Genomic DNA, 62,370 nt, shown 5'->3' with positions numbered 1-62,370 from the left:
TCCAGTGTTCAACTCTCAGGACTATAAAGTGTCCCAGAGCAGTGGAGCATGGTGCTGCTGATGCAAAGTGGCTCTCTATGGAAATCATAAGACAAGATAACACTTTATGAACCCCTGTAAGGAAGATTTGGGTGTTACAGTCAGCAGCAGTAGCATCAAAAGTATAAAAAGAAAGAGAATGGAACAAAAGACAAAACAGAAAATTTAAAAAAAATCCAAACTCTTCATTTACACATTATAGACAAGAGAGTAAAGCGTTTTTCTGTATTGCACATTGGATTGGATAAAAAGTATGCAGCAGTCTGTAAAATATTATTGTTGATGGAAAAAAATACAATGTTGTACAGGGAATGGAGAATTGAACGTGGGTTTAGACTTGGACATGGTTCAAATACAGTGTTTTTACTATTGCACATTGGTTAAAAAATGAGTTGGAGTATATAGAAGAAAAATATGTACGTGCATAGACTTTATACAAGAAGACACAAATGTTATATTGAAGAAGAAATGTAATATTGCACTAGATATTGCATGAGCTGTAATGTAATGGCATGATGATGAAAACATATGGCATCTCCTCAATGGTGTCCAGAGGGCAGTCCAGGACAGAGCCAGCTTTCCCGACCAGTTCAGTCTTTTTCTGTCCCTCTGAGAGCTCCCACAGCCCCAGCAAACCACTGCATGGGAAACTGAAGATGCCACCACAGAGTCATAAAAACAGTGTCCTACATACTCCAACGGACCTCAGTCCTCTTAGCAGGTGGAGACGAATTTGGCCCCTCCTGTACAGGACATTTGTGTTGTTTGTCCAGTCCAGTTTGTTGTACAGGTGAATCCCCAGGTATTTCTAATCCCCCACGATCTCAATGTCCAAGCCCTGGATGTTCACCGGTGTCGTCTTTGGGACCTTCCTGCAGAAATCAATCACCATCTCCTTGGTTTTGCTGGCGTGTATATTCAGGTGGTTCAGTCCACACCAGTCGACAACGTTGGTTCTGACCTCCCTGTATTCCAGTTCGATGCCCTCTGATACGCATCCAACGATGCCGTGCTCCGGTGTTCCAGTGGTCTTCCTCTGTCCGGAGCCAGCGGGGAATCCCTCTCTCAGGTCCGATAAAACATCCCCCACACCACATCCATCTGTCCGGACGCACAGCACTGACCACGGATCATCCAGCCACGGCACCTCACAACCTCCACCACTTCGTCCCCTCTTCCCTCCAACCACTTTATTAATGGGCGATTCAGTAATCCGGGGAATTCGCTTCTTCAACGCAGCCACTCACTGCTTTCCAGGAGCCACAGTCCCAGTTATCCTAGGGAAACTTCCCAATCTGCTGCGGTCACTCCCACCCTCCATAAGCCATGTCTTAGTACATGTGGGCTGCGTTGACACCGCTCAGAGGCCGTCTGAGCTGATCAAAAAGGATTTTAATAACCTTTTTAACTTCTTAAACAACTGTGGTAAGTCCGTTTTTATCAGCGGTCCTTCCCCACATTCCCCCATCACAGAGCATGGCGTTTCAGCAAGCTACTCTACCTAAACACTTGGCTACAGTCCGCCTGCAGAGCTTTTAACAATGGTTTTATTGACAATTTTTACTTGTTTTGGAACCGTCCCTCCTTCTATAGGGCCGACAGAGTTCACCCCAACAGGCTCGGCAGCCAAATGCTAACGGCTAATATTCACCACCTGTCACACCCCCTTCCCGGATTCTCCTTCTCCGTCCACACCAGCTGTTCACAGTACAATTACACTTATTAGCCCCCCCCTACAGTCCACAGTTGTCACTACCACCTAAACCGGGCATCTTTACTATACAAACCTTTACAGGCAGACATTTTTAATGACACTTTAGACACTTTTAACAGAGATAACCTCATACACCCGGTCATTTTATCTCCCTGTGGTCATGAGTGTATGTTCAGCACGAACATTAACCTGGCTGTGCTGAATGTGCGCTCTCTTTTAAACAATCTTTTATCATAAATGACCTGATTTTAGACAACAAGTTAGATGGGTTACTTTTAACAGAAACATGGCTTGGCACAGAGGCACCAGTTGTTCTCACCCACCAAATTTTAACTTTTTATTTTGCACCGGGGGAGGAGGTGGGACTGCATCAATTTTTAATAATATTTTATTGTCAAAGGAAGTTTTTTTTTAAGAGTTATTCATCTTTTAAGCATCACACCTTTGTTTTTAGCAGTCCTCCTGTTCTCTGCATCACTGTCTATAGACCACCCCATCATTCCACTGCTTTTATCACTGAATTTTCAGAGCTTTTATCAATCATACACACCACTTATAACAGAATTTTAATAACTGGCGATTTTAACCTGCACGTGGATAACACCTCGGACTCACTGTCCAGAGAATTCTTAAACCTTTTAAATTGCATGGACTTTAATCAGCACGTCACACAGCCAACTCACAACAGAGGACACACCCTGGACCTGGTCATAACCTATGGCCTCTCTACTGGTGTGCCCTCTGTTGTTGACCTGGCTGTGTCCGACCACTATTGTGTGTATTTTAACATCGCCAGTTTTAACCATCAGGATGCCCCGGTGAGAACAGTGAGGAAACGCCACCTAACTTCTGAGGTGGCTGCAAATTTTATCGAGATTTTACAGAGCACTCCCGCAGCAGTCTTACCTGCACCCTGCGATTTTATTGTTGACAATTTTAACAGGAAATTGCGATTAACACAGAGGTGCTGATCCATGCTTTTATCTCCTGCCGTCTAGATTATTGTAATGCCCTGCTCTCTGAATATCCATAACTTACAATTACTCCAGAACTCAGCCGCACGTGTGTTGACGAGGACCAGAGGGCGGGAGCACATTACACCGGTTTTAGAATTGCTGCATTGGCTCCCTGTGTGCTTCAGGATCGACTTGAAGGTGCTTTTATTAGTTTTTAAGTGTCTTAATGGTCTTGGGCCATCTTATTTATCTGACCTGTTCTTATCATATCAGCCCTCGTGGATCCTGAGGTCCTCTGGCACCGGCCTTTTGATTGTTCCAAGGGTTTGGACCAAAGCCCATGGGGAGGTGGCATTCAGCCATTATGGTCCGAAGCTTTTGAACAGCCTGCCAGAGTGCATCAGGACTGCAGAGACCGTTGGTGTTTTTAAAAGGAGGCTTAAAGGTCACCTTTTAGTTTGGCTTTCAATTGATTTCTTATACTCTTTTAATTCAGACATGTTTTATCCGAGCACATTGTCTTTTAGTCTTTAGGTCCTTTTATTTTATTCAATTTTAGGTTTCAGGTCTTTTATTCTATTGTCTTTTAGGTTTTAGGTCTTTTTATTCTATTATCTTTTAGGTTTTAGCTCCAGTGTTTCCTCATGGGGGGCCTCCACACTGGGAGGGGTTTCTGTCCAGCTTCCCTCTGACGACTGATGGTTGGACTGTGTTGAAAGCACTGCAGAAGTCAACAAACATGACCCTCACCGTGCTCCCAGTATGCTCCAGATGAGAAAGACATCGATGGAGCAGGTAGATGACTGCATCCTCCACATCAATGCCTGGACAATATGCAAACTGTAGGGGTCCAGCTCGCTGCTCACCAGGTGACGGAGGTGGTTCAGTGCGATCCTCTCATTCATCCTCATCAGGTGGGAAGTTCGGGCTGCTGGCCTGAAGTGGTTGGGCTCTCTGGGATGCGCAGTCGTTGGAATCACACAGGAAGTTTTCCACAGTGCTGGAAGTCTCTCCAGACTGAGACTCATGTTGAAGAGGTGCAGGATGACCCCGCACAGCTGATCTGCACAGTCCCAGAGCAGTCTGGAGCTGATGCCATCCGGGCCTGTAGCCTTCCTCGCCTTCATCCTGCTGAGCCCCCTCCTCACAGACACAATGCAGAGCTTCACACAGTGCTCTGACTGACTCCAACATGGACTTGGATCACTGTGATGAAGCTGCTGATCAATGGATCAATCACTTTATCAGAACACTGATGAACATTCAGTGATCATTTTAATGTTGATTTGGTTTGAGGACTCTGGATATCTTTTCTTTCAGAACATCTTGTTTAATTTAAGGTGAGAACAACTCAAATTTGACTTTCAGACAGATGTAAAAAAATAAACATAAAATATGATGAATTCTGATCAGTTGTTTCACTGATTGATAAATGTAAGATGAAATAGTTCTTTCTCTTAAAAACTGGACGTGTTCATGTTGAGTTTGTTGTGTTCAGAGTCAGAGAGCCGTGTCTCTCTACAGTCAGAGGTTTTTGTACGACGACTCAGTCAGTTTGTATCACTGTGGTACACGTTCGGTGGAGGAACCAGACTGGAGATTGGAAGTAAGTTCAGTTTTTGATGGATTTTATTAATTTGTCAGAAACTTTTTCTTTCCTGGACATACATTTTCCCCAGACACTGAAATTTGAGATTTTACAGCTTCTATTTTCTCTCAGTAGTTTTGTAGAAAGTCCAAAGTGCAGTTTTCTGTTTGAAATGAAATCATGAATGTAATTAGTACAATGAGTCGGTGCAGAGGAGAAGTCACGCATTTAAATCTTTAGATGAAAGATGAAAGTTTAGTTGTTGTAGTTGAAGTTTTGTCAGACAAAGTCAGAGAGCCGTGTCTCTCTACAGTCAGAGGTTTTTGTACGATGACTCAGTCAGTTTGTATCACTGTGGTGGACTTTTGGTGGAGGAACCAGACTGGAAGTTGGAAGTAAGTTTCTTCTCAAGTATTAAATATCGTTTCATCAGATAAAGCTTAAATTCATGTGTCTGAACATTTGCTGTAACTTAAATTCTCCATTGGACTGATCAAAATCACATTAAGACTCAATTTTTTGTTTGTTTCTGCTGTTTGACCTTGAAGCTGAACTCAAAGCAGCTTCACTGAACTTCTCTTTAAGCGTTTCATTTGTGAAATGTGAACAGCTTGAACTGTAGGAACGATGAAAGAACAACACTCGTACTTTTCAAATGTTTGTAGATTTTGACTTTGATTCTCATTTTAAACCGTTTTTAGTTTGAGTAAAAATCATTTTGAATCCTGTGAATGAAGATAAAAATGTTTAAAAGCCTTTAAATCTGTGATCTCCTCAAACGGCTCAAAATGGCTTTTTGAAATAATGTTGACAGTTCTCTGATGGTCGTCAGTTATTGTTGGCTGATAATATCGTTGGATCTCATTCACCTCTGAGAGTTTGGACAGTAAATGTTTTTGTATAAATGTATCAGGACTTTGAATGAAGTCACAGACTGAAAATATATTCAAACTGTATTTTCACGTTTTCTTCAAACGGTCTAATTTAAAATCCTTCAAAGAGCTTTTTGTATGTTGAAATGTAAATCTGATTGTTTTATTTGCAGTGCAGTTTGATAGATTTCAGGTCATATGAGGACTCTTTCTGTGCTGATGTGCATGAGAGGTTTCTTAAAGGGAAGTGAAACAATGTGTGAGTGAGTGACTGGTGGAGCAGAAAAACCATCTGACAGAAACTCCTTAAAGGACAAAATCAACTCTCACACAGTAAAGGTGTCCAAGTGTTTGACTGACAGCTGCGTGGTCCCTGTCCTCTAAACCGATTGGTGTCTCCTAGGTGACGTCCGTCCCACCCTGACGGTGCTGCCCCCCTCCAGTGAGGAGCTGGAGAAAGAGGGGACGGCCACGCTCATGTGTCTGGCCAACAAGGGCTTCCCCTCAGGCTGGAGTCTGTCCTGGAAGGTGGACGGCAGCAGCAGCAGCAGCAGCAGCAGCTGGGAGGAGAGCAGGAGCCCCGGGGTGCTGCAGAAGGACGGCCTCTACAGCTGGAGCAGCACCCTGAGGCTCCCTGCAGACCAGTGGAGGAAGGTGGGCTCTGTGACCTGTGAGGCCACCCAGGGCTCCCAGACTCCACTCTCAGAGACACTGAGGAGAGACCAGTGTTCCCAGTCCTGACCTGACTCACTGGGACTCTGCTGCTGGTTTTCCTCTGCTTCTGCTCTCACTCTGCACTCTCTGTCTCTGTCTTTCATTTTTACAAATAGAAATATTCACTAGATTGTTGCAACGTTTCAATATTATTTCAGTGTTTGCAGATAATAAAGACGTGTTCTTCAAATCACTTGTTTGAAAATGTTTTATTGTCAAAGTGTTTCCATAAATGTTCTTTTAATAGTGTCATTGATTCTATTTCATCCAAAAAACAAACCTGAATTTTCTCTCTGATGATTTTATAAATAATGTGTCAGATCATGTAATGTGTATCCATATACACTGAATATCAAAGGAGTTTAGAAACTCAGACAAAACTCTTCATCATTCTACTGATGAGCATAAACCAGTGAGGGTCGTAGTCTAAATCCATAATTTGTTGTTGATAGTTGATGTAAATGCTTCTGTGACTTTGGACCAAAAGCCATGGTAGGACCATATCAAGCATAAATCATCCAATCATCTCTTGTTACTGAAGTGTCTTCATGATGAAGACTGTCATATTGTCATTGTTTAGGTGTGTCTAAGAATATGCACTGGCCTTCAAGTAACACTACAAATCAAAAAAAAGAAAAATATCTAAAATGAATAGCAGTGTATCATCAGCATAAATAGATGACAAACAATTGTGATCTTCAATTTAACTCTGAAACTATTAACAAACTGCTTCTGCTGAAGATCCACAACCACAAAGACAAATGAAAGATGACAAAAGACTGAAAGTGTTACTGAATTACACACTCCATAAATCCTGTTGGTTCAATCATAAAATACATTTTTGTTGCAATAAAATCAATACAATATGTTTTATGTGTGATTAGTATTTTTACAACATGAATGAAACGTTGTTGAGAATCAATTTTCAAATTTAATTAATGAATTTTTGAGTTTCTATGAAAGTTGGTCAGCAGTGAAACTAATATTTATAAATTTTGTGTCCACATGTTATCATACTCCTTGGAAAAACTATGACTATTTCTTATGTAAAATATATTTATCGTAGAAATACTGAAAGTTAATTTTTACTTAGAATTTATTTTGAGCAATAGCTTAAGCTTTAGTGTGAGTGCAGCTGTTGATTCAGGTCAGTTCCTCTCCAGCTGAGGGAGGTTTTTGTACGACGTTGTATCACTGTGTGAACGGTAAGCTGTTACTCTGCTGACAGTAGTAAACTCCTGAATCTTCAGCCTGAACTCCACTGATGGTCAGAGTGAAGTCAGTCCCAGATCCACTTCCACTGAAACGATCTGAAACTCCAGAATGACGGTTTGTAGCATAATAAATCAGGAGTTTAGGAGTTTCTCCAGGTTTCTGAAGGTACCAGCTGAGATAGCTACTAACACTTGAGCTGGTTTTACATCTGATGGAGACAGTCTGTCCTGGAACAACAGACTGAGACTCAGGAGACTGAGTCAGGGTGATTTGTCCTGATGAACCTGGAAAACATGAAGAAGAGGAGAAGGGTTATTGAGACAAATCCAGCTTGGAGAAAGATGATCACCATCAGAGCAGAAGAGTATCATTTCTTTAACATGGAGAAGAGATGGAGGAAGGTAAATGCTGCTTGTTTCAGTGTTTCTCCATCACAGCAGAACATGACTGTGGTGAACCTGGTTGTGGCATCCTGAAGCCCAGTTTTCAGAAGAGAGTCTCACCCTGAACGAGGAGCCCCAGGGTGGCCAGCAGTAGAATCAGTGAGCTCATGATTGTGCTGCCGGTGTGTCAGTGGCTCTGAAAGGCCTGGACAGCCACTGATCAACACTGGCCTCTTAACGGCTGGCAGCAGAGAGGCAGGACACATATGCAAACACACAGAGTCAGTGAACTGGAGCTGTCCTCAACACATCATGCTGTTTCCTCCTCACTGCTGAGACCACTGACTGACAAATCAGCCTCACGGAGAGTAAAAGAAACTCAGGATGCTGTTTAGAAACTGCAAATGAATCTTAGATAATTAAAAAAATTATCTGCTTGTGTGTAAACTTGTTTGTTTGTTTGTTTGTTTGTTTGTGTCTGGACTGAGCAGTTCCTCCTCAATCATAGCTCAATCCAGCTGATCCTCATGCTTGTCAGCCACCACAGCTGCAGCCAATCCATGAATCACCAGCCACAGGATAAATACCATCTTCTCCTCACCAGTCGTCATGAGATTGTTGTTCTCACTACCTTGTTAAAGTTTAGCTCTCATAGTGCCTTGTTTGTTTCTCGAATTTAAATTGAAATTGAAATTTACTTTTCAGATCGATATCAGTTTGTTCATGTTGATGATCATTTCTCTGTGCACCACACAAGGTTCTGTGCTTGGACCATTACTGTGCAACCTATGTGTGCTTCCTTCAGGCAATATTATGAGGAACAACTCATCATCAATTTTATTTGATCTGTTGATGATTCCCATTTCTATTTATCAAAGAAGCCAATTGCAACCAATCAACCAACCAAAGTTAATTAAACTTGAAACATGTCTGACAGACATAAAGACCTGGATGACCTACAGCTTTCAAAACGATTCAGACAATCTGGTCCACCCATGTGCAGGCTGGATTATTGCAGTGCTGTATTGTCAGGCTGCCCCCATAAATCACTAAATACTCTCAGCCGATCCTGAACACTGCAACACGTCCTCTGATCAAAATATTTATCGCATATTACTATGATTATTTTTTTCGTCTTTTGTCTACAACGTAAGTATCGTTTATTTTATTTTGTATCCCTCTTCATTGTCTATTTATTCTTTTGCTACCTCTCCTTTTTATTGTCACAACGTGGGGTCAGGCACCATCTGTTCTTGAAAAACTCATAGTATCCTATTACCCTGCAGGAACACTGGTTCATGAAGAAATGAATAAAGGTGATCTTCAAATGAATCAGGTGAGCTTAGACTACTTGTGCAGAAGTGTGATGTGTTTGGGCCATGGTGTTTGATGCTGAACTTAGTTATAGAACTTCATAACTGGAGTCTGAGCTCTCAGCTATCAGGGCCGGTCCTGTGGAACCATCTTCCAGGCTCGACCCAGAATGCAGACACCCTCTCAACGTTTAAGAGTAGCCTCAAAACTTTCCTTTTTGATGCAGTTTACAGTCAGGGCCGGCTCAGGCTTGCCTTGGACAGGCCTCTAGCTTTACCACTATATGCTTAGTCTGCTGAAGGACATCCCATGATGCACTGAGCTACTCTCTCCCTCTCTCCCTCTCCATCTTTATGAATTCATGTCCCATTAATGCATGTTACCAACATGGCTTCTTCCACACACTCTTTGTGCTTTCTCGTGTTGCAGGTCATAGGTTGCACAGCAGCCATCGTCAAACTCAACCTTCATTTTGAGTTCAACTATGAACCTGTGAAGTTTTGTGACGGCATCTTTTACGGTTGTGACACTATCGAGTTGACAAACCTGTGCAAAAAAACAGAGACAGAGAAACATCTGACAAATGACTGAAAATCACCTCAGTGGTAGTTCCTGCTACAGTCGCTGTCTCCAGGACTCTTGTTGACCAGGGATGCTTGTTAATTGATAGCTCATCATGCTGCTGCCAGTGCTGCTGTCATCTCTAGTGTGTGTGTGTGTGTGTGTGTGTGTGTGTGTGTGTGTGTGTGTGTGTGTGTGTGTGTCCTCAGTGAAGTGTATCAGCTTCCAGCTGCAGCAGTCAGTTCAGTTTCTGTTCAGTCTGACTGAGGGAGGTTTTTGTACGACTCTTTTTCACTGTGTGAACAACCACTGACTGTTGATGAGATGAAGACTCTGACAGTAGTAAACTCCTGAATCTTCAGCCTGAACTCCACTGATGGTCAGAGTGAAGTCAGTGTTTGATCCACTGCCTGTAAAACGATCTGGAATCCCTGATGCTCGCCTGCTAGCACGGTAAATGAGCAGTTTAGGAGTTTCTCCATCTTTCTGTTGGTACCAATGTAAATAGCTCCCACCATAAACCTTTGGACTGCTCTTACAGCTGATGGTGACGGAGCCTCCCAGAGCAGAGCTCACTGCTGCAGGCTGAGTCACTGTGACCTGACCTCTGGACTCTGAGGACACACACACACAAACATAAAGCAGAGTCACAGTTTTGTCGGCTTCATTTCAGAGGGACGGATGTTCGTAGAGGACTTTGACTCTCTGGACTTTACCTGTGAAGCAGCAGCAGCAGAGGACAGTCCAGATGAGGACGCAGGTCAGAGTCATGTTTTTGATGAGGAGGATTTCTGTGTCTTCTGTTGTGATGAAGGACAGCTGTCAGTCCTCCAGCGCTCAGCTCTCAGGACTATAAAGTGTCCCAGAGCACTGGAGCATGGTGCTGCTGATGCAAAGTGGCTCTCTATGGAAATGCTCTGACTGCCTCCAGCAGGAACTTGGATTACTCTGATGATGATGATGATCAATGGATCAATCACTCTGTCAGAGTATTGATTAGGAATGTGTCAAAGTTCAATTAGATATGAATTTTTATAAAATTCTCCCAAGTTCACAACAAATCAACATTACTGTGGGACAAATTTAAGGAAATAATTAATTACAATAAATCTTCATTTAAGGGCTGCACGGTGGCGCAGCAGGTAGTGCGTGTGCCTCACAGCAAGAAGGTTGCCGGTTCGATCCCCGGGTCAGGCGGGGCCTTTCTGTGTGAAGTTTGCATGTTCTTCCCGTGCATGCATGGGCTCTCTCCGGGTACTCCGGCTTCCTCCCACAGACCAAAAACATGCTCATTAGGTTAATTGATGACTCTAAATTGTCCGTAGGTGTGAGTTTGAATGGTTGTTTGTCCTTACATGTGGCCCTGCAATTGGCTGGCGACCGGTTCAGGGTGTACCCCGCCTCTCGCCCATTGCAGCTGGGATAGGCTCCAGCCCCCCGCAACCCCAAAAGGGATAGGCGGTATAGATAATGGATGGATGGATGGAAATCTTCATTTATGATCATTATTTCATTTGTCCGGATTTGTTGGACAGTTTTTCTTTGGAAAATCTTATTTCAGTGTGTTTCACCAACAGAAGAAATTAATGTTGATTGTAGATTTTTAACATTTCACAAACAAAAGGTTGAATCGTCTGCATATTCATTGTTTCTGAATCAGTTTTCAACACTTTTAGCAGTTCTTGCATAAACTGGTTAAACTGGGAATGTGTTTGGTGACTTTGTTGTGTTCAGAGTCAGAGAGCCGTGTCTCTCTACAGTCAGAGGTTTTTGTACGACGACTCAGTCAGTTTGTATCACTGTGGAGGACTTTTGGTGGAGGAACCAGACTGGAAATTGGAAGTAAGTTTCTTCTCAAATATTAAATATCATTTCATCAGATAAAGTTTTAATTCATGTGTCTGAACATTTGCTGTAACTTAAATTCTCCATTGGACTGATCAAAATCACCTTAAGACTCAATTTTTTGTTCGTTTCTGCTGTTTGACCTTGAAGCTGAACTCGAAGCAGCTTCACTGAAATCCTCTTTAAGCGTTTCATTTGTGAAATGTGAACAGCTTGAACTGTAGGAACGATGAAAGAACAACACTCGTACTTTTCAAATGTTTGTAGATTTTGACTTTGATTCTCATTTTAAACCGTTTTTAGTTTGAGTAAAAATCATTTTGAATCCTGTGAATGAAGATAAAAATGATTAAAAGCCTTTAAATCTGTGATCTCCTCAAACGGCTCAAAATGGCTTTTTGAAATAATGTTGACAGTTCTCTGATGGTCGTCAGTTATTGTTGGCTGATAATATCGTTGGATCTCATTCACCTCTGAGAGTTTGGACAGCAAATGTTTTTGTATAAATGTATCAGGACTTTGAATGAAGTCACAGACTGAAAATATATTCAAACTGTATTTTCTTGTGTTCTTCAAGCGGTCTAAATTAAAATCCTTCAAAGAGCTTTTTGTATGTTGAAATGTAAATCTGACTGTTTTATTTGCAGTGCAGTTTGATAGATTTCAGGTCATATGAGGACTCTTTCTGTGCTGATGTGCATGAGAGGTTTCTTAAAGGGAAGTGAAACAATGTGTGAGTGAGTGACTGGTGGAGCAGAAAAACCATCTGACAGAAACTCCTTAAAGGACAAAATCAACTCTCACACAGTAAAGGTGTCCAAGTGTTTGACTGACAGCTGCGTGGTCCCTGTCCTCTAAACCGATTGGTGTCTCCTAGGTGACGTCCGTCCCACCCTGACGGTGCTGCCCCCCTCCAATGAGGAGCTGGAGAAAGAGGGCAAGGCCACGCTCACGTGTCTGGCCAACAAGGGCTTCCCCTCAGGCTGGAGTCTGTCCTGGAAGGTGGAGGGCAGCAGCAGCAGCAGCAGCAGCTGGGAGGAGAGCAGGAGCCCCGGGGTGCTGCAGAAGGACGGCCACTACAGCTGGAGCAGCACCCTGAGGCTCCCTGCAGACCAGTGGAGGAAGGTGGGCTCTGTGACCTGTGAGGCCACCCAGGGCTCCCAGACTCCACTCTCAGAGACACTGAGGAGAGACCAGTGTTCCCAGTCCTGACCTGACTCACTGGGACTCTGCTGCTGGTTTTCCTCTGCTTCTGCTCTCACTCTGCACTCTCTGTCTCTGTCTTTCATTTTTACAAATAGAAATATTCACTAGATTGTTGCAACGTTTCAATATTATTTCAGTGTTTGCAGATAATAAAGACGTGTTCTTCAAATCACTTGTTTGAAAATGTTTTATTGTCAAAGTGTTTCCATAAATGTTCTTTTAATAGTGTCACTGATTCTGTTTCATCCAAAAAACAAACTTGAATTTTCTCCCTGATGATTTTATAAATAATGTGTCAGATCATGTAATGGGGATCCATATACACTGAATATCAAAGGAGTTTAGAAACTCAGAACTCTTCATCATTTTTGATGAGCATAAACCAGTGATGGTCATAGTCTAAGTCCATAACTTGGTGTTGACAGTTGATGTAAATGCTTGTGTGACTTTGGACCAAAAGCCATGGTAGGACCATATCAAGCATAAATCATCCAATCATCTCTTGTTATTGAAGTGTCTTCATGATGAGGACTGTCATATTGTCATTGCTTTAGGTGTGTCTGAAGAATATGCACTGTCCTTCAAGTCAAACTACAATAAATAAGAAAAATATCTGAAATGAATAGCAATGTATCATCAGCATAAATAGACGCTAAACCAATGTGTTCTTAAATTTAACCCTGAAACTATTAACAAACTGCTTCTGCTGAAGATCCACAACCACAAAGACAAATGAAAGATAAGAAAAGACTGAAAGTGTAACTGAATTACACACTCCATAAATCCTTTTTAGGTTAAGTCATGAAATACATTTTTGTTGCAATAAAAATACACAAAATGAATAAAATATGTTATATATGTGATTAGTATTTGTACAACATGAATGAAATGTTGAGATAAAATTTTATAATGTAATTAATGAGTTGTCACATGTCTTTGAAAAATGGTCAGAGATAAAATTTCACAAATTCAGTGTCCACATGTGATTATACTCCAGGAAATGAATCATAACTTTTTGCTATGTAAAGTACATTTCACATAAAAATATTGAAAGTTAATTATGAAGTATTTATTTTTAGTAAAAGCTTTAGTTTTAGTGTGAGTGCAGCTGTTGATTCAGATCAGTTCCTCTCCAGCTGAGGGAGGTTTTTGTACGACGTTGTATCACTGTGTGAACGGTAAGCTGTTACTCTGCTGACAGTAGTAAACTCCTGAATCTTCAGCCTGAACTCCACTGATGGTCAGAGTGAAGTCAGTCCCAGATCCACTTCCACTGAAACGATCTGAAACTCCAGAATGACGGCGTGTAGCTTCATAAATCAGGAGTTTAGGAGCTTCTCCAGGTTTCTGAAGGTACCAGTGGAGCCAGCTGCTAACATCTGAACTGGTTTTACACCTGATGGAGACAGTCTGTCCTGGAACAAAAGACTGAGACTCAGGAGACTGAGTCAGGGTGATTTGTCCTGATGAACCTGGAAAACATGACGAAGAGGAGAAGGGTTATTGAGACAAATCCAGCTTGGAGAAAGATGATCACCATCAGAGCAGAAGAGTATCATTTCTTTAACATGGAGAACAGATGGAAGAAGGTAAATGCTGCTTGTTTCAGTGTTTCTCCATCACAGCAGAACATGACTGTGGTGAACCTGGTTGTGGCATCCTGAAGCCCAGTTTTCAGAAGAGAGTCTCACCCTGAACGAGGAGCCCCAGGGTGGCCAGCAGTAGAATCAGTGAGCTCATGATTGTGCTGCCGGTGTGTCAGTGGCTCTGAAAGGCCTGGACAGCCACTGATCAACACTGGCCTCTTAACGGCTGGCAGCAGAGAGGCAGGACACATATGCAAACACACAGAGTCAGTGAACTGGAGCTGTCCTCAACACATCATGCTGTTTCCTCCTCACTGCTGAGACCACTGACTGACAAATCATCCTCACGGAGAGTAAAAGAAACTCAGGATGCTGTTTAGAAACTGCAAATGAATCTCAAAAAAATAATCTCCTTGTGTCTAGACTTGTTTGTTTGTTTGTTTGTTTGTTTGTTTGTGTCTGGACTGAGCAGTTCCTCCTCAATCACAGCTCAATCCAGCTGATCCTCATGCTTGTCAGCCACCACAGCTGCAGCCAATCCATGAATCACCAGCCACAGGATAAATACTCGCTTCTCCTCACCAGTCGTCACAAGATTGTTGCTCTCACTACCCTGTTAAGTTTAGCTCTTCTAGTGTCTTGTTCGTTGCTGGCATTTCAATATAAATTTAAATTTACTTTGCAGATCAGTATCAGTTTGTTCATGTTGATGATCATTTCTCTGTGCACCACACAAGGTTCTGTGCTTGGACCATTACTGTGCAACCTATGTGTGCTTCCTTCAGGCAATATTATGAGGAACAACTCATCATCAATTTTATTTGATCTGTTGATGATTCCCATTTCTATTTGTCAAAGAAGCCAATTGCAACCAATCATCCAACCAAAGTTAATTCAACTTGAAACATGTCTGACAGACATAAAGACCTGGATGACCTACAACTTTCAAAACGATTCAGACAATCTGGTCCACCCATGTGCAGGCTGGATTATTGCAGTGCTGTATTGTCAGGCTGCCCCCATAAATCACTAAATACTCTCAGCTGATCCTGAACACTGCAACACGTCCTCTGATCAAAATATTTATCGCATATTACTATGATTATTTTTTTCGTCTTTTGTCTACAACGTAAGTATCGTTTATTTTATTTTGTATCCCTCTTCATTGTCTATTTATTCTTTTGCTACCTCTCCTTTTTATTGTCACAACGTGGGGTCAGGCACCATCTGTTCTTGAAAAACTCATAGTATCCTATTACCCTGCAGGAACACTGGTTCATGAAGAAATGAATAAAGGTGATCTTCAAATGAATCAGGTGAGCTTAAACTACTTGTGTGGAAGTGTGATGTGTTAGGGCCATGGTGTTTGATGCTGAACTTAGTTATAGAACTTCATAACTGGAGTCTGAGCTTTCAGCTATCAGGGCCGGTCCTGTGGAAACATCTTCCAGGCTCGACCCAGAATGCAGACACCCTCTCAACGTTTAAGAGTAGCCTCAAAACTTTCCTTTTTGATGCAGTTTACAGTCAGGGCCGGCTCAGGCTTGCCTTGGACAGGCCTCTAGCTTTACCACTATATCCTCCTGACTACCTGCAGCTCAAATTGGTCCTCTGTGGAGAACATTTGTAAACCTGAATATCTCCCACCCACTGAATAGTACTGAATTAGCTCCTCTTGCTATCTAAAGAGGACATTTAGGGCTTTTCAATGATACCACATGAGAAGGGGTGGGGCTTTGTTACCCTTCTCTTTCTCATTAAGGAAAATGGCGTCCATCAGTGCAAGCACATTTTATGGGAAGAGGAAAAGTAAGTGCATAATGATTTTATTCAGCAAATTTTGGCTTGAAATGATATTGGCATATTTTATATAAGTCTCAGATTTAAATGTTGTCTGACCTGTTTAAGGTCATAGGTTGCACCATAGCTATTGTCAAACTCAACCTTCATTTTGAGTTCAACTATGAACCTGTGAAGTTTTGTGACGGCATCTTTTAAGGTTTTGACACTATCGAGTTGACAAACCTGTGCAAAAAACAGAGACAGAGAAACAGCTGACAAATGACTGAAAATCACCTCAGTGGTAGTTCCTGCTACAGTCGCTGTCTCCAGGACTCTTGTTGACCAGGGATGCTTGTTAATTGATAGCTCATCATGCTGCTGCCAGTGCTGCTGTCATCTCTAGTGTGTGTGTGTGTGTGTGTGTGTGTGTGTGTGTGTGTGTGTGTGTGTGTGTGTGTCCAGCTGTAGCAGTCAGTTCAGTTTCTGTTCAGTCTGACTGAGGGAGGTTTTTGTACGACTCTTTTTCACTGTGTGAACACAGCTTGACTGTTGATTTCATGAAAACTCTGACAGTAGTAAACTCCTGAATCTTCAGCCTGAACTCCACTGATGGTCAGAGTGAAGTCAGTGTTTGATCCACTGCCTGTAAAACGATCTGGAATCCCTGATGCTCGACTGCTAGCAAGGTAAATGAGCAGTTTAGGAGCTTCTCCATCTTTCTGTTGGTACCAGGATAAATAGCTCCCACCATAAACCTTTGGATTGGTCTTACAGCTGATGGTGACGGAGCCTCCCAGAGCAGAGCTCACTGCTGCAGGCTGAGTCACTGTGACCTGACCTCTGGACTCTGAGGACACACACACACAAACATAAAGCAGCGTCCTTCATTTCAGAGGGACGGATGTTCGTAGAGGACTTGGACTCTCTGGACTTTACCTGTGAAGCAGCAGCAGAGGACAGTCCAGATGAGGACGCAGGTCAGAGTCATGTTTTTGATGAGGAGGATTTCTGTGTCTTCTGTTGTGATGAAGGACAGCTGTCAGTCCTCCAGTGTTCAACTCTCAGGACTATAAAGTGTCCCAGAGCAGTGGAGCATGGTGCTGCTGATGCAAAGTGGCTCTCTATGGAAATGCTCTCAAAAAGTATCATGTCCTCAAAATATCGTACTGTTTCCTCCTCACCGCTGGATTATTCAAATCATCCTCATGTAGAGTAAAAGAAACCCATGATGCTCTGTAGTAACTGCAAATTTAGCTTTTTAAGTTAAGCTAAAATATGCTTTTTCATTTCCAGAAATATTTATAGTTGTTGTCTCAGGACACTTTCCATATAGAGCTGGTACAGACCAAGCTCTTTTATCTACAAAGAAACCAACAATTCCCCCATGAGCAAGCACTTGGCGACAGTGGCGAGGAAAAACTTCCTTTTAACAGGCAGAAACCTCGAGCAGAACCAGACTCTGGGTGGGCGGCCATCTGCCTCGACCGGTTGGGTGAGAGAGGAAGAGCAAGAGAGGGAGAGTGAGACAGACAGACAGACAGACAGACAGACAGACAGACAGACAGAAAGAAAAGCAGTCAGAGAGAGAGAGAGAGAGAGAGAGAGAGAGAGAGAGACAGAGACAGAGACAGAGAGACAGACATGCAGTCACAGTAACAGTGACAGTGGATGTAATAATAGCAGTAGCAGTTGCAGTGGATGTCAGGCAGGGCCAAGGCAGGAGACGCAGCTGAAATCCACAATCCAGATTCAGCCACTGTCCATGGGAACCTGCAAGACGACAAAGCACAGAGACTCCGGGGAAGGAGCTAAGTTAGTAAGACGCCGTGGTAGGACATGAGAGCGTGCGGATGGAGAGGGACAGAAGGACGGAGGAGCTCGGTGTATCTTTGGAGGTCCCCTGACAGTCTAATCCTATAGCAGCATAACTAGGGGCTGGTCCAGGACAAGCCTGAGCCAGCCCTAACTATAAGCTTTATCAAAGAGGAAAGTTTTAAGCCTACTCTTAAATGTAGAGACAGTGTCTGCCTCCCGGACAAAGACTGAAGATGGTTCCACAGGAGAGGAGCTTGATAGCTAAATGCTCTGACTCCTGTTCTGCTTTTTGAGACTTTAGGAACCATAAGTAGAAATGCATTCTGGGAACGCAGTGTTCGAGTAGGGCAATAAGGTACTATGAGCTCTTTAAGATAAGAAGGTGCCTGGCCATTTATGGCTTTGTAAGTAAGGAGGAGAATTTTAAAGTCTATTCTAAACTTTACAGGGAGCCAGTGCAGAGCGGCGAGTATTGGAGAAATATGATCTCGCTTCCTGGTTTTTGTCAGAACACGTGCTGCAGCGTTCTGGAGCAACTGGAGAATATTCAGCAACCAATTTGGGCAGCCTGATAATAAAGAATTGCAATAATCCAGCCTGGAAGTTACGAATGCATGGACTAGTTTTTCTGCATCATTTTGAGATAAAATAAGCCTGATTTTTGCGATATTACGTAGGTGAAAAAAGGCAGTCCTTGAAATTTGTTTTACATGGGAGTGAAAGGACATGTCTTGGTCAAAGATAACTCCCAGATTCTTTACAGTGGTGCTGGAGGCCAGCGCAATGCCATCCATAACTGCTATGTCATCAGAAAGTGACTTTCTAAGATGTTTAGGGCCTACTACTATAACTTCAGTTTTGTCCGAGTTTAGCATCAGAAAATTGCAGGTCATCCAGGTCTTTATGTCATGAAGACATGCTTGTAGTCTAGTTAACTGACTGGTTTCTTCCGGTTTCATTGATAAATATAGCTGGGTATCATCTGCATAGCAATGAAAATTTATTGAGTGCTTCCTGATAATCTTACCTAAAGGAAGCATATATAAGGTGAACAGAATTGGTCCAAGCACAGAACCCTGCGGAACTCCATAGCTGACTTTAGTGAGCACAGAGGAGTCGTCATTAACGCGTACAAGCTGAGAGTGATCTGACAAGTAGGATTTAAACCAGCTTAGCGCAGTTCCCTTAATGCCAATGAAATGTTCCAGTGTCTGCAATAGGATGCCATGGTCAATGGTGTCAAATGCAGCACTAAGATCCAGTAAGACTAGTACAGAGACAAATCCTTTATCAGATGCAATTAGAAGGTCATTTGTAACTTTAACCAGTGCTGTCTCTGTGCTATGATGCACTCTAAATCCTGACTGGAAATCCTCGAATAAACTATTATTGTTTAGAAAGTCGCACAGCTGATTGGCAACTGCTTTCTCAAGAGTTTTTGAGAGAAAGGGAAGGTTGGATATCGGTCTATAGTTGGCTAAAACCCCTGGATCAAGAGTAGGCTTTTTCAGTAGCGGTTTTATCACAGCTACTTTAAAGGACTGTGGTACGTAGCCTGTTGATAAAGAGAGATTGATCATGTCTAAAACTGTAGAGTCAATTAGAGGTAATACTTCTTTAAACAGCTTAGTCGGGATAGGATCTAAAATACAGGTAGATGATTTTGATGATGAAATTATTGAAATTAGTTGGTGAAGGTCAACAGGAGTAAAACAGTCTAAAACTGCGACAGACTGAGTAACAGTTTCTACGATTTCTGCGTTTGAAGACAAAACAGTACCTGTTAACGGCAGGAGTCGATGAATTCTGTCTCTAATAGTTAGAATTTTATCATTAAAGAAGCTCATGAAGTCATTACTGTTCAGAGCTAAAGGAATACATGGTTCAACAGAATTATGGCTCTCTGTCAGCCTGGCTACAGTGCTGAAGAGAAACCTGGGATTGTTCTTATTTTCCTCTATTAGTGCAGAGTAATAGGCTGCCCTGGCACTGCGGAGGGCTTTCCTGTATATTTTAAGACTGTCTTGCCAGGCGGACCGAAATTCTTCCAAATTGGTAGAACGCCATTTCCTTTCTATTTTCCGTGAAGTTTGCTTTAATTTGCGGGTTTGAGGAGTATACCATGGAGCTAACCTCCTCTGTTTAATTTTCTTCTTTTTTAGGGGAGCAACAGAGTCAAGTGTCATACGCAACGATCCTGTAGCACTATCAACCAGGAAGTCAATCTGGGAGGGACTAATGTTAGCATAAGACTCCTCTGTTGTATTGAGACATGGCATTGAATTAAATACTGATGGGATCATATCCTTAAATTTAGCTACAGCACTATCAGACAGGAGTCTGGTATAAGAATTTTTGCCTACTGGCTGGTAGTCTGGTAATATGAATTGGAAAGTTATTAAATGATGGTCTGATAAAAGAGGATTCTGTGAGGAGACTATTAAGTCTTCGATTTCAATGCCATATGTCAGAACAAGGTCGAGGGTGTGGTTAAAACAGTGAGTCGGTTCATGTACATTCTGGCGGAAGCCAACAGAGTCTAATACTGAGATAAATGCAGTGCTAAGGCTGTCATTATCAACGTCGACATGTACATTAAAGTCACCTACAATAATTACTTTATCTGCTTCAAGAACTAAACTTGATAGAAACTCCGAGAACTCAGCTATAAATTCGGAGTAAGGACCAGGAGAGCGGTATACTACAACAAATAAAAGTGGCTGCACTGTTTTCCATTTCTCATGAGAAAGAGTGAGAACAAGGCTTTCAAATGAGTTATAGTCGAGTTTAGGTTTAGGGTTGATCAAAAGGCTTGAGTCAAAAATGGCTGCAACTCCACCTCCTCTGCCGCTGCCTCGAGGAATGTGGGTATTAATATGGCTCGGAGGAGTAGCTTCATTTAGGCTCACATACTCTTCAGGACACAGCCAGGTTTCAGTCAGACAAAATAAATCAATATTATGGTCTGATATTAACTCATTTACTAGAACAGCTTTAGAGGACAGAGATCTGATGTTAAGGAGTCCACATTTAATTCTCCTATCTTGTTGTACTATTGCAGAGGTTGTTCTAATTTTAATTAGATTCTTATGTTTAACTCCTCTTCTCTGTACTTTTGGTTTACTTAGTTTACGTGGTCGGGGGGCAGACACAGTCTCTATGGAGTGTTGGGTGGGTAACTGCTCTAATGGAGGCGCAGAGAAGCGTGTAGGACTGCAGCTCTGCCTCCTGGTCTCAACTCTGAGTTGTCAGGGGTTAGGTTCATAAATAAAATCGGTCAGATTTCTAGAGATGAGAGCTGCTCCCTCCAAAGTGGGATGGATGCCATCTCTCCTAATCAGACCAGGTCTTCCCCAGAAAGTCTGCCAATTATCAATGAAGCCCACACCGTTTGCTGGACACCACCTCGACAGCCAGCGATTGAACGATGACATGCGGCTACATGTCATCACTGGTCAGATTTGGCAGGGGTCCAGAGAAAACTACGGAGTCTGACATCGTTTTAGCATATGTACACACCGATTCCACATTAATTTTAGTGACCTCCGATTGGCGTAACCGGGTGTCATTACCGCCGACGTGAATAACAATCTTACGGTATTTACGCTTATCCTTAGCCAGCAGTTTCAAATTTGATTCGACGTCGCCCGCTCTGGCCCCCGGCAGGCATTTGACTATGGTCGCTGGTGTCGCTAACTTCACATTTCTCAAAATGGAGCTGCCAATAATCAGAGTTGGTTTCTCAGCGGGTGTGTCGCCGAGTGGGGAGAACCTGTTAGAAACATGAAGCGGTTGGTGGTGACCCGTGGGCTTCAGCTTGGGACTATGCTTCCTTCGAACAGTCACCCAGCCTCCCTGGTTTCCCGGCTGCTCGGGAGCTGTCGAGGGACGGCTAGCCGGAGCTGCACTTGGTCGGTCCGCACCGACTACGGGGGCCTGGCTAACTATAGCTAATGGTTTTGTTTCCATGGTGCGGAGCCGAGCTTCCAATTCACTAAGCCTCGCCTCCAACTCACCAAATAAACTACATTTATTACACGTACCAGTATCACTAAAGGAGGCAGAGGAGTAGCTAAACATGTGACACACCAAGCAGGAGAGAGCTGGAGAGGGACTGGGAGAAGCCATCGCTAGCTGCTAGGCTAAGTTGGTATAGCTAGCAGAGCAGACAAGCGCGTAGACAAATAAAATTGACGGTCGCTAAATAAACAGACTTATGGGTGCTTGAGCAGAACTAATGTTACTCTAGAGCGCGGATAAAAGGCCGCTGTAACAAAACACAGAGCAAATTACACTCAGAGGAACAAGAGCGACAAACGCACACTATTCGTAAGGCAGCAACCAGAAACAGGAAGTGAGACGATCCGCTTACCTCAGCACGTCAGCACCACCAGCAGCACATGAGACTCAAGCTCACAGAGACCATGAAGGTGCACATGCAGGTCATTGAAACTAACTTAATTTTACAGAAAGTTCATTTCAACATTTTTAGTCACCACAACACTGGACCAAACAGTGTTAAAGTTGTCAGAGGCCTCAGATTAAACATGGATTAAAAGAAACAATCCACTCAATGACTGAAGGATTGAAGTGCTGTCATTGGTCGAGTCAGTTCCAGTAAATGTCTGCATAGACTGCAGAGATGTGTTGCTCTCTGTGTCACAGTGTTAGACTTGTTCAGTCCTTATCTGTTTGGCAGAGTTGACGTTGTCTCACTTGGTCAACATTCATCTGCTCCTATCAGCTGTAAACTTGGCATCCCACAAGGCCTCATCCTGGGTCCTCTGTTGTTTAGACTTTATATGCTGCAGTTGGTTCATAGTAAGGGCCTTCAAATAGATTTTTATGTCTGTAGATTATACACAGCTGTGCATTTTTACATCAAAATATGATCTCTGTATGTTCAATAAACGTGCTGATTTTCTGTTCAGACATAATTCTTTTCACAAAGCATCCTGCAGGTTATCAGACAGAAGATTAAAGTTTTCAGTCTTATGGCAACTTTAACTCTCAGACACTAAATAGAATGACCAATGGTGACATTCTTGACATACTGAATGTTTTCCTATCCTGCAGAGTGCATCGTAGCACAGAGACAGCACTATTCAAAGTTACAGATCATCTTATTGCCACAGTCAAACAGTTTCTTTGCTTGTGTTATTAGATCTGAGTGCTTCATTCAACTCCATTGACCGTCACATCTTCTTGCAGAGACTGGAATATGTAATTGGCATTATTAATTAACTACATTAAGCTGTTTAAGTCTTACTTTTCAGATCAATTTCAATACGTTCATGTTAATGAAAAAACATGATGTTTGTGACAGTGGTTCTGCCAAAGAAAAGATTTGTTGCATTGCAGATGTGGAGCTTCAGTGTCCTGAGGTTTCTGTGTGATGTGTGGACATTGATGTTTCATATATTGTGAATTTGGTTTGTCTCTCCATCAGTGGAGCTGACTCTGCTGTTGTTGTGATGTTAATGGTCTGATTGGGCTTCTTCACTGGAACTGTTCTCTTCATTTGTGGAAACTTTCAGATTGTTGAGGTGAACTGTTTGAACTTCAAGAGGAAAACTGGAGACACAATGAACACATCAGTCACCTGTGTGTGTGTGTGTGTGTGTGTGTGTGTGTGTGTGTGTGTGTGTGTGTGTGTGTGTGTGTGTGTGTGTGTGTCCTCAGTGAAGTGTATCAGCTTCCAGCTGCAGCAGTCAGTTCAGTTTCTGTTCAGTCTGACTGAGGGAGGTTTTTGTACGACTCTTTTTCACTGTGTGAACAACCACTGACTGTTGATGAGATGAAGACTCTGACAGTAGTAAACTCCTGAATCTTCAGCCTGAACTCCACTGATGGTCAGAGTGAAGTCAGTGTTTGATCCACTGCCTGTAAAACGATCTGGAATCCCTGATGCTCGAGTGCTCGCAGCATAAATGAGCCTTTGAGGAGCTTCTCCATCTTTCTGTTGGTACCAGGATAAATAGTTCCCATTATAAACCTTTGGACTGCTCTTACAGCTGATGGTGACGGAGCCTCCCAGAGCAGAGCTCACTGCTGCAGGCTGAGTCACTGTGACCTGACCTCTGGACTCTGAGGACACACACACACAAACATAAAGCAGAGTCACAGTTTTGTCGGCTTCATGTCAGAGGGACGGATGTCCGTAGAGGACTTTGATTCTCTGGACTTTACCTGTGAAGCAGCAGCAGAGGACAGTCCAGATGAGGACGCAGGTCAGAGTCATGTTTTTGATGAGGAGGATTTCTGTGTCTTCTGTTGTGATGAAGGACAGCTGTCAGTCCTCCAGTGTTCAACTCTCAGGACTATAAAGTGTCCCAGAGCACTGGAGCATGGTGCTGCTGATGCAAAGTGGCTCTCTATGGAAATCATAAGACAAGATAACACTTTATGAACCCCCTGTAAGGAAGATTTGGGTGTTACAGTCAGCAGCAGTAGCATCAAAAGTATAAAAAGAAAAAGAATGGAACAAAAGATAAAACAGAAAATTTAAAAAAAATCCAAACTCTTCATTTACACATTATAGACAAGAGAGTAAAGCATTTTTCTGTATTGCACATTGGATTGGATAAAAAGTATGCAGCAGTCTGTAAAATATTATTGTTGATGGAAAAAAATAAAATGATGTACAGGGAATGGAGAATTGGACGTGGGTTTAGACTTGGACATGGTTCAAATACAGTGTTTTCACTATTGCACATTGGTTAAAAAATGAGTTGGAGTATATAGAAGAAAAATATGTACGTGCATAGACTTTATACAAGAATACACAAATGTTATATTGAAGAAGAAATGTAATATTGCACTAGATATTGCATGAGCTGTAATGTAATGGCATGATGATGAAAACATATGGCATCTCCTCAATGGTGTCCAGAGGGCAGTCCAGGACAGAGCCAGCTTTCCCGACCAGTTCAGTCTTTTTCTGTCCCTCTGAGAGCTCCCACAGCCCCAGCAAACCACTGCATGGGAAACTGAAGATGCCACCACAGAGTCATAAAAACAGTGTCCTACATACTCCAACGGACCTCAGTCTTCTTAGCAAGTGGAGACAAATTTGGCCCCTCCTGTACAGGACATTTGTGTTGTTTGTCCAGTCCAGTTTGTTGTACAGGTGAATCCCCAGGTATTTCTAATCCCCCACGATCTCAATGTCCAAGCCCTGGATGTTCACCGGTGTCGTCTTTGGGACCTTCCTGTGGAAATCAGTCTCCATCTCCTTGGTTTTGCTGGCGTGTATATTCAGGTGGTTCAGTCCACACCAGTCGACAACGTTGGTTCTGACCTCCCTGTATTCCAGTTCGATGCCCTGTGATACGCATCCAACGATGACTGTATAACCAGAGAACTTCTGGCTGTGGCAGCTGTTGGTGTTGTGTCTGAATTCTGATGTGTTGAGGGTGAAGAGGACAAAGACAGCACTGTCCCCTCTGGAGCCTCCGTGCTGCAAACTACCACATCGGACACACAGTCGTGAAGCCACATACTGTGGTCTGTTGATGATGTGGTCGATGGTCCATGCAGCCAGGTGGCAGTCAACTCCAGCTCTGTCCAGCTTCTCTCTGACGACTGATGGTTGGACTGTGTTGAAAGCACTGCAGAAGTCAACAAACATGACCCTCACCGTGCTCCCAGTATGCTCTAGATGAGAAAGACATCGATGGAGCAGGTAGATGACTGCATCCTCCACATCAATGCCTGGACAATATGCAAACTGTAGGGGTCCAGCTCGCTGCTCACCAGGTGACGGAGGTGGTTCAGTGCGATCCTCTCATTCATCCTCATCAGGTGGGAAGTTCGGGCTGCTGGCCTGAAGTGGTTGGGCTCTCTGGGATGCGCAGTCGTTGGAATCACACAGGAAGTTTTCCACAGTGCTGGAAGTCTCTCCAGACTGAGACTCATGTTGAAGAGGTGCAGGATGACCCCGCACAGCTGATCTGCACAGTCCCAGAGCAGTCTGGAGCTGATGCCATCCGGGCCTGTAGCCTTCCTCGCCTTCATCCTCCTGAGCCCCCTCCTCACAGACACAATGCAGAGCTTCACACAGTGCTCTGACTGACTCCAACATGGACTTGGATCACTGTGATGATGCTGCTGATCGATGGATCAATCACTTTATCAGAACACTGATGAACATTCAGTGATCATTTTAATGTTGATTTGGTTTGAGGACTCTGGATATCTTTTCTTTCAGAACATCTTGTTTAATTTAAGGTGAGAACAACTTAAATTTGACTTTCAGACAGATGTAAAAAAAAAATAAACGTAAAATGTGATGAATTCTGATCAATTGTTTCACTGATTGATAAATGTAAGATGAAATAGTTCTTTCTCTTAAAAACTGGACGTGTTCATGTTGAGTTTGTTGTGTTCAGAGTCAGAGAGCCGTGTCTCTCTACAGTCAGAGGTTTTTGTACGACGACTCAGTCAGTTTGTATCACTGTGGTTGACTTTTGGTGGAGGAACCAGACTGGAAGTTGGAAGTAAGTTTCTTCTCAAATATTAAATATCGTTTCATCAGATAAAGCTTTAATTCATGTGTCTGAACATTTGCAGTAACTTGAATTTTCCATTGGACTGATCAAAATCACCTTAAGACTCAATTTTTTGTTCATTTCTGCTGTTTGACCTTGAAGCTGAACTCAAAGCAGCTTCACTGAACTTCTCTTTAAACGTTTCATTTGTGAAATGTGAACAGCTTGAACTGTAGGAACGATGAAAGAACAACACTCGTACTTTTCAAATGTTTGTAGATTTTGACTTTGATTCTCATTTTAAACCATTTTTAGTTTGAGTAAAAATCATTTTGAATCCTGTGAATGAAGATAAAAATGTTTAAAAGCCTTTAAATCTGTGATCTCCTCAAACGGCTCAAAATGGCTTTTTGAAATAATGTTGACAGTTCTCTGATGGTCGTCAGTTATTGTTGGCTGATAATATCGTTGGATCTCATTCACCTCTGAGAGTTTGGACAGTAAATGTTTTTGTATAAATGTATCAGGACTTTGAATGAAGTCACAGACTGAAAATATATTCAAACTGTATTTTCTTGTGTTCTTCAAACGGTCTAAATTAAAATCCTTCGAAGAGCTTTTTGTATGTTGAAATGTAAATCTGACTGTTTTATTTGCAGTGCAGTTTGATAGATTTCAGGTCATATGAGGACTCTTTCTGTGCTGATGTGCATGAGAGGTTTCTTAAAGGGAAGTGAAACAATGTGTGAGTGAGTGACTGGTGGAGCAGAAAAACCATCTGACAGAAACTCCTTAAAGGACTAAATCAACTCTCACACAGTAAAGGTGTCCAAGTGTTTGACTGACAGCTGCGTGGTCCCTGTCCTCTAAACCGATTGGTGTCTCCTAGGTGACGCCCGTCCCACCCTGACGGTGCTGCCTCCCTCCAGTGAGGAGCTGGAGAAAGAGGGGACGGCCACGCTCATGTGTCTGGCCAACAAGGGCTTCCCCTCAGGCTGGAGTCTGTCCTGGAAGGTGGACGGCAGCAGCAGCAGCAGCTGGGAGGAGAGCAGGAGCCCCGGGGTGCTGCAGAAGGACGGCCACTACAGCTGGAGCAGCACCCTGAGGCTCCCTGCAGACCAGTGGAGGAAGGTGGGCTCTGTGACCTGTGAGGCCACCCAGGGCTCCCAGACTCCACTCTCAGAGACACTGAGGAGAGACCAGTGTTCCCAGTCCTGACCTGACTCACTGGGACTCTGCTGCTGGTTTTCCTCTGCTTCTGCTCTCACTCTGCACTCTCTGTCTCTGTCTTTCATTTTTACAAATAGAAATATTCACTAGATTGTTGCAACGTTTCAATATTATTTCAGTGTTTGCAGATAATAAAGACGTGTTCTTCAAATCACTTGTTTGAAAATGTTTTATTGTCAAAGTGTTTCCATAAATGTTCTTTTAATAGTGTCACTGATTCTATTTCATCCAAAAAACAAACCTGAATTTTCTCTCTGATGATTTTATAAATAATGTGTCAGATCATGTAATGTGTATCCATATACACTGAATATCAAAGGAGTTTAGAAACTCAGAACTCTTCATCATTCTACTGATGAGCATAAACCAGTGAGGGTCGTAGTCTAAATCCATAATTTGTTGTTGATAGTTGATGTAAATGCTTCTGTGACTTTGGACCAAAAGCCATGGTAGGACCATATCAAGCATAAATCATCCAATCATCTCTTGCAGCTGAAGTGTCTTCATGATGAGGACTGTCATATTGTCATTGTTTAGGTGTGTCTCAAGAATATGCACTGTCCTTCAAGTAACACTACAAATCAAAAAAAAGAAAAATAACTAAAATAAATAGCAGTGTATCATCAGCATAAATAGATGACAAACAATTGTGATCTTCAATTTAACTCTGAAACTATTTACAAACTGCTTCTGCTGAAGATCCACAACCACAAAGACAAATGAAAGATGACAAAAGACTGAAAGTGTTACTGAATTACACACTCCATAAATCCTGTTGGTTCAATCATAAAATACATTTTTGTTGCAATAAAATCAATACAATATGTTTTATGTGTGATTAGTATTTTTACAACATGAATGAAATGTTGTTGAGAATCAATTTTCAAATTTAATTAATGAATTTTTGAGTTTCTATGAAAGTTGGTCAGCAGTGAAACTAATATTTATAAATTTTGTGTCCACATGTTGTCATACTCCTTGGAAAAACAATGACTATTTCTTATGTAAAATATATTTATCCTAGAAATATTGAAAGTTAATTTTTACTTAGAATTTATTTTGAGCAATAGCTTAAGCTTTAGTGTGAGTGCAGCTGTTGATTCAGATCAGTTCCTCTCCAGCTGAGGGAGGTTTTTGTACGACGTTGTATCACTGTGTGAACGGTAAGCTGTTACTCTGCTGACAGTAGTAAACTCCTGAATCTTCAGCCTGAACTCCACTGATGGTCAGAGTGTAGTCAGTCCCAGATCCTCTTCCACTGAAACGAGCTGAAACTCCAGAATGACGGTTTGTAGCATAATAAATCAGGAGTTTAGGAGCTTCTCCAGGTTTCTGAAGGTACCAGCTGAGATAGCTACTAACACTTGAACTGGTTTTACATCTGATGGAGACAGTCTGTCCTGGAACAACAGACTGAGACTCAGGAGACTGAGTCAGGGTGATTTGTCCTAATGAACCTGGAAAACATGAAGAAGAGGAGAAGGGTTACTGAGACAAATCCAGCTTGGAGAAAGATGATCACCATCAGAGCAGAAGAGTATCATTTCTTTAACATGGAGAAGAGATGGAAGAAGGTAAATGCTGCTTGTTTCAGTGTTTCTCCATCACAGCAGAACATGACTGTGGTGAACCTGGTTGTGGCATCCTGAAGCCCAGTTTTCAGAAGAGAGTCTCACCCTGAACGAGGAGCCCCAGGGTGGCCAGCAGTAGAATCAGTGAGCTCATGATTGTGCTGCCGGTGTGTCAGTGGCTCTGAAAGGCCTGGACAGCCACTGATCAACACTGGCCTCTTAACGGCTGGCAGCAGAGAGGCAGGACACATATGCAAACACACAGAGTCAGTGAACTGGAGCTGTCCTCAACACATCATGCTGTTTCCTCCTCACTGCTGAGACCACTGACTGACAAATCAGCCTCACGGAGAGTAAAAGAAACTCAGGATGCTGTTTAGAAACTGCAAATGAATCTTAGACAATTAAAAAAATTATCTGCTTGTGTGTAAACTTGTTTGTTTGTTTGTTTGTTTGTTTGTTTGTTTGTTTGTTTGTTTGTTTGTTTGTGTCTGGACTGAGCAGTTCCTCCTCAATCACAGCTCAATCCAGCTGATCCTCATGTTTGTCAGCCACCACAGCTGCAGCCAATCCATGAATCACCAGCCACAGGATAAATACCATCTTCTCCTCACCAGTCGTCACTAGATTGTTGTTCTCACTACCTTGTTAAAGTTTAGCTCTCATAGTGCCTTGTTTGTTTCTCGAATTTAAATTGAAATTGAAATTTACTTTTCAAATCGATATCAGTTTGTTCATGTTGATGATCATTTCTCTGTGCACCACACAAGGTTCTGTGCTTGGACCATTACTGTGCAACCTATGTGTGCTTCCTTCAGGCAATATTATGAGGAACAACTCATCATCAATTTTATTTGATCTGTTGATGATTCCCATTTCTATTTATCAAAGAAGCCAATTGCAACCAATCATCCAACCAAAGTTAATTAAACTTGAAACATGTCTGACAGACATAAAGACCTGGATGACCTACAACTTTCAAAACGATTCAGACAATCTGGTCCACCCATGTGCAGGCTGGATTATTGCAGTGCTGTATTGTCAGGCTGCCCCCATAAATCACTAAATACTCTCAGCCGATCCTGAACACTGCAACACGTCCTCTGATCAAAATATTTATCGCATATTACTATGATTATTTTTTTCGTCTTTTGTCTACAACGTAAGTATCGTTTATTTTATTTTGTATCCCTCTTCATTGTCTATTTATTCTTTTGCTACCTCTCCTTTTTATTGTCACAACGTGGGGTCAGGCACCATCTGTTCTTGAAAAACTCATAGTATCCTATTACCCTGCAGGAACACTGGTTCATGAAGAAATGAATAAAGGTGATCTTCAAATGAATCAGGTGAGCTTAGACTACTTGTGCAGAAGTGTGATGTGTTTGGGCCATGGTGTTTGATGCTGAACTTAGTTATAGAACTTCATAACTGGAGTCTGAGCTTTCAGCTATCAGGGCCGGTCCTGTGGAACCATCTTCCAGGCTCGACCCAGAATGCAGACACCCTCTCAACGTTTAAGAGTAGCTTCAAAACTTTCCTTTTTGATGCAGTTTACAGTCAGGGCCGGCTCAGGTTTGCCTTGGACAGGCCTCTAGCTTTACCACTATATGCTTAGTCTGCTGAAGGACATCCCATGATGCACTGAGCTACTCTCTCCCTCTCTCCCTCTCCATCTTTATGAATTCATGTCCCATTAATGCATGTTACCAACATGGCTTCTTCCACACACTCTTTGTGCTTTCTCGTGTTGCAGGTCATAGGTTGCACCATAGCTATTGTCAAACTCAACCTTCATTTTGAGTTCAACTATGAACCTGTGAAGTTTTGTGACGGCATCTTTTAAGGTTGTGACACTATCGAGTTGACAAACCTGTGTAAAAAACAGAGACAGAGAAACAGCTGACAAATGACTGAAAATCACCTCAGTGGTAGTTCCTGCTACAGTCGCTGTCTCCAGGACTCTTGTTGACCAGGGATGCTTGTTAATTGATAGCTCATCATGCTGCTGCCAGTGCTGCTGTCATCTCTAGTGTGTGTGTGTGTGTGTGTGTGTGTGTGTGTGTGTGTGTGTGTGTGTGTGTGTGTGTGTGTGTGTGTCCTCAGTGAAGTGTATCAGCTTCCAGCTGCAGCAGTCAGTTCAGTTTCTGTTCAGTCTGACTGAGGGAGGTTTTTGTACGACTCTTTTTCACTGTGTGAACACATACTGACTGTTGATAACATGAAAACTCTGACAGTAGTAAACTCCTGAATCTTCAGCCTGAACTCCACTGATGGTCAGAGTGAAGTCAGTGTTTGATCCACTGCCTGTAAAACGATCTGGAATCCCTGATGCTCGACTGCTAGTATAGTAAATGAGCAGTTTAGGAGCTTCTCCATCTTTCTGTTGGTACCAGGATAAATAGCTCCCACCATAAACCTTTGGACTGCTCTTACAGCTGATGGTGATGGAGCCTCCCAGAGCAGAGCTCACTGCTGCAGGCTGAGTCACTGTGACCTGACCTCTGGACTCTGAGGACACACACACACACAAACATAAAGCAGAGTCACAGTTTGTCGGCTTCATTTCAGAGGGATGGATGTCCGTAGAGGACTTGGACTCTCTGGACTTTACCTGTGAAGCAGCAGCAGAGGACAGTCCAGATGAGGACGCAGGTCAGAGTCATGTTTTTGATGAGGAGGATTTCTGTGTCTTCTGTTGTGATGAAGGACAGCTGTCAGTCATCCAGTGTTCAACTCTCAGGACTATAAAGTGTCCCAGAGCACTGGAGCATGGTGCTGCTGATGCAAAGTGGCTCTCTATGGAAATGCTCTGACTGCCTCCAGCAGGGACTTGGATTACTCTGATGATGCTGCTGATCAATGGATCAGTCACACCATCAGAGTATTGATTAAGAATATGTCATTGCTCAATCTGATTTGAATATTTAGAAAATTCTACCAAGTTCACAACAAATCAACATCACTGTGGGACAAATTTAAGGAAATAATTAATTACAATGAACATTCATTTATGATCATTATTTCATTTGTCTGGATTTGTTGGACAGTTTTTCTTTTGAGAGTCTTATTTCAGTGTGTTTCACCAACAGAAGAAATTAATGTTGATTGTAGATTTTTAACATTTCACAAAGAAAAGGTTGAATCGTCTGCATATACATGTTTTCTGGATCAGTTTTCAACACTTGAAGCAGTTCTTCCATAAACTGGTTAAACTGGGGATGTATTTGGTGACTTTGTTGTGTTCAGAGTCAGAGAGCCGGGTCTCTCTACAGTCAAAGGTTTTTGTACGACCACTCAGTCAGTTTGTATGACTGTGGTGGACTTTTGGTGGAGGAACCAGACTGGATGTTAACTGTAAGTACATTTGTCTCTTTTAATAACCCAAATTTTACATGTATTCTGTTTTATTTCATAGCTGTACACATTGCAGCAACTTTTAGCTGATAATTGCAATTTAATATGAATGCAGTTCTTCTTGAATGCGACACATTTGTCCTCAAAAAGACTAAAATCTTCTTCAGTTCAACATTTTACTTCACTGGAATATAAATCTGAAGAGTTTCTATATGTACGTTTCCATAAAAGTTTTCCGCCTGTCAGAAATTTTCTTCAAGGTTTTTAAATTTCAGCCTCAGCACTGAACCGACCTTTTTTATCGGTTTTACGTGATGTTTCTCAAAGATTTTAACTTCTGACACGTTGAGTGTCACAAATGAAAATCTTAAAACGTGAATGTTACATTGAACCAATACGCTGCATGAGCAGGTTTGATTTGATGACTTTTGACACATAACTCAGTCGTTAACAATGTTCATTTTGAGGAAACAAATCAAAGTCACATCATCAAGGTCTTTTCTGTTTGATACAAGAAAACTTTAAAAAACTGTCAGACTGTGTAAACCTGTGGAAACTTATTTTTCAGACTTTCACAAACTCAGAGTTTGTAGCTTATTTGTTAAACACTGACACATCAGAGCAACAATGTGTCATTTTTAGCTTTTAATCTCTCACACTGAAACCTGACTGTTGTCATGGTTCAGCAGTGATGCCTGTCCGTTGCCGTGGTTACTGAGCTGAGAGAGGGAAGTGCAACTCTGAAGACCAGTTTCATCCAAAGATGAAGCTTCATCAACATGTGTTCTCTGTCTCTGCAGTGGGTCGAGTCGCCCCCACCCTGACGGTGCTGCCCCCCTCCAATGAGGAGCTGGAGCAGGGGAAGGCCACGCTCATGTGTCTGGCCAACAAGGGCTTCCCCTCAGGCTGGAGTCTGTCCTGGAAGGTGGACGGCAGCAGCAGCAGCAGCAGCAGCAGCTGGGAGGAGAGCAGGAGCCCCGGGGTGCTGCAGAAGGACGGCCACTACAGCTGGAGCAGCACCCTGAGGCTCCCTGCAGACCAGTGGAGGAAGGTGGGCTCTGTGACCTGTGAGGCCACCCAGGGCTCCCAGACCCCACTCTCAGAGACACTGAGGAGAGACCAGTGTTCCCAGTCCTGACCTGACTTGCTGGGACTCTACTGCTGGTTCTCCTCTGCTTCTGCTCTCACTCTGCACTCTCTGTCTCTGTTTTTCATTTTTACAAATAGAAATATTCACTAGATTGTTGCAACGTTTCAATATTATTTCAGTGTTTGCAGATAATAAAGACGTGTTCTTCAAATCACTTGTTTGAAAATGTTTTATTGTCAAAGTGTTTCCATAAATATTCTTTTAATAGTGTCATTGATTCTATTTCATCCAAAAACAAACCTGAATTTTCTCCCTGATGATTTTATAAATAATGTGTCAGATCATGTAATGTGTATCCATATACACTGAATATCAAAGGAGTTTAGAAACTCAGACAAAACTCTTCATCATTTTTGATGAGTACAAACCAGTGATGGTCGTAGTCTAAATCCAAAATTTGTTGTTGATAATTGATGTAAATGCTTCTGTGACTTTGGACCAAAAGCCATGGTAGGACCATATCAGGCATAAATCATCCAATCATCTCTTGTTGCTGAAGTGTCTTCATGATGAGGACTGTCATATTGTCATTGCTTTAGGTGTGTCTGAAGAATATGTACTGTCCTTCAAGTAAAACTACAAATAAAAAAAAAGAAAAATATCTCAAATGAATAGCAATGTATCATCGACATAAAGAGATGCCAAACGATTGTGATCTTAAATTTAACCCTGAAACTATTAACAAACTGCTTCTGCTGAAGATCCACAACCACAAAGAAAGATGAAAAATGACAAAAGACTGAAAGTGTAACTGAATTACACACTCCATAAATCCTTTTTAGGTTAAATCATAAAATAAATTTTTGTTGCAATAAAAATACACAAAATGAATAAAATATGTTATATATGTGATTAGTATTTGTAGAACATGAATGAAATGTTGTTGAGATAAAATTTTAAAATGTAATTAATGAGTTGTCACATGTCTTTGAAAGATCAGAGATAAAATTTCTCATATTTAGTGTCCACATGTGATTATACTCCAGGAAATGAATCATAACTTTTTGCTATGTAAAGTACATTTCACATAAAAATAGTGAAAGTTAATTATGAAGTATTTATTTTTAGTAAAAGTTTTAGTTTTAGTGTGAGTGCAGCTGTTGATTCAGATCAGTTCCTCTCCAGCTGAGGGAGGTTTTTGTACGACGTTGTATCACTGTGTGAACGGCCAGCTGTTACCCTGCTGACAGTAGTAAACTCCTGAATCTTCAGCCTGAACTCCACTGATGGTCAGAGTGAAGTCAGTCCCAGATCCACTTCCACTGAAACGAGCTGAAACTCCAGAATGACGGTTTGTAGCTTGATAAATCAGGAGTTTAAGAGCTTCTCCAGGTTTCTGAAGGTACCAGTTCAGATAGCTACCAACACTTGAACTGGTTTTACATCTGATGGAGACAGTCTGTCCTGGAACAACAGACTGAGACTCAGGAGACTGAGTCAGGGTGATTTGTCCTGATGAACCTGGAAAACATGAAGAAGAGGAGAAGGGTTACTGAGACAAATCCAGCTTGGAGAAAGATGATCACCATCAGAACAGAAGAGTATCATTTCTTTCACATGGAGAACAGATGGAAGAGGGTAAATTCTGCTTGTTTCAGTGTTTCTCCATCACACATCCTCCTCCTCAGACAAAGAGTCTGTGTGCTTTTGTTATTAGATCTGATATCTTCATTTGACAACTGGCATTTGTTAGGGTCCTGGCCGCATTGTTTCAGCTCTGTTTGTTTGTTCCTGTGTGGTCCTGTGGTGTCCTTTTGTCTGGTCCATGTTTCTGTGCTGGTCCTGCCCTCCTCCATACAGCAAGTGTCCCCAGATCTTCTGTGTATCTTGTGGTAGTGTTTAGAGTTAGTAGTGTGGTTCTTGGTGGTGGGTTTTTGATATTCTCCAGGTATTTGTAGTTGGTAACAATGTATATATTTAGCACTATTTTTGTTTTGTTTTGGCTGTGGTCCTTTTTACCTGTGCATCAGGCCTCTTTTTATTAAAACAATTCATTTGAGGTTTGCTTCTGTACCTGGTTTTGCTTTGAGTGATTTTTGAAGTTTTCTTTTTCACTCTTTAATGTTTTATGCTGCTTCCCTAGACTGGGGCATAACAGTATTAGAGGAACTGCACTAAGTTGGTTTAAATTCTACTTTAAGATGATATCAGTTTGTTCATGTTGATGATGATTACTCTGTGGATTGAATTTTCAATTCAATTCAGTTTTATTTGTATAGCGCCAAATCACAACAGAAGTTGTCTCAGGACACTTTCCATATAGAGCTGGTACAAACCAAACTCTTTATCTACAGAGAACCAACAATTCCCCCATGAGCAAGCACTTGGCGACAGTGGCGAGGAAAAACTTCCTTTTAACAGGCAGGATTTAAACCAGCTTAGCGCAGTTCCCTTAATGCCAATGAAATGTTCCAGTGTCTGCAATAGGATGCCATGGTCAATGGTGTCAAATGCAGCACTAAGATCCAGTAAGACTAGTACAGAGACAAATCCTTTATCAGATGCAATTAGAAGGTCATTTGTAACTTTAACCAGTGCTGTCTCTGTGCTATGATGCACTCTAAATCCTGACTGGAAATCCTCGAATAAACTATTATTGTTTAGAAAGTCGCACAGCTGATTGGCAACTGCTTTCTCAAGAGTTTTTGAGAGAAAGGGAAAGTTGGATATCGGTCTATAGTTGGCTAAAACCCCTGGATCAAGAGTAGGCTTTTTCAGTAGCGGTTTTATCACAGCTACTTTAAAGGACTGTGGTACGTAGCCTGTTGATAAAGACAGATTGATCATGTCTAATACTGAAGAGTCAATTAGAGGTAACACTTCTTTAAACAGCTTAGTCGGGATTGGATCTAAAATACAGGTAGATGATTTTGATGATGAAATTATTGAAATTAGTTGGTGAAGGTCAACAGGAGTAAAACAGTCTAAAACTGCGACAGACTGAGTAACAGTTTCTACGGTTTCTGTGTTTGAAGACAGAACAGTACCTGTTGACGGCAGGAGTCGATGAATTCTGTCTCTAATAGTTAGAATTTTATCATTAAAGAAGCTCATGAAGTCATTACTGTTCAGAGCTAAAGGAATACATGGTTCAACAGAATTATGGCTCTCTGTCAGCCTGGCTACAGTGCTGAAGAGAAACCTGGGATTGTTCTTATTTTCCTCTATTAGTGCAGAGTAATAGGCTGCCCTGGCACTGCGGAGGGCTTTCCTGTATATTTTAAGACTGTCCTGCCAGGCGGACCGAAATTCTTCCAAATTGGTAGAACGCCATTTCCTTTCTATTTTCCGTGAAGTTTGCTTTAATTTGCGGGTTTGAGGAGTATACCATGGAGCTAACCTCCTCTGTTTAATTATCCTCTTTTTTAGGGGAGCAACAGAGTCAAGTGTCATATGTAATGAACCTGTAGCACGATCAACCAGGTAGTCAATCTGGGAGGGACTAACGTTAGCATAGGAATCCTTTGTTGTATTGAAACATAGCATTGACTTAAATACTGATGGGATCATATCCTTAAATTTAGCTACAGCACTATCAGACAGGAGTCTGGTATAAGAATTTTTGCCTACTGGCTGGTAGTCTGGTAATATGAATTGGAAAGTTATTAAATGATGGTCTGATAAAAGAGGATTCTGTGAGGAGACTATTAAGTCTTTGATTTCAATGCCATATGTCAGAACAAGGTCGAGGGTGTGGTTAAAACAGTGAGTCGGTTCATGTACATTCTGGCGGAAGCCGACTGAGTCTAATACTGAGATAAACGCAGTGCTAAGGCTGTCATTATCAACGTCGACATGTACATTAAAGTCACCTACAATAATTACTTTATCTGCTTTAATGACTAAGCCTGATAGACTCAGCTATAAATTCGGAGTAAGGACCAGGAGAGCGGTATACTACAACAAATAAAAGTGGCTGCACTGTTTTCCATTTCTCATGAGAAAGAGTGAGAACAAGGCTTTCAAATGAGTTATAGTCGAGTTTAGGTTTAGGGTTGATCAAAAGGCTTGAGTCAAAAATGGCTGCAACTCCACCTCCTCTGCCGCTGCCTCGAGGAATGTGGGTATTAATATGGCTCGGAGGAGTAGCTTCATTTAGGCTCACATACTCTTCAGGACACAGCCAGGTTTCAGTCAGACAAAATAAATCAACAATATGGTCTGACATTAACTCATTTACTAGAACAGCTTTAGAGGACAGAGATCTGATGTTAAGGAGTCCACATTTAATTCTCCTATCTTGTTGTACTATTGCAGAGGTTGTTCTAATTTTAATTAGATTCTTATGTTTAACTCCTCTTCTCTGTACTTTTGGTTTACTTAGTTTATGTGGTCGGGGGGCAGACACAGTCTCTATGGAATGTTGGGTGGGTAACTGCTCTAATGGAGGCGCAGAGAAGCGTGTAGGACTGCAGCTCGGCCTCCTGGTCTCAACTCTGAGTTGTCAGGGGTTAGGTTCATAAATAAAATCGGTCAGATTTCTAGAGATGAGAGCTGCTCCCTCCAAAGTGGGATGGATGCCGTCTCTCCTAATCAGACCAGGTCTTCCCCATAAAGTCTGCCAATTATCAATGAAGCCCACACCGTTTGCTGGACACCACCTCGACAGCCAGCGATTGAATGATGACATGCGGCTAAACATGTCATCACTGGTCAGATTTGGCAGGGGTCCAGAGAAAACTACGGAGTCCGACATCGTTTTAGCATATGTACACACCGATTCCACATTAATTTTAGTGACCTCCGGGTGTGTCGCCGAGTGGGGCAATCCAAACTGTTTCACCACAAGGTCCATTTAGTTTTTGTTCTGGAGCTTTTGATCAAATTCTGATCTTCCTCAGCAGATCAGCAGTTCACTCAGGTGTCATGGATTCTTCTAACTTTGAAGCTACCCTCCAAGCTCAGGTACAGGAAGGTTAGAGGATGAGGGAAGTGACCCCCGTCCCTCAAGATGACTGTTTGACTTTTCTGTACATTTAAGAGGAAGTGAAAGTATCCATGAAACATGTTTAATTCCTGATACGATTATTGTCTCTCAGAGGGGAAATTAATGGGATTGTCATGTTTCAGAGGATTTCAGTTGTAATCAGATTTGATGGTTTTGTAAATGTGCACACATGCTCGACATACTGATGCTTGAACTTATCTCAGCAGCTGAGGGCAGAATGAAAAATTCCAGCAGACTGAGGACATGATGTCCTGTAAGTCTTTGTATAAAAGGTCCATTGTGAAGGATTTTGTAGCGTCTCATGGTGAGGCTCAACATTGCGTTGTGTATGAGTCTGTACGGTGGCTGTGAAATTTGTGACAAACGTGAAAGGTGTTCTCTGGAGTCAGTGTCTGGTTTGTCCATTCTGAGCTACTGTAGAAATCTGGCTGTGCAACATGGCGGCCTCCGTTAAAGACGACCCACGTCCTCTGGAGATGTGAAGAGCTCATTGTGAGGTAACAAAAACACAACGATTCTTATTTTCAGGTGATGAGACACAAAACTGAACATAATGATTAATGCTGGTGTCATATCTTAACGACTGCTCCTCTCAGAAATCTATTTAAGTCAGTTTAAAAGAAAGAGAGGGTGAAGTTTGAGTGTGTGTGTGTGTGTGTGTGTGTGTGTGTGTGTGTGTGTGTGTGTGTGTGTGTGTGTGTCCTCAGTGAAGTGTATCAGCTTCCAGCTGCAGCAGTCAGTTCAGTTTCTGTTCAGTCTGACTGAGGGAGGTTTTTGTATGACTCTTTTTCACTGTGTGAACACATACTGACTGTTGATAACATGAAAACTCTGACAGTAGTAAACTCCTGAATCTTCAGCCTGAACTCCACTGATGGTCAGAGTGAAGTCAGTGTTTGATCCACTGCCTGTAAAACGATCTGGAATCCCTGATGCTCGATTGCTAGTATAGTAAATGGGCAGTTTAGGAGCTTCTCCATCTTTCTGTTGGTACCAGTGTAATAAGCTCCCATCATAAACCTTTGGACTGCTCTTACAGCTCATGTAATGTGTATCCATATACACTGAATATCAAAAGGAGTTTAGAAAATCGGACAAAACTCTTCATCATTTTTGATGAGTACACACCATTGATGGTCGTAGTCCAAGTCCATAATTTGTTGTTGACAGTTGATGTAAATGCTTCTGTGACTTTGGACCAAAAGCCATGGTAGGACCATATCAAGCATAAATCATCCAATCATCTCTTGTTGCTGAAGTGTCTTCATGATGAAGACTGTCATATTGTCATTGCTTTAGGTGTGTCTAAAGAATATGCACTGTCCTTCAAGTAAAACTACAATAAGAAAAATATCTGAAATGAATATGAGTGTATCATCAGCATAAATAGACACCAAACGATTGTGATCTTAAATTTAACCCTGAAACTATTAACAAACTGCTTCTGCTGAAGATCCACAACCACAAAGACAAATGAAAGATGACAAAAGACTGAAAGTGTTACTGAATTACACACTCCAAAAATCCTTCTTAGGTTAAGTCATGAAATACATTTTTGTTGCAATAAAAATACACAAAATGAATAAAATATGTTATATATGTGATTAGTATTTGTACAACATGAATGAAATGTTGTTGAGATAAAATTTTATAATGTAATTAATGAGTTGTCACATGTCTTTGAAAGACGGTCAAATAAAATTTCTCAAATTTTGTGTCCACATGTGATTATACTCCAGGAAATGAATCATAACTTTTTGCTATGTAAAGTACATTTCACATAAAAATAATGAAAGTTAATTATGAAGTATTTATTTTTAGTAAAAGCTTTAGTTTTAGTGTGAGTGCAGCTGTTGATTCAGGTCAGTTCCTCTCCAGCTGAGGGAGGTTTTTGTACGACGTTGTATCACTGTGTGAACGGGAAGCTGCTACCCTGCTGACAGTAGTAAACTCCTGAATCTTCAGCCTGAACTCCACTGATGGTCAGAGTGAAGTCAGTCCCAGATCCACTTCCACTGAAACGAGCTGAAACTCCAGAATGACGGCTTGTAGCAGCATAAATCAGGAGTTTAGGAGCTTCTCCAGGTTTCTGAAGGTACCAGTGGAGCAAGCTACCAACACTTGAACTGGTTTTACATCTGATGGAGACAGTCTGTCCTGGAACAACAGACTGAGACTCAGGAGACTGAGTCAGGGTGATTTGTCCTGATGAACCTGGAAAACATGACGAAGAGGAGAAGGGTTATTGAGACAAATCCAGCTTGGAGAAAGATGATCACCATCAGAGCAGAAGAGTATCATTTCTTTAACATGGAGAACAGATGGAAGAAGGTAAATGCTGCTTGTTTCAGTGTTTCTCCATCACAGCAGAACATGACTGTGGTGAACCTGGTTGTGGCATCCTGAAGCCCAGTTTTCAGAAGAGAGTCTCACCCTGAACAAGGAGCCCCAGGGTGGCCAGCAGTAGAATCAGTGAGCTCATGATTGTGCTGCCGGTGTGTCAGTGGCTCTGAAAGGCCTGGACAGCCACTGATCAACACTGGCCTCTTAACGGCTGGCAGCAGAGAGGCAGGACACATATGCAAACACACAGAGTCAGTGAACTGGAGCTGTCCTCAACACATCATGCTGTTTCCTCCTCACTGCTGAGACCACTGACTGACAAATCAGCCTCACGGAGAGTAAAAGAAACTCAGGATGCTGTTTAGAAACTGCAAATGAATCTTAGACAATTAAAAAAATTATCTGCTTGTGTGTAAACTTGTTTGTTTGTTTGTTTGTTTGTGTCTGGACTGAGCAGTTCCTCCTCAATCACAGCTCAATCCAGCTGATCCTCATGCTTGTCAGCCACCACAGCTGCAGCCAATCCATGAATCACCAGCCACAGGATAAATACCATCTTCTCCTCACCAGTCGTCACGAGATTGTTGTTCTCACTACCTTGTTAAAGTTTAGCTCTCATAGTGCCTTGTTTGTTTCTCGAATATAAATTTAAATTGAAATTTACTTTTCAAATCGATATCAGTTTGTTCATGTTGATGATCATTTCTCTGTGCACCACACAAGGTTCTGTGCTTGGACCATTACTGTGCAACCTATGTGTGCTTCCTTCAGGCAATATTATGAGGAACAACTCATCATCAATTTTATTTGATCTGTTGATGATTCCCATTTCTATTTATCAAAGAAGCCAATTGCAACCAATCATCCAACCAAAGTTAATTAAACTTGAAACATGTCTGACAGACATAAAGACCTGGATGACCTACAACTTTCAAAACGATTCAGACAATCTGGTCCACCCATGTGCAGGCTGGATTATTGCAGTGCTGTATTGTCAGGCTGCCCCCATAAATCACTAAATACTCTCAGCCGATCCTGAACACTGCAACACGTCCTCTGATACAAATATTTATCGCATATTACTATGATTATTTTTTTCGTCTTTTGTCTACAACGTAAGTATCGTTTATTTTATTTTGTATCCCTCTTCATTGTCTATTTATTCTTTTGCTACCTCTCCTTTTTATTGTCACAACGTGGGGTCAGGCACCATCTGTTCTTGAAAAACTCATAGTATCCTATTACCCTGCAGGAACACTGGTTCATGAAGAAATGAATAAAGGTGATCTTCAAATGAATCAGGTGAGCTTAGACTACTTGTGCAGAAGTGTGATGTGTTTGGGCCATGGTGTTTGATGCTGAACTTAGTTATAGAACTTCATAACTAGAGTCTGAGCTTTCAGCTATCAGGGCCGGTCCTGTGGAACCATCTTCCAGGCTCGACCCAGAATGCAGACACCCTCTCAATTTTTAAGAGTAGCCTCAAAACTTTCCTTTTTGATGCAGTTTACAGTCAGGGCCGGCTCAGGCTTGCCTTGGACAGGCCTCTAGCTTTACCACTATATGCTTAGTCTGCTGAAGGACATCCCATGATGCACTGAGCTACTCTCTCCCTCTCTCCCTCTCCATCTTTATGAATTCATGTCCCATTAATGCATGTTACCAACATGGCTTCTTCCACACACTCTTTGTGCTTTCTCGTGTTGCAGGTCATAGGTTGCACAGCAGCCATCGTCAAACTCAACCTTCATTTTGAGTTCAACTATGAACCTGTGAAGTTTTGTGACGGCATCTTTTAAGGTTGTGACACTATCGAGTTGACAAACCTGTGCAAAAAACAGAGACAGAGAAACATCTGACAAATGACTGAAAATCACCTCAGTGGTAGTTCCTGCTACAGTCGCTGTCTCCAGGACTCTTGTTGACCAGGGATGCTTGTTAATTGATAGCTCATCATGCTGCTGCCAGTGCTGCTGTCATCTCTAGTGTGTGTGTGTGTGTGTGTGTGTGTGTGTGTGTGTGTGTCCTCAGTGAAGTGTATCAGCTTCCAGCTGCAGCAGTCAGTTCAGTTTCTGTTCAGTCTGACTGAGGGAGGTTTTTGTACGACTCTTTTTCACTGTGTGAACAACCACTGACTGTTGATGAGATGAGCACTCTGACAGTAGTAAACTCCTGAATCTTCAGCCTGAACTCCACTGATGGTCAGAGTGAAGTCAGTGTTTGATCCACTGCCTGTAAAACGATCTGGAATCCCTGATGCTCGAGTGCTTGCAGCATAAATGAGCCTTTGAGGAGCTTCTCCATCTTTCTGTTGGTACCAGGATAGAAATTTCCCATTATAAACCTTTGGACTGCTCTTACAGCTGATGGTGACGGAGCCTCCCAGAGCAGAGCTCACTGCTGCAGGCTGAGTCACTGTGACCTGACCTCTGGACTCTGAGGACACAGACACACACAAACATAAAGCAGAGTCACAGTTTTGTCAGCTTCATTTCAGATGGACGGATGTTCGTAGAGGACTTTGACTCTCTGGACTTTACCTGTGAAGCAGCAGCAGAGGACAGTCCAGATGAGGATGCAGGTCAGAGTCATGTTTTTGATGAGGAGGATTTCTGTCTTCTGTTGTGATGAAGGACAGCTGTCAATCCTCCAGTGTTCAACTCTCAGGACTAAAAAGTGTCCCAGAGCACTGGAGCATGGTGCTGCTGATGCAAAGTGGCTCTCTATGGAAATCATAAGACAAGATAACACTTCATGAACCCCCTGTAAGGAAGATTTGGGTGTTACAGGCAGCAGCAGTAGCATCAAAAGTATAAAAAGATATAGAAAGGAACAAAAGACAAAACAGAAAATTAAAAAAAAAATCAAACTCTTCATTTACACATTATAGACAAGAGCATTTTTCTGTATTGCACATTGGATTGGATAAAAAGTATGCAGCAGTCTGTAAAATATTATTGTTAATGGAAAAAAATAAAATGATGTACAGGGAAGGAAAATTGGACGTGGGTTTAGACTTGGACATGGTTCAAATACAGTGTTTTCACTATTGCACATTGGTTAAAAAATGAGTTGGAGCATATAGAAGAAAAATATGTACGTGCATAGACTTTATGCAAGAAGACACAAATGTTATATTGAAGAAGAAATGTAATATTGCACTAGATATTGCATGAGCTGTAATGTAATGGCATGATGATGAAAACATATGGCATCTCCTCAATGGTGTCCAGAGGGCAGTCCAGAACAGAGCCAGCTTTCCCGACCAGTTCAGTCTTTTTCTGTCCCTCTGAGAGCTCCCACAGCCCCAGCAAACCACTGCATGGGAAACTGAAGATGCCACCACAGAGTCATAAAAACAGTGTCCTACATACTCCAACGGACCTCAGTCTTCTTAGCAAGTGGAGACAAATTTGGCCCCTCCTGTACAGGACATTTGTGTTGTTTGTCCAGTCCAGTTTGATGTACAGGTGAATCCCCAGGTATTTCTAATCCCCCACGATCTCAATGTCCAAGCCCTGGATGTTCACCGGTGTCGTCTTTGGGACCTTCCTGTGGAAATCAATCACCATCTCCTTGGTTTTGCTGGCGTGTATATTCAGGTGGTTCAGTCCACACCAGTTGACAACGTTGGTTGTGGCCTCCCTGTATTCCAGTTCGATGCCCTGTGATACGCATCCAACGATGACTGTATAACCAGAGAACTTCTGGCTGTGGCAGCTGTTGGTGTTGTGTCTGAATTCTGATGTGTTGAGGGTGAAGAGGACAAAGACAGCACTGTCCCCTCTGGAGCCTCCGTGCTGCAAACTACCACATCGGACACACAGTCGTGAAGCCACATACTGCGGTCTGTTGATGAGGTGGTCGATGGTCCATGCAGCCAGGTGGCAGTCAACTCCAGCTCTGTCCAGCTTCCCTCTGATGACTGATGGTTGGACTGTGTTGAAAGCACTGCAGAAGTCAACAAACATGACCCTCACCGTGCTCCCAGTATGCTCCAGATGAGAAAGACATCGATGGAGCAGGTAGATGACTGCATCCTCCACATCAATGCCTGGACAATATGCAAACTGTAGGGGTCCAGCTCGCTGCTCACCAGGTGACGGAGGTGGTTCAGTGCGATCCTCTCATTCATCCTCATCAGGTGGGAAGTTCGGGCTGCTGGCCTGAAGTGGTTGGGCTCTCTGGGATGCGCAGTCGTTGGAATCACACAGGAAGTTTTCCACAGTGCTGGAAGTCTCTCCAGACTGAGCCTCATGTTGAAGAGGTGCAGGATGACCCCGCACAGCTGATCTGCACAGTCCCAGAGCAGTCTGGAGCTGATGCCATCCGGGCCTGTAGCCTTCCTCGCCTTCATCCTGCTGAGCCCCCTCCTCACAGACACAATGCAGAGCTTCACACAGTGCTCTGACTGACTCCAACATGGACTTGGATCACTGTGATGATGCTGCTGATCAATGGATCAATCACTTTATCAGAACACTGATGAACATTCAGTGATCATTTTAATGTTGATTTGGTTTGAGGACTCTGGATATCTTTTCTTTCAGAACATCTTGTTTAATTTAAGGTGAGAACAACTTAAATTTGACTTTCAGACAGATGTAAAAAAAATAAACGTAAAATGTGATGAATTCTGATCAATTGTTTCACTGATTGATAAATGTAAGATGAAATAGTTCTTTCTCTTAAAAACTGGACGTGTTCATGTTGAGTTTGTTGTGTTCAGAGTCAGAGAGCCGTGTCTCTCTACAGTCAGAGGTTTTTGTACGACGACTCAGTCAGTTTGTATCACTGTGGTTGACTTTCGGCGGAGGAACCAGACTGGAAATTGGAAGTAAGTTCAGTTTTTGATGGATTTTATGAATTTGTCAGTAACTTTTCTTTCCTGGACATAAATTTTCTGCAGACATTGAAATTTGAGATTTTACAGCTTCTATTTTCTCTCAGTAGTTTTGTAGAAAGTCCAAAGTGCAGTTTTCTGATTGAATTGAAATCATGAATGTAATTAGTACAATGAGTCGGTGCAGAGGAGAAGTCACGTATTTAAATCTTTAGATGAAAGATGAAAGTTTAGTTGTTGTAGTTGAAGTTTTGTCAGACAAAGTCAGAGAGCCGTGTCTCTCTACAGTCAGAGGTTTTTGTACGACGACTCAGTCAGTTTGTATCACTGTGGTTGACTTTTGGTGGAGGAACCAGACTGGAAATTGGAAGTAAGTTTCTTCTCAAATATTAAATATCGTTTCATCAGATAAAGTTTTAATTCATGTGTCTGAACATTTGCTGTAACTTGAATTGTCCATTGGACTGATCAAAATCACCTTAAGACTCAATTTTTTGTTCATTTCTGCTGTTTGACCTTGAAGCTGAACTCAGAGCAGCTTCACTGAACTTCTCTTTAAGCGTTTCATTTGTGAAATGTGAACAGCTTGAACTGTAGGAACGATGAAAGAACAACACTCGTACTTTTCAAATGTTTGTAGATTTTGACTTTGATTCTCATTTTAAACCGTTTTTAGTTTGACTAAAAATCATTTTGAATCCTGTGAATGAGGATAAAAATGTTTAAAAGCCTTTAAATCTGTGATCTCCTCAAACGGCTCAAAATGGCTTTTTGAAATAATGTTGACAGTTCTCTGATGGTCGTCAGTTATTGTTGGCTGATAATATCGTTGGATCTCATTCACCTCTGAGAGTTTGGACAGTAAATGTTTTTGTATAAATGTATCAGGACTTTGAATGAAGTCACAGACTGAAAATATATTCAAACTGTATTTTCACGTTTTCTTCAAACGGTCTAATTTAAAATCCTTCAAAGAGCTTTTTGTATGTTGAAATGTAAATCTGACTGTTTTATTTGCAGTGCAGTTTGATAGATTTCAGGTCATATGAGGACTCTTTCTGTGCTGATGTGCATGAGAGGTTTCTTAAAGGGAAGTGAAACAATGTGTGAGTGAGTGACTGGTGGAGCAGAAAAATCATCTGACAGAAACTCCTTAAAGGACAAAATCAACTCTCACACAGTAAAGGTGTCCAAGTGTTTGACTGACAGCTGCGTGGTCCCTGTCCTCTAAATCGATTGGTGTCTCCTAGGTGACGTCCGTCCCACCCTGACGGTGCTGCCCCCCTCCAATGAGGAGCTGGAGAAAGAGGGGAAGGCCACGCTCATGTGTCTGGCCAACAAGGGCTTCCCCTCAGGCTGGAGTCTGTCCTGGAAGGTGGACGGCAGCAGCAGCAGCAGCAGCAGCTGGGAGGAGAGCAGGAGCCCCGGGGTGCTGCAGAAGGACGGCCACTACAGCTGGAGCAGCACCCTGAGGATCCCTGCAGACCAGTGGAGGAAGGTGGGCTCTGTGACCTGTGAGGCCACCCAGGGCTCCCAGACTCCACTCTCAGAGACACTGAGGAGAGACCAGTGTTCCCAGTCCTGACCTGACTCACTGGGACTCTGCTGCTGGTTCTCCTCTGCTTCTGCTCTCACTCTGCACTCTCTGTCTCTGTCTTTTATTTTTACAAATAGAAATATTCACTAGATTGTTGCAACGTTTCAATATTATTTCAGTGTTTGCAGATAATAAAGACGTGATCTTCAAATCACTTGTTTGAAAATGTTTTATTGTCGAAGTGTTTCCATAAATGTTCTTTTAATAGTGTCATTGATTCTATTCCATCCAAAAAACAAACCTGAATTTTCTCTCTGATGATTTTATAAATAATGTGTCAGATCATGTAATGTGTATCCATATACACTGAATATCAAAGGAGTTTAGAAACTCTGACAAAACTCTTCATCATTTTTGATGAGTACAAACCAGTGATGGTCGTAGTCTAAGTCCATAACTTGTTGTTGATAGTTGATGTAAATGCTTCTGTGACTTTGGACCAAAAGCCATGGTAGGACCATATCAAGCATAAATCATCCAATCATCTCTTGTTATTGAAGTGTCTTCATGATGAAGACTGTCATATTGTCATTGTTTTAGGTGTTTCTGAAGAATATGCACTGTCCTTCAAGTAAAACTACAATAAGAAAAATATCTGAAATGAATAGCAGTGTATCATCACCATAAAGAGACGCCAAACGATTGTGATCTTAAATTTAACATTGAAACTATTAACAAACTTCTTCTGCTGAAGATGCACAACCACAAAGACAAATGAAAGATGACAAAAGACTGAAAGTGTTACTGAATTATACACTCCATAAATCCTGTTGGTTCAATCATAAAATACAATTTTGTTGCAATAAAATCAATACAATATGTTTTATGTGTAATTAGTATTTTAACAACATGAATGAAATGTTTTTGAGAATAAATTTTCAAATTTAATTAATGAATTTTTGAGTTTCTATAAAAGTTGGTCAGCAGTGAAACTAATATTTATAAATTTTGTGTCCACGTTATCATACTCCTTGGAAAAAACAATTACTATTTCCTCTGTAAAATATATTTATTGTAAAAATTTTGAAAGTTAATTATTACTCACAATTTATTTTGAGCAAAAAGCTTTAGTTTTAGTGTGAGTGCAGCTGTTGATTCAGATCAGTTCCTCTCCAGCTGAGGGAGGTTTTTGTACGACGTTGTATCACTGTGTGAACAAGCTGTAACCCTGCTGACAGTAGTAAACTCCTGAATCTTCAGCCTGAACTCCACTCCATCTTCCTCAGCAGATCAGCAGTTCACTCAGGTGTTGGATTATTTTAGCTTTTAAGTGAATGTGGACAAGAATTCAGAGGAATTTGAAAATCTAAATTTCAATGAGAACTGAACGAGTCCAGCTGATGATGAAGATCATGTGATATAAGTGAAAGCTCCACAACAGTTAGTGGATCGATGTTGTGCAGAGATTGTTTTAATGTTTCCAAGCTCATGAAGTTACTTTAAGTTTCAGTGTGTTTGTTGGTTTGTTTGTGTTTCATGTCAGAGAACATGTTCTTACAAATGTTCTATCCACATGTATATTTGCAGCTTTAGGTATAAATACTGTATATATGTAGATCTGATGACATCAGGGAGGTCACTTGTGTTGGTTGTCTTGTCATGATTCCCTTTGATGTTGATCCTTTATTTAAGTTCACGTTTAAAACAGTATTTTGTTTGGTTTGAGCAGAGCTGTCGCATGGACTGTGCGACCTGTGCAACCACACAACCTGCAATCCTGCTGTTTTTAATTCATTTATTTATTTTTTATTTTTTTCATAAACACATTAGTTATATATGACTTTGTCTGTCTATGTCAAGGTCACATTAAAAACAAAGAAAGAAATAAAAAACAAATCCAACAAATTGTCATTGTCACTATGTCATTAGGCTTCACTGAAGCAGGAGGAGGGGGAAAGCTAACATGTCGGCTGCAAGAGAACGCGGCCGACTTCGCAAGCACGAATCAGGTTCTGAGAAAAGGAAAAAAAATTAAAAAGAAAGAGGAATTTCATAAGCCACTGTGAGAATTGTTGGATCAATTTATCAGCACTTCCAGAGATGATGGCTGAGACGATGCCCAAACCTAGTGGGTCTGAATATGCTAATGTGCTGGCAACAAGTAGCAGCACCCACACTGACACTGTGGCAGAGCCTAGCGGGCTTCAGCAACAGCAGGACGGGAACGTCTTCGCTACCTCAAAGGGATTGAAGGATCTTTCCCTAACTGTGAGATTGCGCTCAGGATCCGATTGACTTTTCCATTAACGGTGGGATCGGGCGAGCGAAGCTTTTCAAAGATGAAACTAATTAATTCAATTCAATTCAATTCAATTCAATTTTATTTGTATAGCGCCAAATCACAACAGAAGTTGTCTCAGGACACTTTCCATATAGAGCTGGTACAGACCAAGCTCTTTTATCTACAAAGAAACCAACAATTCCCCCATGAGCAGCACTTGGCGACAGTGGCGAGGAAAAACTTCCTTTTAACAGGCAGAAACCTCGAGCAGAACCAGACTCTGGGTGGGCGGCCATCTGCCTCGACCGGTTGGGTGAGAGAGGAAGAGCAAGAGAGAGAGAGTGAGACAGACAGACAGACAGACAGACAGACAGACAGACAGAAAGAAAAGCAGTCAGAGAGAGAGAGAGAGAGAGAGAGAGACAGAGACAGAGAGACAGACATGCAGTCACAGTGACAGTGGATGTAATAACAGCAGTAGCAGTTGCAGTGGATATCAGGCAGGGCCAAGGCAGGAGACGCAGCTGAAATCCACAATCCAGATTCAGCCACTGTCCATGGGAACCTGCAAGACGACAAAGCACAGAGACTCCGGGGAAGGAGCTAAGTTAGTAACACGCCGTGGTAGGACATGAGAGCGTGCAGATGGAGAGGGACAGAAGGACAGAGGAGCTCGGTGTGTCTTTGGATGTCCCCCAACAGTCTAATCCTATAGCAGCATAACTAGGGGCTGGTCCAGGACAAGCCTGAGCCAGCCCTAACTATAAGCTTTATCAAAGAGGACAGTTTTAAGCCTACTCTTAAATGTAGAGACAGTGTCTGCCTCCCGGACAAAGACTGGAAGATGGTTCCACAGGAGAGGAGCTTGATAGCTAAATGCTCTGACTCCTGTTCTGCTTTTGGAGACTTTAGGAACCATAAGTAGACCTGCATTCTGGGAACGCAGTGTTCGAGTAGGGCAGTAAGGTACTATGAGCTCTTTAAGATAAGAAGGTGCCTGGCCATTTATGGCTTTGTAAGTAAGGAGGAGAATTTTAAACTCTATTCTAAACTTTACAGGGAGCCAGTGCAGAGCGGCGAGTATTGGAGAAATATGATCTCGCTTCCTGGTTTTTGTCAGAACACGTGCTGCAGCGTTCTGGAGCAACTGGAGAATATTCAGCAGCGAATTTGGGCAGCCTGATAGTAAGGAATTGCAATAATCCAGCCTGGAAGTTACGAATGCATGGACTAGTTTTTCTGCATCATTTTGAGACAAAATATGCCTGATTTTTGCGATATTACGTAGGTGAAAAAAGGCAGTCCTTGAAATTTGTTTTACATGGGAGTGAAAGGACATGTCTTGGTCAAAGATAACTCCCAGATTCTTTACAGTGGTGCTGGAGGCCAGCGCAATGCCATCCATAACTGCTATGTCATCAGAAAGTGACCTTCTAAGATGTTTAGGGCCGAATACTATAACTTCAGTTTTGTCCGAGTTTAGCATCAGAAAATTGCAGGTCATCCAGGTCTTTATGTCATGAAGACATGCTTGTAGTATAGTTAACTGACTGGTTTCTTCCGGTTTCATTGATAAATATAGCTGGGTATCATCTGCATAGCAATGAAAATTTATTGAGTGCTTCCTGATAATCTTACCTAAAGGAAGCATATATAAGGTGAATAGAATTGGTCCAAGCACAGAACCCTGCGGAACTCCATAGCTGACTTTAGTGAGCACAGAGGAGTCGTCATTAACGCGTACAAACTGAGAGCGATCTGACAAGTAGGATTTAAACCAGCTTAGCGCAGTTCCCTTAATGCCAATGAAATGTTCCAGTGTCTGCAATAGGATGCCATGGTCAATGGTGTCAAATGCAGCACTAAGATCCAGTAAGACTAGTACAGAGACAAATCCTTTATCAGATGCAATTAGAAGGTCATTTGTAACTTTAACCAGTGCTGTCTCTGTGCTATGATGCACTCTAAATCCTGACTGGAAATCCTCGAATAAACTATTATTGTTTAGAAAGTCGCACAGCTGATTGGCAACTGCTTTCTCAAGAGTTTTTGAGAGAAAGGGAAGGTTGGATATCGGTCTATAGTTGGCTAAAACCCCTGGATCAAGAGTAGGCTTTTTCAGTAGCGGTTTTATCACAGCTACTTTAAAGGACTGTGGTACGTAGCCTGTTGATAAAGAGAGATTGATCATGTCTAAAACTGAAGAGTCAATTAGAGGTAATACTTCTTTAAACAGCTTAGTCGGGATAGGATCTAAAATACAGGTAGATGATTTTGATGATGAAATTATTGAAATTAGTTGGTGAAGGTCAACAGGAGTAAAACAGTCTAAAACTGCGACAGACTGAGTAACAGTTTCTACGATTTCTGCGTTTGAAGACAAAACAGTACCTGTTAACGGCAGGAGTCGATGAATTCTGTCTCTAATAGTTTGAATTTTATCATTAAAGAAGCTCATGAAGTCATTACTGTTCAGAGCTAAAGGAATACATGGTTCAACAGAATTATGGCTCTCTGTCAGCCTGGCTACAGTGCTGAAGAGAAACCTGGGATTGTTCTTATTTTCCTCTATTAGTGCAGAGTAATAGGCTGCCCTGGCACTGCGGAGGGCTTTCCTGTATATTTTAAGACTGTCTTGCCAGGCGGACCGAAATTCTTCCAGATTGGTAGAACGCCATTTCCTTTCTATTTTCCGTGAAGTTTGCTTTAATTTGCGGGTTTGAGGAGTATACCATGGAGCTAACCTCCTATGTTTAATTTTCTTCTTTTTTAGGGGAGCAACAGAGTCAAGTGTCATACGCAACAATCCTGTAGCACTATCAACCAGGAAGTCAATCTGGGAGGGACTAACGTTAGCATAAGACTCCTCTGTTGTATTGAGACATGGCATTGAATTAAATACTGATGGGATCATATCCTTAAATTTAGCTACAGCACTATCAGACAGGAGTCTGGTATAAGAATTTTTGCCTACTGGCTGGTAGTCTGGTAATATGAATTGGAAAGTTATTAAATGATGGTCTGATAAAAGAGGATTCTGTGAGGAGACTATTAAGTCTTCGATTTCAATGCCATATGTCAGAACAAGGTCGAGGGTGTGGTTAAAACAGTGAGTCGGTTCATGTACATTCTGGCGGAAGCCAACAGAGTCTAATACTGAGATAAACGCAGTGCTAAGGCAGTCATTATCAACGTCGACATGTACATTAAAGTCACCTACAATAATTACTTTATCTGCTTCAAGAACTAAACTGTTTGCGCACCTCCACGTCACAGGACAGACTGTGTGGACTTGCCCTGCTATCAGCTGAAAAGGACATTGCATCGAAACTGGATTATAAAGATCTTATTGCTGCGTTTGCGGCTAAGAAGGCAAAGAAAGTGACTCTGACATGATCAGTTTGTGCAGGTGAGTCCGTCTCACTGTTAGAGTTACAGGTGGAAATTTGTTATATGAATGAAAAGTGTCCTAACCGACTTCTTTAAAATGTAAAGATCCAAAAATAAAGTGACTGAGCTGACTTGATGTCAAGCCACTCGTTGTACAGTAGCTTTTCCCCCCTTTGAAATAAATAGCAAAAAGTCAAAGCTGAGACTGTGTGTATGATTATACTGTGTTATTCTCCTTAATAAAAATGTATTGCAGCTGGATTATGCCTGCAGTACAACTACAACAGCTGTGACTGTTATTCATGCGCAATTGAGGGTGTGTGTGTGTGTGTGTGTGTGTGTGTGTGTGTGTGTGTGTGTGTGTGTGTGTGTGTGTGTGTGTGTGTGTGTGTGTCCTCAGTGAAGTGTATCAGCTTCCAGCTGCAGCAGTCAGTTCAGTTTCTGTTCAGTCTGACTGAGGGAGGTTTTTGTACGACTCTTTTTCACTGTGTGAACAACCACTGACTGTTGATGAGATGAGCACTCTGACAGTAGTAAACTCCTGAATCTTCAGCCTGAACTCCACTGATGGTTAGAGTGAAGTCAGTGTTTGATCCACTGCCTGTAAAACGATCTGGAATCCCTGATGCTCGACTGCTAGTATAGTAAATGAGCAGTTTAGGAACTTCTCCATCTTTCTGTTGGTACCAGGATAAATAGCTCCCACCATGAACCTTTTGATTGGTCTTACAGCTGATGGTGACGGAGCCTCCCAGAGCAGAGCTCACTGCTGCAGGCTGAGTCACTGTGACCTGACCTCTGGACTCTGAGGACACACACACACAAACATAAAGCAGAGTCACAGTTTTGTCAGCTTCATTTCAGATGGACGGATGTTCGTAGAGGACTTTGACTCTCTGGACTTTACCTGTGAAGCAGCAGCAGAGGACAGTCCAGATGAGGACGCAGGTCAGAGTCATGTTTTTGATGAGGAGGATTTCTGTGTCTTCTGTTGTGATGAAGGACAGCTGTCAGTCCTCCAGTGTTCAACTCTCAGGACTATAAAGTGTCCCAGAGCAGTGGAGCATGGTGCTGCTGATGCAAAGTGGCTCTCTATGGAAATGCTCTCAAAAAGTATCATGTCCTCAAAATATCGTACTGTTTCCTCCTCACTGCTGGATTATTCAAATCATCCTCATGTAGAGTAAAAGAAACCCATGATGCTCTGTAGTAACTGCAAATTTAGCTTTTTAAGTTAAGCTAAAATGTGCTTTTTCATTTCCAGAAATATTTATAGTCTTTTTGTGATAAAAGTCTGTTTTACAAGAGAGCTGTGGTCAAGAAGGCAGCCTGAACCCAACTTGAGCTGAACGAAAACAATACAGACCACATAAATCGCACATGAGACTCAAGCTCACAGAGACCATTAAAGTGCACATGCAGGTCATTGAAACGAACTTAATTTTACAGAAAGTTCATTTCAACATTTTTAGTCACCACAACACTGGACCAAACAGTGTTAAAGTTGTCAAAGACCTCAGATTAAACATGGATTAAAAGAAACAATCCACTCAATGACTGAAGGATTGAAGTGCTGTCATTGGTCGAGTCAGTTCCAGTAAATGTCTGCATAGACTGCAGAGATGTGTTGCTCTCTGTGTCACAGTGTTAGACTTGTTCAGTCCTTATCTGTTTGGCAGAGTTGACGTTGTCTCACTTGGTCAACATTCATCTGCTCCTATCAGCTGTAAACTTGGCATCCCACAAGGCCTCATCCTGGGTCCTCTGTTGTTTAGACTTTATATGCTGCAGTTGGTTCATAGTAAGGGCCTTCAAATAGATTTTTATGTCTGTAGATTATACACAGCTGTGCATTTTTACATCAAAATATGATCTCTGTATGTTCAATAAACGTGCTGATTTTCTGTTCAGACATAATTCTTTTCACAAAGCATCCTGCAGGTTATCAGACAGAAGATTAAAGTTTTCAGTCTTATGGCAACTTTAACTCTCAGACACTAAATAGAATGACCAATGGTGACATTCTTGACATACTGAATGTTTTCCTATCCTGCAGAGTGCATCGTAGCACAGAGACAGCACTATTCAAAGTTACAGATCATCTTATTGCCACAGTCAAACAGTTTCTTTGCTTGTGTTATTAGATCTGAGTGCTTCATTCAACTCCATTGACCGTCACATCTTCTTGCAGAGACTGGAATATGGAATTGGCATTATTAATTAACTACATTAAGCTGTTTAAGTCTTACTTTTCAGATCAATTTCAATACGTTCATGTTAATGAAAAAACATGATGTTTGTGACAGTGGTTCTGCCAAAGAAAAGATTTGTTCATTCATTTGTGTGTGTGTGTGTGTGTGTGTGTGTGTGTGTGTGTGTGTGTGTGTGTGTGTGTGTGTGTGTCCTCAGTGAAGTGTATCAGCTTCCAGCTGCAGCAGTCAGTTCAGTTTCTGTTCAGTCTGACTGAGGGAGGTTTTTGTACGACTCTTTTTCACTGTGTGAACAACCACTGACTGTTGATGTAATGTTCACTCTGACAGTAGTAAACTCCTGAATCTTCAGCCTGAACTCCACTGATGGTCAGAGTGAAGTCAGTGTTTGATCCACTGCCTGTAAAACGATCTGGAATCCCTGATGCTCGACTGCTAGCACGGTAAATGAGCAGTTTAGGAGCTTCTCCATCTTTCTGTTGGTACCAGGATAGAAAGTTCCCATTATAAACCTTTGGACTGCTCTTACAGCTGATGGTGATGGAGCCTCCCAGAGCAGAGCTCACTGCTGCAGGCTGAGTCACTGTGACCTGACCTCTGGACTCTGAGGACACAGACACACAAACATAAAGCAGAGTCACAGTTTTGTCGGCTTCATTTCAGAGGGACGGATGTTCGTAGAGGACTTTGACTCTCTGGACTTTACCTGTGAAGCAGCAGCAGAGGACAGTCCAGATGAGGACGCAGGTCAGAGTCATGTTTTTGATGAGGAGGATTTCTGTGTCTTCTGTTGTGATGAAGGACAGCTGTCAGTCCTCCAGTGTTCAACTCTCAGGACTATAAAGTGTCCCAGAGCACTGGAGCATGGTGCTGCTGATGCAAAGTGGCTCTCTATGGAAATCATAAGACAAGATAACACTTTATGAACCCCCTGTAAGGAAGATTTGGGTGTTACAGTCAGCAGCAGTAGCATCAAAAGTATAAAAAGAAAAAGAATGGAACAAAAGATAAAACAGAAAATTTAAAAAAAATCCAAACTCTTCATTTACACATTATAGACAAGAGAGTAAAGCATTTTTCTGTATTGCACATTGGATTGGATAAAAAGTATGCAGCAGTCTGTAAAATATTATTGTTGATGGAAAAAAATACAATGTTGTACAGGGAATGGAGAATTGAACGTGGGTTTAGACTTGGACATGGTTCAAATACAGTGTTTTCACTATTGCACATTGGTTAAAAAATGAGTTGGAGTATATAGAAGAAAAATATGTACGTGCATAGACTTTATACAAGAATATACAAATGTTATATTGAAGAAGAAATGTAATATTGCACTAGATATTGCATGAGATGTAATGTAATGGCATGATGATGAAAACATATGGCATCTCCTCAATGGTGTCCAGAGGGCAGTCCAGGACAGAGCCAGCTTTCCCGACCAGTTCAGTCTTTTTCTGTCCCTCTGAGAGCTCCCACAGCCCCAGCAAACCACTGCATGGGAAACTGAAGATGCCACCACAGAGTCATAAAAACAGTGTCCTACATACTCCAACGGACCTCAGTCTTCTTAGCAAGTGGAGACAAATTTGGCCCCTCCTGTACAGGACATATGTGTTGTTTGTCCAGTCCAGTTTGATGTACAGGTGAATCCCCAGGTATTTCTAATCCCCCACGATCTCAATGTCCAAGCCCTGGATGTTCACCGGTGTCATCTTTGGGACCTTCCTGCAGAAATCAATCACCATCTCCTTGGTTTTGCTGGCGTGTATATTCAGGTGGTTCAGTCCACACCAGTCGACAACGTTGGTTGTGGCCTCCCTGTATTCCAGTTCGATGCCCTGTGATACGCATCCAACGATGACTGTATAACCAGAGAACTTCTGGCTGTGGCAGCTGTTGGTGTTGTGTCTGAATTCTGATGTGTTGAGGGTGAAGAGGACAAAGACAGCACTGTCCCCTCTGGAGCCTCCGTGCTGCAAACTACCACATCGGACACACAGTCGTGAAGCCACATACTGTGGTCTGTTGATGAGGTGGTCGATGGTCCATGCAGCCAGGTGGCAGTCAACTCCAGCTCTGTCCAGCTTCCCTCTGACGACTGATGGTTGGACTGTGTTGAAAGCACTGCAGAAGTCAACAAACATGACCCTCACCGTGCTCCCAGTATGCTCCAGATGAGAAAGACATCGATGGAGCAGGTAGATGACTGCATCCTCCACATCAATGCCTGGACAATATGCAAACTGTAGGGGTCCAGCTCGCTGCTCACCAGGTGACGGAGGTGGTTCAGTGCGATCCTCTCATTCATCCTCATCAGGTGGGAAGTTCGGGCTGCTGGCCTGAAGTGGTTGGGCTCTCTGGGATGCGCAGTCGTTGGAATCACACAGGAAGTTTTCCACAGTGCTGGAAGTCTCTCCAGACTGAGACTCATGTTGAAGAGGTGCAGGATGACCCCGCACAGCTGATCTGCACAGTCCCAGAGCAGTCTGGAGCTGATGCCATCCGGGCCTGTAGCCTTCCTCGCCTTCATCCTGCTGAGCCCCCTCCTCACAGACACAATGCAGAGCTTCACACAGTGCTCTGACTGACTCCAACATGGACTTGGATCACTGTGATGATGCTGCTGATCAATGGATCAATCACTTTATCAGAACACTGATGAACATTCAGTGATCATTTTAATGTTGATTTGGTTTGAGGACTCTGGATATCTTTTCTTTCAGAACATCTTGTTTAATTTAAGGTGAGAACAACTTAAATTTGACTTTCAGACAGATGTAAAAAAATAAACATAAAATATGATGAATTCTGATCAATTGTTTCACTGATTGATAAATGTAAGATGAAATAGTTCTTTCTCTTAAAAACTGGACGTGTTCATGTTGAGTTTGTTGTGTTCAGAGTCAGAGAGCCGTGTCTCTCTACAGTCAGAGGTTTTTGTACGACGACTCAGTCAGTTTGTATCACTGTGGTACACGTTCGGTGGAGGAACCAGACTGGAAATTGGAAGTAAGTTCAGTTTTTGATGGATTTTATGAATTTGTCAGTAACTTTTCTTTCCTGGACATAAATTTTCTGCAGATATTGAAATTTGAGATTTTACAGCTTCTATTTTCTCTCAGTAGTTTTGTAGAAAGTCCAAAGTGCAGTTTTCTGATTGAATTGAAATCATGAATGTAATTAGTACAATGAGTCGGTGCAGAGGAGAAGTCACATATTTAAATCTTTAGAGGAAAGTTGAAAGTTTAGTTGTTGTAGTTGAAGTTTTGTCAGACAAAGTCAGAGAGCCGTGTCTCTCTACAGTCAGAGGTTTTTGTACGACGACTCAGTCAGTTTGTATCACTGTGGTGGACTTTCGGTGGAGGAACCAGACTGGAAATTGGAAGTAAGTTTCTTCTCAAATATTAAATATCGTTTCATCAGATAAAGTTTTAATTCATATGTCTGAACATTTGTAGTAACTTGAATTTTCCATTGGACTGATCAAAATCACATTAAGACTCAATTTTTTGTTTGTTTCTGCTGTTTGACCTTGAAGCTGAACTCAAAGCAGCTTCACTGAACTTCTCTTTAAACGTTTCATTTGTGAAATGTGAACAGCTTGAACTGTAGGAACGATGAAAGAACAACACTCCTACTTTTCAAATGTTTGTAGATTTTGACTTTGATTCTCATTTTAAACCGTTTTTAGTTTGAGTAAAAATCATTTTGAATCCTGTGAATGAGGATAAAAATGTTTAAAAGCCTTTAAATCTGTGATCTCCTCAAACGGCTCAAAATGGCTTTTTGAAATAATGTTGACAGTTCTCTGATGGTCGTCAGTTATTGTTGGCTGATAATATCGTTGGATCTCATTCACCTCTGAGAGTTTGGACAGTAAATGTTTTTGTATAAATGTATCAGGACTTTGAATGAAGTCACAGACTGAAAATATATTCAAACTGTATTTTCACGTTTTCTTCAAACGGTCTAATTTAAAATCCTTCAAAGAGCTTTTTGTATGTTGAAATGTAAATCTGACTGTTTTATTTGCAGTGCAGTTTGATAGATTTCAGGTCATATGAGGACTCTTTCTGTGCTCATGTGCATGAGAGGTTTCTTAAAGGGAAGTGAAACAATGTGTGAGTGAGTGACTGGTGGAGCAGAAAAACCATCTGACAGAAACTCCTTAAAGGACAAAATCAACTGTCACACAGTAAAGGTGTCCAAGTGTTTGACTGACAGCTGCGTGGTCCCTGTCCTCTAAACCGATTGGTGTCTCCTAGGTGACGTCCGTCCCACCCTGACGGTGCTGCCCCCCTCCAGTGAGGAGCTGGAGAAAGAGGGGACGGCCACGCTCATGTGTCTGGCCAACAAGGGCTTCCCCTCAGGCTGGAGTCTGTCCTGGAAGGTGGACGGCAGCAGCAGCAGCAGCAGCAGCAGCAGCTGGGAGGAGAGCAGGAGCCCCGGGGTGCTGCAGAAGGACGGCCTCTACAGCTGGAGCAGCACCCTGAGGCTCCCTGCAGACCAGTGGAGGGAGGTGGGCTCTGTGACCTGTGAGGCCACCCAGGGCTCCCAGACTCCACTCTCAGAGACACTGAGGAGAGACCAGTGTTCCCAGTCCTGACCTGACTCACTGGGACTCTGCTGCTGGTTCTCCTCTGCTTCTGCTCTCACTCTGCACTCTCTGTCTCTGTCTTTTATTTTTACAAATAGAAATATTCACTAGATTGTTGCAACGTTTCAATATTATTTCAGTGTTTGCAGATAATAAAGACTTGTTTCAAATCACTTGTTTGATTTTTTTTTTATTGTCAGTGTTTCCATAAATGTTCTTGTAATAGTGTCATTGATTCTGTTTCATCCAAAAAACAAACCTGAATATTCTCCCTAATGATTTTTTTAAATAATGTGTCAGATCATGTAATGTGTATCCATATACACTAAATATCAAAGGAGTTTAGAAACTCTGACAAAACTCTTCATCATTTTTGATGAGCACAAACCAGTGATGGTCGTAGTCTAAGTCCATAATTTATTTTTGACAATTGATGTAAATGCTTCTGTGACTTTGGACCAAAAGCCATGGTAGGACCATATCAAGTATAAATCATCCAATCATCTCTTGTTGCTGAAGTGTCTTCATGATGAGGACTGTCATATTGTCATTGTTTAGGTGTGTCTGAAGAATATGCACTGTCCTTCAAGTAAAACTACAAATCAAAAAAAGAAAAATATCTAAAATGAATAGCAGTGTATCATCAGCATAAATAGATGACAAACAATTGTGATCTTCAATTTAACTCTGAAACTATTAACAAACTGCTTCTGCTGAAGATCCACAACCACAAAGACAAATGAAAGATGACAAAAGACTGAAAGTGTTACTGAATTACACACTCCATAAATCCTGTTGGTTCAATCATAAAATACTTTTTTGTTGCAATAAAATCAATACAATATGTTTTATGTGTGATTCGTATTTTAACAACATGAATGAAATGTTTTTGAGAATCAATTTTCAAATTTAATTAATGAATTTTTGAGTTTCTATGAAAGTTGGTCAGCGATGAAACTAATATTTATAAATTTTGTGTCCACATGTTGTCACACTCCTTGGAAAAACAATGACTATTTCTTACGTAAAATATATTTATCGTAGAAATATTGAGAGTTAATTATTACTTAATTTTTTTTCTTTATTTTGAGTAAAAAGCTTTAGTTTTAGTGTGAGTGCAGCTGTTGATTCAGATCAGTTCCTCTCCAGCTGAGGGAGGTTTTTGTATGACGTTGTATCACTGTGTGAACGGGCTGCTGTAACCCTGCTGACAGTAGTAAACTCCTGAATCTTCAGCCTGAACTCCACTGATGGTCAGAGTGAAGTCAGTCCCAGATCCACTTCCACTGAAACGAGCTGAAACTCCAGACTGACGGTTTGTAGCTCCATAAATCAGGAGTTTAGGAGTTTCTCCAGGTTTCTGAAGGTACCAGCTGAGATAGCTACTAACACTTGAGCTGGTTTTACATCTGATGGAGACAGTCTGTCCTGGAACAAAAGACTGAGACTCAGGAGACTGAGTCACTGTGATTTGTCCTAATGAACCTGGAAAACATGAAGAAGAGGAGAAGGGTTACTGAGACAAATCCAGCTTGGAGAAAGATGATCACCATCAGAGCAGAAGAGTATCATTTCTTTAACATGGAGAACAGATGGAAGAAGGTAAATGCTCCTTGTTTCAGTGTTTCTCCATCACAGCAGAACATGACTGTGGTGAACCTGGTTGTGGCATCCTGAAGCCCAGTTTTCAGAAGAGAGTCTCACCCTGAACGAGGAGCCCCAGGGTGGCCAGCAGTAGAATCAGTGAGCTCATGATTGTGCTGCCGGTGTGTCAGTGGCTCTGAAAGGCCTGGACAGCCACTGATCAACACTGGCCTCTTAACGGCTGGCAGCAGAGAGGCAGGACACATATGCAAACACACAGAGTCAGTGAACTGGAGCTGTCCTCAACACATCATGCTGTTTCCTCCTCACTGCTGAGACCACTGACTAACAAATCATCCCCACGGAGAGTAAAAGAAACTCAGGATGCTGTTTATAAACTGCAAATGGTTCCTCCTCGATCACAGCTCACCTCCAGCTGATCCTCATGCCAATCAGCCCCCACAGCTGCAGCCAATCCGTGAATCACCAGCCACAGGATAAATACCAGCTTCTCCTCACCAGTCGCCAAGAGTGCAACATAGCACTGGTTAAAGTGACAAATGGCCTTCTAATTGCCTCAGACAAAGAGTCTGTGTGCTTTTGTTATTAGATCTGATATCTTCATTTGACAATTGGCATTAAGGGAACTGCACTAAGCTGGTTTAAATCCTACTTTTCAGATCAATATCAGTTTGTTCATGTTGAATACAAAGTTAGTCACAGAGTTCCATATTATGAGGAACGACTCCATCAATTTTATTTGCTGTGCAGATGATACCCATTTTTATTTATCAATGAAGCCAAATGAAACCAATCAGTTAATTAAACTTCAAACATGTCTGACAGACATAAAGATCTAGAAGAGGCTGGATTATTGCAGGCTGCCCCCATAAGTCACTGAATACCCTCCAGCTGATCCTGAACACTGCAGCATGTGTTCTGATAAAATCTCGGAAAAGAGATGACATTTTTCACACATTGTTATTAGTATTGTTTTTATACTCTTTTGCATTCAATGGACATACAGTGTATTATAGTTTGTATCTGTTTGTATTTAAAATCCTTTTCCTTACCTACAAACCCCTCAATGGTCAGACGCCATCTTACCTTCAAATACTCATAGTATGTTTTACCCGACTGGAACACTGTTTCCCAGAGTGTGAGCTCAAATATGGTTTCTAAACGCTCCAAAAGTAAAACTGGAGCCAAAGCTTTCACCTATCAAGGTCCTGTCCAGTGAAACCATC

The 62,370-nt window shown here is 41.9% G+C and overlaps 1 pseudogene and 5 gene segments (V, D, J or C); all 6 read left to right on the top strand.

Annotated features, from left to right (window-relative positions):
• Positions 1-4,254: 4,254 nt before the first annotated feature.
• LOC139345762 (Ig kappa-b4 chain C region-like) lies at positions 4,255-6,073 on the top strand. The segment is given in 2 exon segments: positions 4,255-4,315; positions 5,573-6,073. A coding segment is annotated over 1 exon segment (264 nt).
• A 3,964-nt stretch (positions 6,074-10,037) lies between these two features.
• Positions 10,038-12,576, top strand: LOC139346032 (Ig kappa-b4 chain C region-like). The segment is given in 3 exon segments: positions 10,038-10,116; positions 11,091-11,198; positions 12,079-12,576. Coding segments are annotated over 3 exon segments (522 nt in total).
• A 13,382-nt stretch (positions 12,577-25,958) lies between these two features.
• Positions 25,959-27,460, top strand: LOC139346031 (Ig kappa-b4 chain C region-like). The segment is given in 2 exon segments: positions 25,959-26,088; positions 26,969-27,460. Coding segments are annotated over 2 exon segments (459 nt in total).
• A 3,999-nt stretch (positions 27,461-31,459) lies between these two features.
• LOC139346030 (Ig kappa-b4 chain C region-like) lies at positions 31,460-33,375 on the top strand (annotated as a pseudogene).
• Positions 33,376-45,817: 12,442 nt separating this feature from the next.
• LOC139345763 (Ig kappa-b4 chain C region-like) lies at positions 45,818-47,279 on the top strand. The segment is given in 2 exon segments: positions 45,818-45,891; positions 46,772-47,279. A coding segment is annotated over 1 exon segment (261 nt).
• Positions 47,280-57,890: 10,611 nt separating this feature from the next.
• On the top strand, positions 57,891-59,548 carry LOC139346029 (Ig kappa-b4 chain C region-like). The segment is given in 2 exon segments: positions 57,891-57,951; positions 59,208-59,548. A coding segment is annotated over 1 exon segment (267 nt).
• Positions 59,549-62,370: the final 2,822 nt, after the last annotated feature.

Source organism: Chaetodon trifascialis, chromosome 17 (assembly GCF_039877785.1).
Source record: "Chaetodon trifascialis isolate fChaTrf1 chromosome 17, fChaTrf1.hap1, whole genome shotgun sequence".
NCBI classification, from domain to species: Eukaryota; Metazoa; Chordata; class Actinopteri; order Chaetodontiformes; family Chaetodontidae; genus Chaetodon; species Chaetodon trifascialis.
The sequence above is the reverse complement of the archived record's forward strand: the minus strand, read 5'-3'. Positions and strand labels throughout refer to the sequence as shown.